The following is a 62,369-nucleotide window of genomic DNA, read 5'->3' as shown; positions in this document are numbered from 1 at the left end:
GCGACCTAGTTCTTCGGCTCACGCAAAAAAGTCATGAAAAACTCGAGTCACCGTGGCTCGGCCCTTACATCGTCACGGAAGTAATCGGAGGAGGAGCATACGGGATAAAGGACAAGAAGACGGGGGTGGAGGAGCCAAACCCCTGGAACGTGGCGCAACTCGGGCGGTTCTACGCCTAGAGTCGAAATATAGTCCTTGTAAAACTTCAATGTACTGAAACGCCCGCGAGTTTTCAGACGCACTCTTTTCCTTTTTCGGGGCACCGAGTGGGGCCGGAGAAGGTTTTTAATGAGGCGGGCTCGCGGTGCTGCAATATAATAAAGATAGTGGCTATATCACCCTTTTCTTTGTCAACGCGACCAAAGTCATCGCCCCGACGAATTTCAATATAGTTAATCGATAAAAGAAGAAAAAAATCTTGCCTTGGTATTCAAATACCTCGTGAGTCAATAAAAATACAAAATAGTACTCAGTAAAAGCTCGGGGGCTCATATTTGCCCTCAATATATAAATGCCTTGGTCCACAACCTCGCAAATATACAAATATAGTAAAAAGTCACCGAAAACACTCGGGGGCTAGGCAAACATAGAAATATAATGGTTGCTTTACAATATGGTCATGGACTACAAAGAAGAAATTTCTACAAGAAGCAAATAACTAGTCTTGATTCAGTATGTCGTCAAGAGTAACTCTGTTCTCCTCCGGAGCAGCACCAAGAAAGTCGGCATAATGGCCATCGGCAAAAAAGTCGGCATCCATCCGAAGAAGGTCCTCAATCATTTCTTCGGCTATAGGTGTAACCTTCGTGTTAATCCTATCAACACCAACTCTCCGGCGTTTCACCTTTTGATGAACCCTCTCGACAACTTGGGCAAGGTCAAGCTTCGAGTGACGGATCCGGAGCATGATAAGAGCAAATCCGGCGCCAGCTACCAGTTGTGCTTTGACAAAATCGTGGATACTGCGAGCATCTTTGAATCTTTCCATCAATTCAGGAAGAGTTTTTGGTGGGACATTCCGAGGAAACATGGAGTTGTAAACCATAGATAAGGTTTTGGTACAGAAGTGAAGGAAATCACGGGTTTGAGAGGTACGATCCTGAAATCTGACGATTTGGCGGGTCCTCTCCGGAGTGGCCCAAAACAAAGAACCATGGTCCAAGGAAAGATTGACAAGGAGGTTTGTCCTAGCGTTTACCCTCTCTTCCTCGGCGAGCAGCATCAATAAAGGCACCTATCAACACAACGAAGGGACAACCTTTAGGAGACAATAGCATGAAGATGAAAGATACCACAAGACGAGACAAACATACCCGACATATACTGCACTGGCTTCATTCATTAACTCGAGCATGAAATTTTCTCGAGTAACCGCTTTTCAGCTTCGAAACGACAACCTCCTTAGCAGCCATAGCCTCGTGGACTTGCTGAAGGGCAACTTTCTCGGCTTCGGATGATTTACGAGACTCGCTCCATCATCACAAGTGTTTGCTTTTCGCATACTGAAGTTGTTGTCGAAGATCATTCAATTCTTGCGACGGGGTATCATCAACGAGTGCGGTATCGATAGCAGATCTCTCCGCGCGGGAAGAAGGCGAAGCATTGGAAGGAGTAGGAATTGGAGTATAGTTATCAAATATCAACTGAAATTTAAAACAGAACAACATCAAAAAACGAGGCAAAGATAGAGTTCTTCATTAATCTCTCGAGAATAATTACAAGGGCACTACGGTGGGGCTAGGGAAATACGTGTCGCCAAAAGACTACTTTGGCGACAAGAGCAGAAGAAGCAAAAGAAAAACAGAGGCATGCAACTAGACCTCCGGCCTTGACGAACTAGGAGTCGACGTTGGCTGGATCCCGAGATACGCCAAGATTTTCTTCGTATTGGGCTTGGCCGCCTTCATCAGTGACTTCCACCTCGGCTGTTCTATCGGATCGGTGTCGCCAACCTTCGTCCGAGTCGAGAGTCCGCCGGTCGTCAGCAACCAGAGCAACAGTATTTTCAACCGCTACCTTCATGTTCTCATGGCGCAGCTTCAGCCCAAGATCCTCTGATGTATTGAACATCTTGGCGAGGTCAAGGAAAGTCGAAGGTTCCTCTTTCTTCGGGAAGAAGTAGGGGAACAACGCCGACAAAGCCCCAACGGCATTGGCCACACCTTCACGAATTTCCCGTCCATGGGACTCTAGAAGAGAAAGTGCGTCAAGGAGAGGGTCATTGACAGATTTCTCTAGATCAAACTCTTGGTTGGTTTGGGCTGCCACATAAAACGGAATGTTAGTCGAAAACCAAGAAACAAGAAGTACAAACAAAAAAGAAGGGACAAGCGATATTACTCGGCGTGCGTCGACTTTGCGAATTCAAGCGCTTGATGATCCCTTGTTCTCGTGCAACTCTGTGCAGATTTTTGCTCGTGCAAGGCAGATTCAGCATCTTTGAGCCTTTGCTGCAATTCTTCGACACTAGCGAGCCTTTGCCTTGGCATCATCGGCTTCGGCTGCGGCTTCGCTAGCGGCAAGTTCAGCCTTCTTGCGAGCCGTTTCACTTTTCTCGAGATTCCGAGAAAGTGTCTCGGCACGTTTGTTAGCCTCTGCAAGTTTTTCTGTTGAGAAAGGAAAAGAAAGAGAAGAAAGATTCAAAATAGCGACAAGCAGAAGGAGTAAAAATTCAAGGAAAAACAGCACGTACAACAGTCGTTACCTTCGGCTCTGCTGGCATACTCGCGGTACCCAATAAATTGGGACCCGATGCGGATGAGATCCTTGATCATAGGCTGTCAAAGAAAAAAGTAAGAAGGGGAAAAACTTCGGCATTACAAGAGTAAGGGTCCGCAAAAGCAAAATAGAGGAAATATAGATCTCGATAAACTTACATCATCTAAGAGCTGCGACGAAGAGCTGCCCAATTGAGGAGGAGGCTCAACGACCATTTCAACCCTTGCCCTTTTTGGCGAAGGGACAAGGGGGCTTGACGGTGGAGTTGTAGTGACGACATTTTGTTGGGGAGACGATGTTTCATCTCCTTCAACCAACGTGTACGAAACAAGCACGATGCGTGACGTGCTGGTCCGAGGAGCTACGTCGATGATCGGTACTTCTTCCTCATCACTAGTAAACAAAAATCGACAGTATAAAAAGCAAGACAGAGTTAAACTTTTCGAGTACATCAAAAAAGGAGGAGAGATAAAATTGACTTACGAGCTGATGAGGGACTCAAAATAAGGATCATAAGCTGCCTTCGGATCCGAAGGAACAACTTCTTCAGCCTTAGAAATGCCGAATCCTCGACTTCAGTCCTTTTCCTTTTGTTCTTCGGAGAAACGAGCGAGGAGGAAGGGATTCGGTCGACTCACCGGCCTCGGACTCAGCCTCTCTCTCATGAGAAGCCGCAGATTTGTGAGAACCCGCAACTTCACTTTCAGGAACAGAAGAAGCCTGAGTATCGTCGGCAACAATGGTCATTTCTTCGACCTCTCCACCCTCAGGAAGAGGAGGAAGGGAAGATATACTAGGATGATCCTGAAAAAAATAGAAACCAAAGAAAAAGTAAAGACATGACAGTACAATGAGATGCAAGAAAAAAGGTGCAACAAGATAAAAACGCGGAAAGACAAAATACCTTGGGGAGTGGATTGGTGGAGCTGTATGGTTCCACACGACAAGAAGAAGGAACTCGGATCTTTGCCCGGGCGAGAAAGCCTTCGAACCAACTTCTCCAAGTCCTTGGTGGAAAGGTCACCGGAGATTCGGTTGGCGTCATTTTCACCGGAGTACGTCCACGGGGGATTTTTGCGAGCCCGAAGAGGCTGTACTCTAATCCTAAGGAAGTAAGCGAGTGATTTGAACACCGGATAGCTCCTCGCCTCGAGTATTTTGAAGGCGGCGAATGCGAGACATGAGCGCCTCTCGTCGCCTTTTTCTCTTCCTCGAAGCTTCGGCATCCCGGGAGCGACGGCGCTGAATTTTGGCACTCCCGTCGAAGGGAATTATGTTGTGCTCAACGGAGTTGGCGCTTTCTTCGTGAATGTAAAGCCACTTCTTGCGCCATCCTTGGACAGAATCGGGAAACTTGACGTCGAAATAATCGACATCGGTACGAATACGGATAACAACGCCACCTATGTTATAAGTGACGTTGTGGGAGCCATTGCGGCGGAGGCAAAAGATGCGTTTCCAAAGAGCCCAATTAGGAGCAACTCCAAGAAAGCATTCGCAAAGGGTGATAAAAATAGAAATGTGAAGGATGGAATTGGGGGTCGGATGATGCGGTTGAATCCCATAGACAAAGAGAAGACCGCGGAGGAAATCATGGATTGGGGTAGAGAGGCCGCGGATAAGATGATCAACGAAACTAACCCGATACTCCATTGGAGGCTTGGGATAGCTTTCTTCACCGGGAAAGCGGATGGCGCCTTCCTTCTTCATCGGGCCAAGCCTTTTCATCAGGTTGGAGTCTTGGTTGGAGATCTTGGATCTCTCCCACTCAAAATCTTCGGCGGCCATCGCGGACTGCGGAGTGCTTGTGGCGGGTCAAACGCGCACGCGGCGGCATCCACGGAAGTGGGTTGAGCAATGTATGCGAGAGCGGGAAATCGGCGAAGATTGGGCGCGAGAGGAAGATTTGCGAAGAGGAACAGGTGAGCGGCGCAAGCGAGGGGATGAACGGAGGTTGAAGACAGGTTTATATAAGAATTGGGTGAAGCAGTGTACCGTTGGATGAGGAAATCGTGTGGTGAGAATTGATCTTCTGGTTACAAGGGCAAAAAAGTATTTTCTATCGGGACAAGCGTTACCGCACGAGCACCAGAAAAAGCGGAGGACGTGTGTCCCCCACTTCCACGACGTGTCAATATGGTGGGAACGATGGACCCACAAAGCAGAAAAAATATTGACCAGTGATAGAGTTGAAGAAAATTTGACAAGGGAAAATATGTCGACAAGAGAAAGGAGAATGGCGACAGGGATAAGTTATTTGAATGCATCGGGAGCCTTTGGTCGGAAACAAGTTTTTGCCCAAATGCTCGGGGGCTACTTCGAAAAAAGAAAAATTTCGACAATGGCAAATATAGAAAATGTTGAGCCTACAGTCAAGCACAAGTTCTTGGCTGTAGCCTCGGGGGCTACTCCCATCAGGAGCGCTGTTCGCGCACCCGATAAAAAAAAAGAGAGAAGAAGAAGGAGGAAAGAATATCAGGAGATAATAGCAATATAGTGACAAGGTGGACTAAAATGTTGAGCCTACAACCAAGCACAAGTTCTTGGCTGTAGCCTCGGGGGCTACTCCCATCGGGAACGCTGTTCGCGTGCCCGATGAAATTGACAAAGGAAAAATAGAACAAGCAAGAGAATATATTTCGAGTTATCATTAACTCTCCATATACTCCCATCGGGAAAGCAATATAAGTCATATTTGACTCAATAAAATGTGCCATTCCAACAGACCGGAAAAGCACTCGACAATATATTCTCGAACGCCGAAGTTGCGATCAATTTCTGAATGCCGCAAAATTGCGAAGGTAAGACCCCGGACCTATTCTGCCGGGCGTGGCATCGCCGAAGACTGCGCTCCGCTACTTTTATCCGTATCAACGGATACGAAGAAAAATCCTGACGGACGCGTTAGGTACTCGATAAATTTAACCGGGACTCGACGGAATGGTAAGACCTTAAGCGGCGCCTGTCGAAGTTTACACCGGTATCCCGAAATCATGTCCGGGGACGTGATTTTGAAGTAGGTTTTTGCGGATTGCCACTAGAGCAGTTAACTAGTACCTGATCCGTCAGATGAACTAGCCCCAACTACCAATATCCCTGTACAATATAGAATTTTATGAGAAAAAGTATGAAAGTTAGAGCTTTCGAGTAAAAATAAACAGTGGAGATTTTCCCTGACTCTATGATTCAAGCAAAATCTCGGGGGCTACCGACATAGGCATCCCAAATGGGCCTGCCTAATATAGTACCCGGGGTTTATTGAAGGCCCACTACCCGAAGAATAAGAAGACTCGAGAGCCCAAGATGTATTTAAGGAAAAGATAGAGTTGTAATAGGAAGTGTTATTTGTAATCCGGCGGGATGAGTTAGAAACCGTCCCGGACTATGTAATCCTTGTATAGCACGAATCCCTCGGCTCCACCTATATAAAGGGGGGTCGAGGGACGAGAAGATCATCGAATCATTGTCTGCAAACCCTAGCTTTCATATTCGTCGAGTACTTTTCGGCTGAAACCTTCGAGATCTACTTGCCCTCTACTTCTAACTAAACCCTAGCCTATAATCCATAGGCATTGACAAGTTAATCCCTTGTCACCACTATCGAGCATAAATACTCCCTCTTGGAGTTAAGAGCAAAAACTTGGCCAGAGCCTCTACTAATAACGGAGAGCATGCAAGATCATAAACAACACATAGGTAATAACTTGATAATTAACATAACATGGTATTCTCTATCCATCGGATCCCGACAAACACAACATATAGTATTACAGATAGATGATCTTGATCATGTTAGGCGGCTCACAAGATCCAACAATGAAGCACAATGAGGAGAAGACAACCATCTAGCTACTGCTATGGACCCATAGTCCAGGGGTGAACTACTCACTCATCACTCCGGAGGCGACCATGGCGGTGAAGAGTCCTCCGGGAGATGAATCCCCTCTCCGGCAGGGTGCCGGAGGAGATCTCCGAATCCCCCGAGATGGGATTGGCGGCGGCGGCGTCTCCGGAAGGTTTTCCGTATCGTGGTTCTCGGTACGGGGTTTTCGCGACGGAAGCTTTAAGTAGGCGGAAGGGCAACGTGGGGGCCACACGAGGGCCCCACACCATAGGTCGGCGCGGCCAGGGCCCGGGCCGCGCCGCCCTATGGTGGCGGCCCCTCGTGGCCCCACTTCGACTCCTCTTCGGTCTTCCGGAAGCTTCGTGGCAAAATAGGACCACGGGCGTTGATTTCGTCCAATTCCGAGAATATTTCGTTACTAGGATTTCGAAACCAAAAACAGCAGAAAACGACAATCGGCTCTTCGGCATCTTGTTAATAGGTTAGTTCCAGAAAATGCACGAATATGACATAAAGTGTGCATAAAACATGTAGGTATCATCAATAATGTGGCATGGAACATAAGAAATTATCGATACGTCGGAGACGTATCAGCATCCCCAAGCTTATTTTTGCTCGTCCCGAGCAGGTAAAACGATAACAAAGATAATTTCTGAAGTGACATGCCAACATAACCTTGATCATACTATTTGTAAACATATGTAATGAATGCAGCGATCAAAACAATGGTAATGACATGAGTAAACAGGTGAATCATAAAGCAAAGATTTTTCATGAATAGTACTTCAAGACAAGCATCAATAAGTCTTGCATAGGAGTTAACTCATAAAGCAATAAATCAAAGTAAAGGCATTGAAGCAACACAAAGGAAGATTAAGTTTCAGCGGTTGCTTTCAACTTATAACATGTATATCTCATGGATAATTGTCAACATAGAGTAATATAACAAGTGCAATATGCAAGTATATAGGAATCAATGCACAGTTCACACAAGTGTTTGCTTCTTGAGGTGGAGAGAGATAGGTGAACTGACTCAACATAAAAGTAAAAAAAGAATGGTCCTTCAAAGAGGAAAGCATCGATTGCTATATTTGTGCTAGAGCTTTTATTTTGAAAACATGAAACAATTTTGTCAACGGTAGTAATAAAGCATATGAGTTATGTAAATTATATCTTACAAGTTGCAAGCCTCATGCATAGTATACTAATAGTGCCCGCACCTTGTCCTAATTAGCTTGGACTACCGGATCATCACAATACACATGTTTTAACCAAGTGTTACAATGGGGTACCTCCATGCCGCCTGTACAAAGGTCTAAGGAGAAAGCTCGCATTTTGGATTTCTCGCTTTTGATTATTCTCAACTTAGACATCCATACCGGGACAACATGGACAACAGATAATGGACTCCTCTTTAATGCATAAGCATGTGGCAACAATTATTATTCTCATATGAGATTGAGGATATATGTTCAAAACTGAAACTTCCACCATGAATCATGGCTTTAGTTAGCGGCCCAATGTTCTTCTCTAACAATATGCATGCTCCAACCATAAAGGTGGTAGATCTCTCTTACTTCAGACAAGACGGACATGCATAGCAACTCACATGATATTCAACAAAGAATAGTTGATGGCGTCCCCAGAAAACATGGTTATCGCACAACAAGCAACTTAATAAGAGATAAAGTGCATAAGTACATATTCAATACCACAATAGTTTTTAAGCTATTTGTCCCATGAGCTATATATTGCAAAGGTGAATGATGGAATTTTAAAGGTAGCACTCAAGCAATTTACTTTGGAATGGCGGATAAATACCATGTAGTAGGTAGATATGGTGGACACAAATGGCATAGTGGTTGGCTCAAGGATTTTGGGTGCATGAGAAGTATTCCCTCTCGATACAAGGTTTAGGCTAGCAAGGTTATTTGAAACAAACACAAGGATGAACGGTGCAGCAAAACTCACATAAAAGACATATTGTAGACATTATAAGACTCTACACCGTCTTCCTTGTTGTTCAAACTCAATACTAGATATCATCTAGACTCTAGAGAAACCAAATATGCAAACCAAATTAGCAAGCTCTAAGTGTTTCTTCATTAATGGGTGCAAAGTATATGATGCAAGAGCTTAAACATGAGCACAACAATTGCCAAGCATCAAATTATCCAAGACATTTTAGAGTTACTGACAAGGTATTAACTTGTCAATGCCTATGGATTGTAGGCTAGGGTTTAGTTGGAAGTAGAGGGCAAGTAGATCTCGAAGGTTTCAGCCGAAAAGTACTCGACGGTTATGAAAACTAGGGTTTGCAGACAATGATTCGATGATCTCTTCGTCCCTCGACTCCCCTTTATATAGGAGGCGGAGCCGAGGGTTTCGTTTTGTACAAGTTACGGAGTCCGGGACGGTTTCTAACTCATCCCGCCGGATTACAAATAGCACTTCCTATTACAACTCTAACTTTCCTTAATATATCTTGGGCTCCCGAATCTTCTTATTCTTCGGGTAGTGGGCCTTCAGTAAACCCCGGGTACTATCTTCGGCAGGCCCATTTGGGATGCCTATGTCAGTTACTACATGTAGTATTTTCCAATTCCAACCATATAACAATTTAACGAAGAAGAAACTTTGCCATGAATACTATGAGTAGAGCCTAAGGACATACTTGTCCATATGCTACAGCAGAGCGTGTCTCTCTCCCACAAAGTGAATGCTAGGATCCATTTTATTCAAACAAAACAAAAACAAAAACAAACCGACGCTCCAAGCAAAGTGCATAAGATGTGACGGAATAAAAATATAGTTTCGGGGAGGAACCTCGATAATGTTGTCGATGAAGAAGGGGATGCCTTGGGCATCCCCAAGCTTAGACGCTTGAGTCTTCTTAGAATATGCAGGGGTGAACCACCGGGGCATCCCCAAGCTTAGAGCTTTCACTCTCCTTGATCATATTGTATCATACTCCTCTCTTGATCCTTGAAAACTTCCTCCACACCAAACTCGAAACAACTCATTAGAGGGTTAGTGCACAATAAAAATTAACATGTTCAGAGGTGACACAATCATTCTTAAAACTTCTGGACATTGCATAAAGCTACTGGACATTAATGGATCAAAGAAATTCATCCAACATAGCAAAAGATGCAATGCGAAATAAAAGGCAGAATCTGTCAAAACAGAACAGTCCGTAAAGATGGATTTTATTAGGGCACCAGACTTGCTCAAATGAAAATTCCCAAATTGAATGAAAGTTGCGTACATATCTTAGGATCACTCACGTAAATTGGCTTAATTTTCTGAGTTACCTACAGAGAATTAGACCCAGATTCGTGACAGCAAAGAAATCTGTTTCTGCGCAGTAATCCAAATCTAGTATTTACTTTACTATCAAAGACTTTACTTGGCACAACAAAACTCAAAACTAAGATAAGGAGAGGTTGCTACAGTAGTAAACAACTTCCAAGACTCAAATATAAAACAAAAATACTGTAGTAAAAACATGGGTTGTCTCCCATAAGCGCTTTTCTTTAACGCCTTTCAGCTAGGCGCAGAAAGTGTAAATCAAGTATTATCGAGAGATGAAGCATTGACATCATAGGCTCCCCCATCCGTAGTGGTACTAAGGGCTTTGTCAATTTTAGGCCTATAATAATATTTCTTTGGTTTAGGCACTTTAGAGACATACATAAACTTTTGCTCCTTTCCCACATAACCTTTCTCTCTAAACTGTAAAGATGAAAAGGTTGAACCCAAGGTTCCCATAGCTTTTTCAAGTTCGCCAATCCTATTAATTTGATTATCATGGTCAACACAAGTTCCTAGGACACTAATTCTTTCATCAATTACTCCTAAGGATTTATCAAGTTCATCAGTTTTATCAAGTAACATCTCCAACTTAGTTTCAACACTCGGAAAATTTTTCTCTATGGTTTCCAATTTTTTCATAACATCCTCAAGGGAGGTTTCAATTTTAGTTTCATTAACAGGTGGTGTTCCAAATAAACTCTCAATAATGCAACTAGCTTCTAAAGCGGGAGCGCCTAGGAAGTTACCTCTTGCGAGACAATCAAGAACATATCTATTCCAGCTAGAGATACCAACGTAAAAATTCCTGAGTAGGATAGTGGTGGAGTGTTTCTTAGTGCACCTATTATGGGCATCACTAATTCTATACCAAGCATCTTTTAAACATTCTCCCCCTTGTTGCTTAAATGAACGAACTTCAACTTCAGGATTACTCATTTTAGCAGTAGTAAATAAAACAAACTAGACAAAGTAAATGCAAGTAAACTAATTATTTTTGTGTTTTTGATATAGCAAACAAGACAGTAAATAAAGTAAAGCTAGCAACTAATTTTTTTGTGTTTTGATATAAGTGCAGCAAACAAAGTAGTAAATAAAATAAAGCAAGACAAAAACAAAGTAAAGAGATTGAGAAGTGGAGACTCTCCTTGCAGCGTGTCTTGATCTCCCCGGCAACGGCGCCAGAAAAAGAGCTTGATGGCGTGTAACTCACACGTTCGTTGGGAACCCCAAGAGGAAGGTATGATGCGCACAGCAGCAAGTTTTCCCTCAGAAAGAAACCAAGGTTTATCGAACCAGGAGGAGCCAAGAAGCACGTTGAAGGTTGATGGCGGCGGGATGTAGTGCGGCGCAACACCAGGGATTCCGGTGCCAACGTGGAACCTGCACAACACAACCAAAGTACTTTGCCCCAACGAAACGGTGAGGTTGTCAATCTCACCGGCTTGCTGTAACAAAGGATTAACCGTATTGTGTGGAAGATGATTGTTTGCAAGAAAACGAGTAAAACAAGTATTGCGAGCAGATTTGTATTTCAGTATAAAAGAATGGACCGGGGTCCACAGTTCACTAGAGGTGTCTCTCCCATAAGATAAAAGCATGTTGGGTGAACAAATTACAGCCGGGCAATTGACAAATAGAGAGGGCATAACAATGCACATACATGTCATGATAAGTACAGTGAGATTTAATTGGGCATTACGACAAAGTACATAGATCGCCATCTAACTGCATCTATGCCTAAAAAGTCCACCTTCAGGTTATCATCCGAACCCCTTCCAGTATTAAGTTGCAAAGCAACAGACAATTGCATTAAGTATGGTGCGTAATGTAATCAACAACTACATCCTTAGACATAGCATCAATGTTTTATCCCTAGTGGCAACGAGCACAACACAACCTTAGAACTTTACGTCACTTGTCCCGGTATCAATGGAGGCATGAACCCACTATCGAGCATAAATACTCCCTCTTAGAGTTAAGAGCAAAAACTTGGTCGAGCCTCTACTAATAACGGAGAGCATGCAAGATCATAAACAACACATAGGTAATAACTTGATAATTAACATAACATGGTATTCTCTATCCATCGGATCCCGACAAACACAACATATAGTATTACAGATAGATGATCTTGATCATGTTAGGCGGCTCACAAGATCCAACAATGAAGCACAATGAGGAGAAGACAACCATCTAGCTACTGCTATGGACCCACGATCCAGGGGTGAACTACTCACTCATCACTCCGGAGGCGACCATGGCGGTGAAGAGTCCTCCGGGAGATGAATCCCCTCTCCGGCAGGGTGCCGGAGGAGATCTCCAGAATCCCCGAGATGGGATTGGCGGCGGCGGCGTCTCCGGAAGGTTTTCCGTATCGTGGTTCTCGGTGCGGGGTTTTCGCGACGGAAGCTTTAAGTAGGCGGAAGGGCAACGTGGGGGGGCCACATGAGGGCCCCACACCATAGGTCGGCGCGGCCAGGGCCTGGGCCGCGCCGCCCTATGGTGGCGGCCCCTCGTGGCCCCACTTCGACTCCTCTTCGGTCTTCCGGAAGCTTCGTGGCAAAATAGGACCCTGGGCGTTGATTTCGTCCAATTCCGAGAATATTTCGTTACTAGGATTTCTGAAACCAAAAACAGCAGAACAAGAATCGGCTCTTCGGCATCTTGTTAATAGGTTAGTTCCAGAAAATGCACGAATATGACATAAAGTGTGCATAAAACATGTAGGTATCATCAATAATATGGCATGGAACATAAGAAATTATCGATACGTCGGAGACGTATCAATGACACTAAGAAAATATATTTTCAAAATGTTAGTCTTTGATGCCCGGGTCACCGCATGCATTTGCGCGATAAAGCCTCTCCCTCAATATGCTCATTGAGAGGGGGGGGGGGCTTTATCAAGCAAATTGGACCGAAACTTTGCTTCGAGGGTGGCCACCCCACATTTAACCTATTGGTTAGATCATCTCTAGCAGACCCCTCAAAATGGTCAACCCCGTATATTTGCATGTCGGTTTAAAGGTTTGGGGAAAATTTAGGCTAGACTGACACCTCAAAATGGTCAAACCTATAAAAAAATTTGCAGGCCAACTTGTATACGAGCCCGCGATCCTCACATATGATGTTTCAGAAGCGTTTTTACAGGCCGGACTGTATACGGTTAACGCGCTAGCGATTGGGAAAATTCACCTCGTGCGAAAACATTTCACCACTAGACTCGTCGGAGTCCGGCCAAATTTCGGTGAAACTCCCACGTAATCCGGCCGAAGATCGGCAAATTAGACAGGTGGGAGCTAGAATTGGCCGCCGATTGAATTAATTAGTGAGGAACAGGGCTTGGCGGAGCTCGCGCGACGGGCAAGCCTAGGAGGCGCTGGGAGGCGGCAGGCGGCGCAGATGGTGGTGGTTGCAAAAGGAAGAAGTTGAAGAAAAAAAAAGATTCCTGAATATGCTATTTTACAGTTCTCTTTTGTGGGCTCTCGTCTCCGGGGGCTTTTTCCGGTCCCGCAAATATTTCAGCCTGCTGCTAGAGTTGCTCTTAGACCCGGAGGAGCATGGTAGACCTTTTTTTTTTGTCTAACCCATTACACTAGATTAGATTACTACGAGTACAGTTGATCGATAAAAGAGGACAACACTGAGCATAACCCTTGATACTCCCGTGCGCCTGGTCACACTGAGCATCACGCTAGACCGAGGCCATCACGTACACTACATCTTGTTGCTGCACAATCTTCACACAATACCATCGTGTTGTTTCTCGCTGAATTCCGGCCTGGTAAGGAATAGAAGAGACGCATGGGCAGGTTTGGGCGTTTGGCAATAACACCCACATCCATGATTCAGATCCATCTTCCCGAACCTAGCCATGGCTTGTCCACCGGCCGAATATGTCACAACACCATCGAGGCTGGCTGCTAGAGGTGAATCGTCTCTTTAGAGTTGCCCGAGTGTGACCATAAGGTGTTATTTTGTGTCAATTAATATTCAGATGCATCCAAAAATGTGTTATTTATTCAGGATTTATTAATTAATAACATTTATTTGGAAACATGTAACTAAGAGGCGGTACCTGACACAACCTATGCTAAGGTAGAGAAGACAAAATGCGCGAACATTAACCTTGCAAAACGGCAGGTGGAAAATAATCTAGAGCAACTTTATTCTCTCACACCTCATTCGAAGACAATGGAAACAGGGTAAGTCCAAGATCACCAAAAAATTGCTTTCTTACAAACAAATATTTCTGTGAGTGGAGGGGGGAATCAATTTCCTTTATCTCATTTATAAGCTTTATTGAGAAACCGGATCTCTAGATATACAAGCCTGGTAGCCAGCAGAACATTACACCTTTGCTATGATACAAATCTCACTAGAAACCTGGAGGTACAAGATTCACAGAAAAACTTTACAGAGAAGGAATTACTTGCTGTGGTTCTGGGAACGGCACCAAAGGGCAGCACAAGTGCATCCTGTAGCGTGGTGGTTTTCGCTCTATGTCATATGGTTATCTTCAACGATGCCATCTACGGTGAACCACGTGAGCAGATGTAATTTAAGTTGAATTATCTATATTGCACCACTCTGTAATTAAGAATCAGATCCTCTGGCTTCTTCCAAATATATGTTCGCACCGTCGCTAAACTCATCTCAGGCGACAGGACCTGCTGCATAGAGTATACTTTAGCACAACTGCACAAGACACACACTATATAGCAACTTGCTCTCAAACATAGAACATAATGTGGGCTTCTTCCGTTAAATACATAGCAGGAATTAGTCTTACCTTTTAGTCCATTAACATACATTTATCATACTGCCTTAATACAGCTGCTAAAATATAAATTTACAAATCAATGATAAGATGTTGAAAACATCAAACCAAGGTTGTATAAATGCCTCTATGAGGAATAAAATTAGAACTTGTAACTTGTAACATTGATCTCCAATGATAAAGTTCCAGAATATATCATACTCCCTCCATCCCAAAATAACTTGCTCAACTTTGTCTAGAAAAAGTTGAGCAAGTCATTCTAGGACAGAGGAGTATTATTTATTCATCTATGTGGTTAATCTGGAACGGCATACTGGCATACTTTAAGTTAATGCAAAAAAAAATTGACTGGGGACATTATAAATTAAGCTCATAACCAGAAATATATACAGTTAGTTACTTTAGACTAAACCATTCCTTAAATTAGACTGCAAATGAAATAACACATGCAAGATATTAAAAATGAATCCACATTAGGGAGCTATTGTTGGAGAAAGACGATGGGTAAAACAGGAATTCTCTGGATAATATTGATGCATTTCATCTGTTGAAACATAGGCACTTATAGTAAATATATTTGACGTAAACCTGCAGAAAAAGGGGTATTTTCCCTTTTCCTACCACAGGTCAAACTGTACAAGTACATCTAAAGGAGAACAAAAGTACTAGATGTGCAAATACTTGCCTGGTTGTTGCACAATATCTCAACAGAAGGTTTTAGTTTTTGCCATGACTTTAGTCCAAGCCTTGAAGAACTATCTAGGGTCGTGAGTTGTGATGGACCAGAGGTCAAACCCATGCCAAATGTGCTGTCAGGACTTCCATCCAACGGTTTCTCGAGGACAAGCTTCTCAACCACGTAGTTAGCAACCTGTACATAGAGAGAAAATTAATAGAGAACATAAAATAAAATGATACATAACAATAGCAATAACATGTTCATAATATGTAACTGTGGTATCCAGTCATATTATGAATATTTGGTATGATTCAGATCTAGATTCTGAAAAATAGCCAGTTAGACGCCTATTATGTACGTAGTTATTTCACACAAAAATAGAACTTAATAAATAGAAAAACCTAGTTAATGTCTCCCCAGACAAAAAGGTTTAGCTATTTCCACACTTCTCCCGACACGTATGTAGCTGATTAACATATGTTTGTTATATGGGTCGCGAAAAGTGCTTCCATTCGTCATCACATGCACATTTTTTTATCAAGATGAATTCGCCATTTGCAACTCAGAATCTTTCATTTGTTCTACAGAACCAAATTCAAGAACATCTTACTTTGAGAACCCGCAGTATCCGTGGAGCACTGAGTTTCCCTTGTGTAATGTTTGGTGCAGGCGAGCCTTCAGCCGCATGCAAATAAAAGCCACACCTATTTTAAGAAGGGAAACTGTGTCAGGGAAAATTTTACCCCAATACACTAATATCACAATAATATATGCAGAAAGCATCATATTTAAATTTCCATTTGCTCTTTTCCTTCTTTTCAGTCAACAGTAAAATCATAACAGCTTCGAGTTCAAGGATGAATAATGACTCAACAGTAAAAGTATAACATCTTTAGAGTCTTGAAGCTCCTAGTCACAGCTAAATGGGGAAAATATATATATATATATATAAATACGAAAACATACTGCAACTGATGGGTTCGAAGTCATAGAAAAATAGCTTGACAACAAACTTTGAATAGTTAAAAGTTAAGCAAAATCACGTAATCTCGGCAATATGCAACAAAGTGTTTTCCCTTCTAAAATGCTTTGCTATTCTATTCCCCGAGGGTAACTGATATCCATGGATAGCAAACATGCTTCAACGATATAAAGAAAACATATCATCTCAGGATAATAAGAATTTAAGATGAATAATTACTTCGTATTCTCTTTTGGAAACCGACTGTTCTCGGCACAGTCCACACACCACCACGGGAGATCGTCCTCAGTTCCATCCAAATCAGTAATTCTCTTTCGCCAAGGTCCTCCACTAGAACTTTCTGTGATAATTGATGGAGGTGAAACCGTCGAGAACTCAAACGAAGGAAGCACATTGTTTGCATGGTTCTCGGCTCCATCATCCACCTCAGATCTTGGATGGGGTGAACTTTTCAATGATACATCTTTCCCTATTGAACCGTCGCCATTTGACAAGCTATGTGGGCCAGGTTTCGGCCTTCGTTTACTCCAGTGAACTAACAAACCACGAAGAGTCTCGTGAGCCAAATTAATCTGCACAATTTGTGGGAACAATTGTTCAGAAGATGACATTGGGTACACTACAGGCAGAATATCACTTCTAGTGGCAACCATATTCTGGCAAAGTGAAATTCTTCAATTCTAAAAATATTATCAACCTTTCTATTGAGACATAAGGACATAGCTAAGCTATTGGTTGAAAAATATTCTAAACAATGAGTTGCATAATGATATGTTTTTCTACAAACCTTAAGATCTTCCTGTGCTCCAGTAACATTCAAGTCAACTGCATATATTTCTGCAGAAAAGCATTGTGGAGTATCCAGGTGGACAGACAAACATCCCAATCGAGCGTCCATGGTAAACCACGCAGGTATGCTAACCTAAAATAAAGAAGCATATTATGTTGTATGGTTATATGCAGAACCTTTTTTACACAATACAGAAATCATGATTTTAACAGTAATACCATCTCAAATAACTCCTTTTTTTTATCCTCAAAAGAAACCTGCACAAACAAAATGAAGTGGCTTAGCATTCTAACAAACACCTAGTTTATCCAAAAGGATCCAGTAAGAACCGTGAATTTCTCAAACTGGGACACGAACTAGCGATGCTACCAGTTCTTAAAATTTTCATATACATGAAAAACAAGTTCAATCAAGACATCAAGAGGGAACAGGAACCTTGCCAAAGTCTTCAATAACAGCTCCTCGAGTAATCTCCCATAATTTGACCGAACCAACAGTATCCTGTAAAATAGGATCAATGTGGATGATGTGACTTGTTGCATTTGATAACAGCAGAGATAATTTGTTGCATTTGATTACAGCAGAGGTAATTTGAAATTATCTTATAATCACCTTTGTCAGGACATGCCTTCTATTATTCATGATCTCATGTTGAACTATTGCTGGAACTCCAGGAATAGTGAAAGATGGCTCTTTGTATACAGGTACCTAAAGTGGGTTAGAAAATAAAACTTAGTAACATGTAGCAAAATATAACTGAGTGAAAAAAATTGTGACTAATCAGGCAATAAGAATAGGTTTAGTGTTGAGTAGAACAATGATATATGAATCATGAGCACATAACAGAAGACTCCAAGGAAAATAAAAGAACTTTGGATAGTGCTTGACGTAGCCTAAAAAATTTAGAAGTAAAATAGCCAATAAAAATGCCCCGATATTACTTGTCACCAAAAAAGCATGGTGGGTTACATGGAAAATTAACTTACTCCCTCTGTCCCTATTCAGGACTTTAGGTGGCACACACATTTTTCGAGGTTTAAGTTAAGCCATTGATTTTACCAAGAAAACATGAGTCATTTGACATGCATGTTACACCACTGAATTTGTATTCAAATGAAGTTTTTAATGGTATAATTTTTATAACACGTAAGACATGTAATATATATGTTAAATTAATGGTCAAAATTTAGACACACAAGTGCCACATGCATTGGGACGGAGGGAGTAAGATAAGTTATGGTTACAAACTTGCCACTGCAGAATCCCATAGATCTATAATTTGTCTTCAAAAGTTACTTTTTACCACCTTCCTTCCAAAGTGAGTGTACATAAGTAACGAGTTAATTTCTATGTACACAACTAGATCATCTGCTACAGCAGGTGGAACTATCATCACAGATAGCATGCCTTGCAGATGAGTTATTATGACCCATCTAAGAACTGTGAAGTCATTGCTCAGATCAGAACACGGTGTCTTTGATAAAGCAAGAAAAGATGTCAGGCTTACAGGTGCTGATCCTTCTAAAGAAGCTCTTGCCCTTGAGAATGACAAATTCCCAGCTAAGAACGAGCCACCCTTTTGAAAAACTTTTTGTGGTGTCTGCCCTTCAGCTGGCCATCCATAAACAGAAGAATCAGTTGTTGCAACCCATATTGTATCATCTTGCAAGGACAACTGTAGGATTGGGTGTTCATTTGTGCACAGTAACACACTCTCTCGCGTGGACAGATCTGTCAAGTATACCTGTAACAACAGTAACCAGAAGTTAAGAACTTGTAACTAAATCCATTATTCATACAAAATGAGATAGTTTTACTCACGGACTGATCTCTGCCACCGCTATAAACATGACCAAATGAAGGGGTCGTTGCAAGCGCCCAAACTGAATCAGTATGAACAGCATAAGAATGCACACAGCGTTGCTGTCCTAGATCCCATAGTCTGCAAAGTATGAACATATGTAGACAAGATCCCAGAATTATTCGCAGCATGATAACATGTGATTATTCCTGGCATCATGACCAGATACAGAAAATATGAGCTGTGTATTTACCTTATCATTGAATCAGATGAGCCTGATAGACAATACCTGTAAAAATATGTTACACCCAGGTTAACGTGCTCCTCAAACTTCCAACGAAAATAAAAAGGTATCAACGAAGTTCCACAAAGCCTGAAGGTATTCTCTTGTGTCAATCAACACCTTATTTTAGGACTTGTGGCGAAAATCAGTATTTAACCATTGGAAACCACATGTTACTTCTAAATATGATACTCGGCTGCCACAATCAAAGCACCCACATTCTGTTGAGTTACTACGCCATATGAGTTAACGTCGTCAACTATAACATGTGATTGGGGAAGAGAGTAACTAGGCCTGCTGATACTGGGTTTTGAGAAACCATACCATAGTTCTATCCTCAAACTAGGGTTTTTTTGGGGTAGTGGCATTGCCTGACTAGGATAAAAGTCCATTGCCTGACTAGGATGGCAAGCAGGATGATGACTCTGGCGATCAATGTCATGCACACAGACTCAACCCATTTACTGTAACTTAACAGACACTGGATGCTTATTTCAACAAAAAGATGATTGAGAGAGAAGTTTTCTCCAAAATATAAAGGGCTTGTTGTTCACCGCAACTCTAGCAAACTAATGCTGGACCAGGAACATATAGATTGGCCGTAATATTGTAAGGAGTGCACTATGGATGATAAATTTTATGGTCTATAGGTAGATTGGCCATGATATTTGTAAATAGTGCACTATATAATTCACCTTTGAAGCATCTAACGTCATGAACTCATGATAACCACTCAGTGCACTCAATGTATTGAAATGTGTATCAGGGCAAATCCCAACAAAAATATTAGCACCACTGACCCACTGCCCTTTCATTTATGACAAATGTAGAAAGCCAAACTACACTGTACATTAAACTTGGTAAACCAAGTACTACCATATGAAGTAAAATCTGCCAGTTAGGGACACATGCCAACTTACAAATACAAACTACATCAGCATACGTAAAAGTAACTATGGGAAGTTGAAACATAAGCTATACATTATTATGGCAGCAGTCAGCACAAGAAACTACAATAGGTTCAAATGACAGTATGAAGTACCGTAACAATATGAATGAATGTCAATTCAAGTTTTACAGGATCCTGTTAAGGAGACGGAATAGCGTATCTTATATGAATCTATGAGAGCACTTAATGATGCCTAAACACAAACCTTCCCGTGGAATCAATAAGCAAAGCCCTGATATTGTCAGTGTGCCCTCTCAATTTCATGTTTTTTGAACCTGTCCTAGGATCCCAAACACGAACAACCTATATCAAACCAGTAGAAGTCTATAAGAAAAGGTCCAAATAAGACTGCAGTTAACGAGTTTCGTACTTGCTCTCAAAATGAAGGGTGTAATACCTTTTCAGTACCACCAGAGACAAGCAAGGTTCCTGTATCATTCATAGCCAGTGCATAAACTGAATCCTTGTGACCTTTGGCAGCAATTGGACTGTACCCATGTGGTTTCCCGTTGGTGGAAGCAATGTTGCCACTAGAATTTACATTGCACAAGGTTGACAAAGCAGGTCCAGAATTTCCATTAGGAATCTCGTCCTCTTTTGCATCTACAGATTTGGTTACAGGAGCAAGAGCAGCATCAAGATCCCATATGAAGACCTCACCACCAAGGCCACCAGAGGCTACGATATTGCTCTACAGTAAGAAGGCGCGAAAAGCATGTCAAATATGTCAGATAAAAAACTAATTGTTCGGAGAGAATCATAGGTCTGAGAATATACATTCTTTTCAGCTGCAGCAAGACAGATCACATAATCAGAATGCTGGCGGAGGGTCTTTGTACAAGCACCATCTGATAAGCAATTCCACACCTGTGAAAATTCTGAGAATATAAAGCATGTAGATCTGACAATGAATATTTGAGAACAAGGACCGCTGAAACAACAAACCTTTATAGTGGTGTCTGAGGAACATGAAACAAGATTTTGGCCAACAAGAATGGCATCATTAACCTGCATAATAAAGGTGTCAGCATGAACAACAGGCAGTACTCCAGCAGTAATCAAGAGAATCCTCAAATGAAAGCAGAAATAAGGGGTTTCATTTCCATGAAGGATGTATTTCTCCATCTGCTGACAGAATACACTGCCTAACTTTCATATGTGGACCAAGAAAGGATCATAAAACATACAGAAGTCTTCTGTCCACTTATCTTGTTTTATGCAAATACAAGAAAGAATTTAACATATGTGGCAAAGGTTTAAAGCCTTGGCCCCTCTCCCAACTATTGTCCTGATTAAGGGTGTGCAAAAAGTGAAACCAGCTCAAACCGTGGAAACCGGCAGTTAGTACTTAGTTCATTTTCTTTCACAGTTTCAATATCATCTCCAGAAGTGTATAAAATTTTGAACTAGCCCAAACCGTGTTTGCATAGGCTTAGTCCTGATGACCTCCCAACCCTTACTAGGATACACAAAATTCGGACTTAAACAGCACAATTAAGAAATAAAAAAAGGGAAAAGAACATAGAACATACAGAAATGAATTGAATGTACAAAACTAATAATACGTTATCAAGAATAATAACAATAAACTAATAATCAATCAGTATATTCAATCGTTTGCCCCTAAAAAGCAAATATCACAGGATTTAACGTTCATACTGAAACCTCAGAAAGGATGTGAAAACCGATAACATATATCTTGAAGTTTCAACAAATAAAATTAAAAAAACATAGGTTCATTACCAATTTAAGTAAATACGCTATCACTATTTCAAAATACAAATTAAGCTGGAACAGGGGCCAAGGAAAACATACCCAATCAACATGTGACTCAAAAGTTGCTGAAAAGTTTGCATCCCCATTTTGGTATTCCCATCTCTTCAAGGTACCATCACGACTCCCAGTAAAGAGATAATCGCTTGTACCAGAAGCAGAAGCGTTCAGGTAAGACAAGCAGTTGATCCCAGCACAATGCTGAAAAACAAACAGAAGGAAATGCGTGAGGACTTTTTGTGGAACAGGAATTGTGTCAAGCTTACCGAAGTACCTAAGAGCAAGTAGATCCAACAAATTGAACTGACAACAATAGTTAGTTACAACACGGCGCTGACCTTTTTATTATCAGCATCGTTGAGCACATATGTAAAACGCTTCTCCTTTCTTGGTCGAGTTGAACCAGCTGCGTTTCCAGCACTCCCGACACGATGCATTGAAAGGTGGGTATGTACCGAGAACTGGAGTAGCTTCACATACAAACCAATGACAGATCATTTCAAATTAAAGATGGATGAATATATCAAGTCAAGCTGCACATATTTGATAAAGAATTTGAGAACGCATGATTTCCAATATGCTAATAAAGTTGCGCGATAGAGTAGGTTGACATAACACCCACGGGAACACGTTGGGCAATTTTTGAGCTAGAGATGATACTGCATCTAGGAAAACTTAAAGTTGAGTAGCAAAAACTCGAAGTTACTCAAATGAGCTCACTAAATTACCACTATAATAAGAATCAAACAACATAACAAGTTTCTTTCGGGTCGTACAGAAAATGCCAAAACTGGAAGCGCCACTGGACATATAACCCGAAGTTAACTTGATCAATCCAAAGTAAGATACTCTGACCCCTAATTTTTTTGTCAAGGCCAAATAATTCCTAGATTTTTCCAACTGAAAACTTAATGATTCCACATGTAGCAGAACAAGTGGACACAATACCGATGTGCACCACGGCGCTAGTCAGGTAACACCAGTACTTAGCAGTTAGCACGCAGGTAGGAGAGCGCATAGGCGTCCACCTTTAGGAACACTGATAAACCACCATCCAGGGGTAGCTAAACAGGGGGCATGGGGTCCAGTGAAAATAACATCTGGAAACAATCTATCACTGGTGCAATTGTTCAGGATCTCAAAAGCAGCAATTAGTTCACGGACCGAAATACATGTGCGGTTAGCGCGACCTCGACAGTCCTGCCTACGGGGATTGGGGTCAACTGAGACCGATCTCGAGAAAAGGGATCTGGGTGGATTCGATTGCTCACGGGCAGGAGCAAAACGCGCAACAATCCGACGAAGCTAGGGCTTCCTTACCAGTAAAAGGAATCGAGTGCCGGCGCCAGTCCAGGAGCGGCGGACGGGATCGGCGGCGGAAGATCACGAGGCAGCCGAGCCCCGCGGCATGCGGGAGAAGGCGGCGGGGGAGGAGAGGGGGCTCGGGGTGGGGTTTCGGCGGCGAGAGACCCTGGGACGGCCCCGCCGGGTTTGGGAGCGGAAGCTGGGGCCGCTCGATCTGGTTCGGGGAGATGGGGGTTGAGGTGGAGAGGAGTACGGCGGGGTTTTGGGCGGCGGGCGGCGGCGATGGCGGTTGTCGCGGCGAGGGGAGGGGCGCGACGGGGGGCGGAGCGAGGTGGAGGTGGAGGTGGAGGAGGACGAGGAGGAGAAGGAAGGCAGGTGGGTCAATAGGTGTCGTGTGCTACGGCTTGGAAGGGCCGGGCCGGCCCTTGGAAATGGGCTGGGTAGAATGTTCTACGATCCTGGGTGGGTTCAGTGGGCCGGAACGGGCCGGTAGGCGGTAAATAAGAAATATACATCGGCCACTTAACCACGCGTATAGCCCCATAAAAAAACTTAACCACCCTCAGAATTCTCGTTACTCCCTCCGTTCTAAAACAAAAAGGCACTCCTTTTAAAATTGAACTGTTATAAGCTGAAATGTGGATATAATTATCAAAATCTATCAAAAAATTGGCATGAGTACATGTACATCCTTTATGAAAATGCATTTCATAGCCTATTAGCTTCTATAGTAGATGGTGATATATTTTTTATATATATTTGATCAGTCTAGAAAACGTTGAACTACTAAAAAAGATGGCAGTCTTTTGAAATGCCAGTTAGTTATAAATTAATAGTGATATGCGAAAAGGCAGGAACAATTACCGCAAACTACACATACGACATTTTCCGTGCGATATGCATACGGTGCATGTATCCAACCCTTCACATAACGGAAGTGTTGTGCACACGACAAATCCACCCGACTTTTTGGATTTGGCGTAATACATCCAAGGCCCATATGCAACGTCGTATGCAAATCGGATAGAATGTATCGTACGCATAGCAGCACTCTTCACACAACTACTAGAAGCACATCAAACCACTGGATGCATCGTCGGACACACATTGGACTCCTTTACGAGGTGTGTTTTTGGCAACAATGTGTTCATGGATTTTAAGTTCTCACTGATTTTGCCTGCAGCTTGTGTGGATTTTTTATAAAATAATATGCACGATTAGCCAATTTATGTAAGTCCAGTCTTCTATCTTATGCAGGGAAGTTTGAACAAAAACTCGAAATGCAGAAGATGAAACTGAATGGGACTGCTTCGAGATATAGGACACTTGAATACTTGATGTAATTTGCCCAATATCTTGGTTGGACTTTCGAAGTTGGAAGGACTTTGTATTGGAGAGGCACCTGCTTTTTATGTTGTGTCCTCGGACACTTCATCCTCAACAAATTTTCATTTCGAGCTAAAAATCTCCGGGGTGTTAAACCACTTTGAATGATCATATAGGGTTTCGCAAACGAAAAGTAGCGCTTGAATGCTCAAATCACACAAAAACTCAGTGTCGACAACAAAACCACACGAAAATTCGTTTTTACACAACTGTAACGCGCCGCGCTAGCTAAAGAATCATTCCGGCACGCACGCACACAGATTCTGCTGGATCGACCAAGCGACGTCACCCACCGCGCTGCTGCCGCCGCCTCCTGGCCACAGCCACCGCGAACGCGAGTAGGATCACGGCGGGGGCGACCGCCATGCCCAGCGGGAACCTGCCGCGCCGCCTGCCCCTCCGCCGCCCTCTCCCGACTCCTCGTCGCCTGCCATTGCCGCGGCCTCCCGCGTCGTTGTCCGATTCACTGCCTGTGCCTGATTCGTTGCTGTTCTCGGGCTCACTAGGCGGCGATGGAAGCGGTTTCTCTTCGAGCTTTGGCTCTGGTTTCTCTGCCGGTGGATCGACCGGCGGTGGCTGCTGCACAGGTGGCGGTTCCACCGGCGGTGGCTCCTCTACCGGTGGTGGGTCGACCGGCGGTGGATCCTCGGCGGGTGTTTCCACCGGCGGCGGCTCTTCAACCGGTGGTGGGTCGACTGGCGCCAGAACCTCGGCGGGTGGTTCCACCGGCGGCGGCGGTGGCTCCTCCGCGGGTGCTTCAACCACAGGCGGCGGCGACGGTGGCTCTGGCTCCTCGTCGGGTGTTTCAACAACAGGCGGCGGCGGCGGTGGCTCTGGCTCCTCGGCGGGTGTTTCTGCGACAGGCGGCGGCGACGGTGGTTCTGGCTCCTCGGCGGGTGTTTCGGCGACAGGCGGTGGCGACGGTGGTTCTGGCTCCTCGGCGGGTGTTTCGGCGACAGGCGGCGGCTTGGGCTCCTCGACGGCGGCCGGTGGCGCCTCGAACGGCTGGTCGAACTCGACGTCGCACGGGATGTCGACCGGCGGGTCCGTCACGTCGTCGGCCGGTGGGTCAGGCACGAGCACTTCTATCGGCGTCTCCACCGGCAGCTCCGTGTACACCGGGACCTCGAACACGACGTCGCACTCGATGTCCACCACCGGGGGCTCCTCGACCTCCACTGGCGTCTCCACCGGCACCTCCGTGACCACGGGATCCACCGGCACGTCCCGCGGCGGTTCGGGCTCCTGCGTCTCCACCGGCACGTCGCGAGGCGGCTCGGGCTCGGGCTCCGACTCGGACGACTCGACGTCGACCCAGTCCTCGTGCTCCAGCTCCAGGCTCGACGCGTCGTCGAGCTCGACCTCCGTCGCGTCCGACGAAGCGCACTCCCAGTCCGTGCTCTCGACGTCAAGGCGCGCCTCCCCGTCGTCCTCCTCGGGCGGCGCCTGCTGCCGCAGCTTGGGCATGATGACGACGAGCAGCTCGTCGTCCTCCTCGAACCCGACGGTGATCCGGGCCACCTCGACGCCGGGCGGCACGTCGAACACCCGGCGGAACCCTTCCACCGTCCGCCGGTGCGCCACACGCAGCCGCCTCCCGGCCGCCGCGGCCTCCACTGCCAGCCCACCACCATAGTCCTTCCTCGCGCCCACCACGACGCCGATCTCCCTGCCGCCGTCGCCGACGCGGACATCGATCTCATCCTTGCCATACCCTGCACACACGCATACGTAATTACCAACCCACGCGTACATGCTGGCATATCAACAGCCGGCCGGTAATGACGGTGCAGCAACCAACGTATGCCGAAGACGTGCTAGCTTACCGGGGAGGTGTGCGAGGACGAGGAAGGCGGCGTCGGTCTCGGTGGTGGTGAAGTCGAAGTCCTCGCCGGGGACGGCCGGCCGGGTCTCTTGCACGGCGAGGTCGAGGTCCATGGCCTGCCTCGTCCTCGTACCGTGTGTGCACCATCTGTCGCGCGCGCGATGCAATGTGGTTTCGTGTTGCTACAACAATCCCAAGCGCGCGCGTGTGGATGCTCTAGACGAGGACAGGTAGTACTAGGGTAGGGGCCAAGCTTCGGTTGCACGTATGGCATTCCTTTGCAACATGGGTTTGGTTTTGGACCAGATGCTTTACACTACACTTTGGGCAATGAAACCAGGTGAGAATAAATTATGGTACATGTGAGACAGAATTATTCTTCCCCTTATACAAAGATTGAGTACATGTCATAATTTTTATAGACACATAGAAAATTTTCCAAGAGGTCTCTTACTAGAAATCCTATGAAATTGTAATATAGGAAAGCAATTAAAAATAATTTCTCAAAGTTCAATCCTTTAAATCAAATGGCATCTATAGGGAAATTTTCTATAGGAAGGATAAGAACCCTACAAAATTCTTTTGAAGATCCTTTGAATCAAACTTGTCCTGATTAATGAGGAAGACTTAACGGTACAAGTGGTTTGGAAGAGAGAAGTAAACCGCAGTGGAAGAACGAGGAGAACAATAAACTCGCAAAAAACATGCCATGGTATTCGCCGAAACTTTTTTTGCCGCCATGACTTGGGGTTGGTATGGAAGAATTGTGTTCCTTGGTTAAATTCGGTAAGGAACAATTTTTGCACCCTAATTTGGGTGCAACTTTTTGGCCGATCAACTTCACGTTGAGCATAGGCTTGAGAGAAAATATGCGGTGAGAACCAACTTTCGGCAGAAAATGGTAGAAATGATGTAAATTTATGTTAAAAAGACCCCACAACCGAAAAATGATATGCATATGCATGTAAAATTCCAAGTTTGTCAACTCAAAACAATTTAAATGGTGCAAAAAAAATCCAATGTGTATACTAGCAAAAGTAAACACTACAATTCATTGCTGATTTTGTATGGGTTGAAGTTTAAATTTTTTATGCGTTTGGAACATAACCTTCCTGACATACTACAATTTTTTGTTTTTTTGGAATATTTAAATATGGTTTTTACTGGATACTTATCTAGGATGGTTTTGGTTTACTGTGACACCTTGGCCCAGGATATTACAAGTGTTGATAGTATTATCTGCACTAGCAAGATATATCTATTTTTTCGTATAACCTCTCACAAGTGTGTTTGGCAAGAAAGTTTCTTAGGGCACAAGTGATGATAAATTGCAATGGAAAGACTTGTTGATGTGTGCGGCTAGCCTAGAGCATAGAGAGCATCCAAGAGTAACTACTGTCAGTCTGGCCATCGTGGTTATACCGGTTGTGCAGGTCAGGAGCACGGATATGTGGGACATGTGCCAACACTAGACACCTGCATGCATACCAATAGGGGGCATTCTTGATTGTGTGTTCACCGACAAAGATATTCTTCTTAGGGGGTGTATGTGACATCTGGCGCATGGCCTAAAAGGATTCATATTGCGCATAGTAACAAGATGCATCTTCTTTTCTAAAAAGTGACTTCTCCATATAACACTATCTTTTCATGGAACATGACTTAGAGAGAGCCATTAACATGAAATTAATTTTGTGCATCTTTGAGCAGCTCTGTTTTGGCAAGGCTAAAGAGGTAGTGGGAGAGTACAAGCACATTTTTGGATGCGAATTTGGTGCATTGAAGTTTAAATATATATGAATCCCTATTCATTATAGGAAGCTCCTTAATAAACAATTGCAATCGGTAGAGGATCGCTTTGAACACAAGCTTGGTAGATGTGTAGGTAACACACTCTCATTTGGGGGTCGTCTAGTCCTAATTAATCCCGTCTTGACAAGGCTACCTGAATTTCTATTATCTTTCTCTGAAACAAAAAAATGGTGAAGGAAAATATTAGAACTTTTCATATCTCGTTTCTTTTGGCGAAGTGGCAATCTCGAAAAAAAAATTGCTTAACAAAATGGAATATTAGTCGCCCAAAGGAACAGACAGCTTTAGGCATTAAGGTACTTGATAAAATACTAAGTGTTTGCTCACCAAATGCTTTTTTTAATTATTTAATGAACAATGAGTGTGGCAGGAGCTGCTACATAATAAGTCAAAAAAAATTTATCTTAAGTACAAGCCAACCTAACATATTCACCTTTCTGGAAAGGACTTATGCTGTCAAAGATTGTATGTGTTCTTCTTCTGTTGTTCGGCAGGCCCTCTTCTCTATATAGGAGGCCAGGTCCCGAGATTCCTGTTCGAACTCAATTAGGTTACATTGAGGTCCAATATAATCTTTCCTTTATTGACGCCTTCTTGCCTTGTTTGTTAAGAATCCATCTTCTCGTGGTTTCCTCCGTTGCAACCGACGTACGGACCCACCTTGATCTTGCACAATCTTCATAGGCCTCTAATTGTATCAAGTTCGCGAAGCGACTAAGTACTATGGCCGAGAGCCTTCTTTTAATTGGAAAAAACTAAATTAACTAAGAGAATCGGTTGCAAGTGTGCGGCATTTCATGGATTCTTCTTCACTACGCGTTTTTTCTTGTCTTTCAGACGATAAGAGCATCTCCAGCCGTCTCCCCGACGAGGCCCCCGGCAGCCCTTTTTTCCATCCGGACAGCGTTATTCGGCCCAGCCGCGCCTCCGGCTCCTCGTTTTCCCCTCGGATTTGGCCTTTCATCCATCCGGAGAGCCCAGTCCATCCCCGGCTTCTCGAGGTCCGGTCGGGGACTCCGGACGAAACAAAAGCGCGTGAAATATCGAGCGGGCCCGCGTTGTCGGCGACAGAACTGGTAGTTCCTCCATTAATTTCATTTTCCCTCCAAAATGTGCCGCATAGAACCATTTGCCCCGTCGAATTTCGGAGGAGCTACCGCCATTCTCCCCCACAGTTGCAGCTCATCCTCTTCCCTTCCACCACCATGCCGCTGAAGAAGCTCGTCGCCGGTGGCGCGCCGAAGGCGAGGAAGCCGCGGGCGCCAAAACAGAGGCTGCCGGGTTTGACAAACGCGCAGTGGGTGGCGGATGTGGAGCGGCGGCGGAACGAAACTCGCGGCAGGGCGGAGAGGGAGAAGAAGTTTAACGCGAAGAGGGTGGCGGCGGCGGACGAACATGCGAGGTTGATCTCCATTAACTTCTCCCAGCCGCGCGGCGGCCAATTCCCCGGGCCATGGCCGACCCAACGTATGATCGGATCTCCTTCCACCTTCTCGCCGGCGTCGCCGGCCACGGCCATGTTCCAGGACACCTACGCCACCGACATGGCGGGGTTTACGCCGTCACCGTCGGTGTACGATGGTGCAATGCACGAGGGCATCTCGCCTGCCCTGCGACGTGGGCTTCTCTCTTTCTCCAACCCCGAGATGCCACCGCCGAATGAGCCTGTGATGCACGAGATGATCACGTCGGGCTCCATGGCCGCCGTGTCGAGCCCGGGAATCTTCACACAAGAGGAGGCAAGGGCGACAGAAGTCGTCGCGTCGCGGGGTGCCTTCGATGATCAGAACGACGGTACCCAAGACGTCGACTGATGTCTACGCACGCTTCTATTCCTGTAGACAGTGTTGGGCCTCCAAGAGCAGAGGTTTGTAGAACAGCAACAAGTTTCCCTTAAGTGAATCACCCAAGGTTTATCGAACTCAGGGAGGTAGAGGTCAAAGATATCCCTCTCAAGCAACCCCCGCAATCACGATACAAGAAGTCTCTTGTGTCCCCAACACACCTAATACACTTGTCAGATGTATAGGTGCACTAGTTCGGCGAAGAGATAGTGAAATACAAGTAATATGGATGATTATGAGTAGTAATAGCAATCTGAAATAAAGATGGCAGCGAGTAAACATGCAACATGTAACGATAAGTAAACGGAGATTCGATGTTCGGAAATAAGGCCTAGGGATCCTACTTTCACTAGTGGACACTCTCAACATTGATCACATAACTGAAACTACTCTACACTCTCTTGTTGGATAACAAACACCATTCATTGTGTAGGGCTACAAGAGCTCCCTCAAGCCGGAGTTAACAAGCTCCACAACATCCGGAGTTCATATTTAAGTAACCTTTAGAGTGCATGATAGACCATTGCATTTAGACCGAGTACTAACATAGCATGCACACTGTCACCGTCAGGCTATGAAAGGGGGAATAGATCGCATCAATACTATCATAGTAATAGTTAACTCCATAATCTACAAGAGATTACAATCATAACCTATGCCAAGTACTACATGATGCACACACTGTCAACATTACATCATGGAGGAGGAATAGAGTACTTTAATAACATCACTAGAGTAGCACATAGATGATACACAACAACCTAATAGAATTCAAGATGCTTAGAGATCATATGGTTTTACTTTTCTGTCGGGTGATTCATGTTGAAACTTTGTGCGACCCATGAGATGTAATAAGGTGGTGTGCATCAGATTAATGCAAACCCTCATGGGAAATTTCTAAGGACACAATAAGAATTCATTCAAATGCTATAACTAACCCTATTTATACAAAGTCATGCATATCTAAATATCTTGCAATGATATATAACTTGAGATAACATGTCTAACTCCATAAAATATTGTAGATTATAACTCACAATATGACAATTTGTTTTGGAACCATGGGGTACGTACCAAGGCTTCTTAATGATCCAACACCTTAAGTATGTTGTCCACTTTGTAGTAACTTTGAATGAGATAGCTCATAGCTACAAGCCTATTAACAATACATATCTAGGGTGAATCTTTTGCCTTCTCTACAAGAGCTTTCGAACTCCTCTGGTATCATTCCTTGCATACCCCATTCATTACCATGGTATACCCAAGGTCTCAAATTGAACCCCCTCTCCAATGATCTCTTGAAGTATAGCATAAGCCAAAACAAAAAATTGCAATTACGAGTCTAATTATAAATGGTTAGTATCCACTTATATTTGGTTTTACTCCTATTTCGATCATCTCAACCCCATACCTGGAATACTTATGCTTTCTTTTCTTGGAAAAGGGACTTCGAGATAATGCCCAACTAGATGAAGAGGTACACTTTGCCGCGCCGCCTACCTCACGTTCTCACATGGCTTGGCATATGTGATGAAAGGACATGCATCCTCTTATGACTTAAATGCCATCCCAACTTTAGGAACAATTGGAGATGTGATATTAGTATATCCACCTGCATTCAAAGTTCAAAGGTACACTAACTGTCCATATCTAATTCACGTCAAAAAATTTAATGTGACACTACATGATTCAGTTTGATACATGTGCTTGGGATGCTATAATAGCTGAAGCGGATACAACCAAGGTCGATGAATTGTTTATTGTTGAAGATGTTGAAGCCGAGGTAGATGACCCTCGAATCATCCTTTCACTTGCCACACGAGTATAGTTGTCCATGGCGGTATCCTCGCTAGAAGGGACGCGTGCGCCATGACCGGCTCATCATCAGAGGAGGTTGATAGATTGCCGTGCTCACGAGAAGCATCATTAATTGGACAGGGATGGTGCAAAGGAAGGAATTGTGTGCCCACGACCATGTCAGGACCGGCAAAGGTGCGCATTGTTGCTGCGGCGTCGTCTATGTACTAGAATGCATAGGTTGGTGCCGGCGTCGTGATCATGGCGTTGTTTTCTTCCCGACACCAGGCATGTGGCGGAGACGACACAGAAGCTCACGAAAATTGATCACGGATCGTATCCCTAATTTAGCGTTCTTTTAAAATCATATATATATTAAAACCATCAGCAAGCCGCCTCATTAAAAACCTTCCAGGCCCCTTAGGTACACTGGAATGAAAAGAGTGCGTAAGAAACTTGCTGACTCCGAGTTACACAAGAATTACATCGTTCAAGATCTTGTCCAGGAGGAAACTAGGGGGTTCATCGACCCAATTACAAGAACTATAATTAATAATGCTATAGCGAGCTAATTCATGTGCAACTTGGTTTGCCTCCCTTGGACAATGTTGAAACTCCACACTTCCAATGGTAGATGCTAGATCTACACAATGTGCAAAGACAGCAGACGATTCACTCCACCACATTGCCTCCCCCGAGAGGGCTTCGATAGTTTCCAAAGAATCAGATTCAGCAATAATTCTGTTACATCCCATACTTTCAGCTAAGCACAATCCCTCTTTCATTGCCATAGCCTCTGCTAGAGCCACCGACGAGACACATGGGATAACCACATTTGAGGCAGCAATAAAGTTTCCATTATAATCCCTAAGAATTACTCCCGCTGCACCAGATAACGAATCAGCTTGGAATGTCGCATCCACATTCAGTTTCACAAAGCGAGAGCTCGGTCTAGACTATTTAATAGTTCTCAGGTTAGCCATACTCTGATTAGCTTTGGCTGCGTACGCCGTAAATACCCAAAATCGATAACTTGCATTTGTACATAGGTGGGACATCCTCATTATGTGTACGCCTCCTACGCATCCACCAAAGGTACCAGCAAGTCACCAAGATAGATTCCTTGAAATTGATCACGCTTATCCCTGGGAACGTGTTAGACTCTAGCTGTAGAAGATGCTCCAGCATTGTAGAACCTGCTCTATCCACCACCATGGCCTCATCAATAATTTCGGAAATACCGAGAGCCCTCCACAACGGTACCGCAGGAAGACACTAAAATAAAAAGATGTCTGATATCTTCAGGTCCTTGATTACATATTGGACATTCACCCGAGTTCCCAATATGGCGGTTAGCCAAAATACTTTTTAAGGGAATGATTCCATGTAGAGCTCTCCATACAAAAATCTTCACTTTGCTAGGTATTTTTAGTTTCCATAGGGTACTCCATATAGGATTAGTTGCAGACCCTCCAGGGAGCGCAAGAAGATTACCTCTCGCTCCAAATTGATGTCTCCACTGGCTATGATATCCTGATTTTAATGTATATTGTCCATGTTGGGTATGCGACCAAGCAATGAAATCAGTAAACCCATTATTATTCAGAGGCATCCGAAGAATCCGTTCCACATCACAAGTGTTAAAGAGCATTCTAAGCAGACTTTCATCCCAAGAACCACTATCAGCATCAATTAAATCGCTCACCCTGGAATAGACAATGGGACCACGGGGTGTGGTCACCCTTCTGTCCACGCTCGATGGAATCCATGGGCCAGTCCAAATATTGACAGTTTCACCATTACCAATACGCCATATATAACCCCTTTTAAAGGTAGCTAAGCCAGCAAAACAATGCTCTGCCATGTAAATAAAGAACCTGCTTTTGGCCCCGCTTTCAGGACATCACCATGAGGGTAGTATTTAGCTCTAAGAACCTTGTCACATAAAGAATCTGGGTCCTTGATAAGCCTCCATACTTGTTTAGCCAGCATTGCAAGGTTGAAAGAATGAAAATCTCTAAATCCCATACCTCCCTCCTTTTTAGGATAACAAAGTTTCCACCAGGCATACCAATGCATTTTATTACTGTTGTCATCATCCCCCACCAGAAACTGGAAATAGCATCCATCATCTTCTTGCATACTCCTTTTGGAATTTGGAATACAGACATAGCAAAAACCGGGATAACCTGAGCTATAGCTTTTAGTATGATTTCTTTCGCCCCAATAGAAAGGAGCTTCTCTTTCCACCCAGATATCCTCTGAATAATCCTTTCCATAAAGTGTAAAAAACAGTAGCTTCTGTCCGCCCCAACCAAGGCCCGTAAGCCCAAATATTTATCAGACAGGGCCTCTGTATCAATATGTAAGGCCTCACAAATCTCTGCACGCAAAATGACGCGAGTATTCGAAGAAAAGAAAATGCTCAACTTTGCCAGACTCACCAATTGTCCAGAATTTGCACAATAGGAATCAAGAACCAACTGTAAGGAAGTTGCATTGGTCATATCAGCTTTCATGAGAATTAGAGAATCGTCAGCAAATAAGAGGTGTGAAACTGATGGTGCATTTCTGCACACCCGAACCCCATCAATACCACCAACTTCTTGTTCATACAGTATGAGACTTGAAAGTCCTTCCGCACACAAAAGGAACAAATAAGGGGAGAGAGGGTCACCTTGACGGAGCCCTCTGGAAGGTAGAAACATCTCAATATCCTCAGAATTAAATCTCACTTGGTATCTCACAGAATGAACACAAGCCATCATCAGCACAATCCACTGTTCTGCAAAGCCCAACTTTCTCATCATATTTTCGAGGAAGATCCATTCAACGCGGTCATAAGCCTTGTGCAAGTCCAACTTCATAGCACAAGTCCCGTTCACCCCCGTTCTTTTATTCTTAATAGCATGAATGCTCTCATATGCCACAAGAACATTATCTGTGATAAGCCGTTCAGGGACAAAGGTGCTATGCATAGGGCTAATAATATCAGGAAAAATAATTTTGAGCCTAGAAGCCAACATTTTTGAGATAATCTTGTAAATAACGTTGCAGAGACTAATGGGGCGAAATTGAGTCACCAGCTCAGGGTCATCGATCTTTGGGATAAGAACGACAGAAGTATCGTTCCAACCTTCAGGAATAACTCCAGAATTTAAGGCTTGCAAAATTTCTAATGTGATTTCCTCTCCACATACATCCCAGTTTTTTTATAGAACACCGCATGAATACCATCCGGCCCATGAGCTTTAAAATCACCAATAGAGAATATAGCCTTTTCCACTTCATCAACAGAGAAGGGTTTCAGCAGTTCATCATTCATTTGTTGAGACACTTTATTCTGAATTTTCTCCAAAAAAGCCAGGTCTGTTCATGAACTTCTGAAGTAAACAGATTAGAGAAGTATTAAAAAATCAAAGGTTTCAGAGACTCCGTACCTTCAACCCAAGCACCACTATCGTTTTTTAATTTCTTGATGAAGTTCTTTACGCCGAGCAGAAGCAAAGTTATGGAAAAAAGAGGTGTTGCGATCGCCTAGGGCCAACCAATTCGCTTGAGAACGCTGAAGCCAATGAATCTCATCCGGTTCTAACAGTAACTCAATAAGTTCAGCTAACTCCTTTGCCTTTGCCTCACTTTCATCCGAGATTGCACCAGTAACCGCTTTTTCAAACTCCCTTTACGCTTGCCTAAGCCATTTCTTCGGTTTTTTGAGAATTGATCTGTCCCACACGTGGAGGGCTTCATGCAAATGACCTAGCTTGCCCAGCACCCCAGCTCCCGGATTGGCCACGACCAAAACGCTTCGGCCTAGATCGGCCATGGTCCTCTACCTGGTGGTACTCAGTATCAACAAGGATTGTTCTGTGATCAGAATGAGCATACTCCAGGTTATGAACAATTGCATTCGGGAAAAGATTAGACCATGCCATATTGCCAACAGCTCTGTCCAAACGCTGCCTCATCCGCCCTCTTTTCCACGTGAATAGTTTCCCAGAGTATCCAAGATCAACCAAACCGCAATCGCCCAACGAATCCCTGAAGGCTTTCATCATATGTTGAGGGCGAGGATTACCCCCTTGTTTTCCGTGAGGGAAAAGAATCTCATTAAAATCTCCAAGGACTAACCAAGGCAAATTATGTTGTCCATTAAGTTATCTAAGCTTGTCCCAAGACCTGTGTCTATCTTGCCATTTTGGTTCCCCATAGAATCCAGTGAACCGCCACACAGAATTACCTCCACCAATGATTTTAACATCAATATACTTGGGAGCTGAAAATAACTGTTGGACTGAAATCTCTCTCTTCAAAGCAAAAGCACACCACCACTCCTGGATGTAGTTGAGTTGCAGATTTTGAAGTCCATATTCATGCGTCTCCTTAAATATTCAACAGGAAAATCATCTAGGTGAGTTTCAGAAAGGAACATCACATCGAGATCATATCTCTTCCGAATATCCGAAAGAGCTCGAACTGTCGGGTCGTTCCCCAAACCCTGACAGTTCATACCGAATATTTTCATTGCGACCGGACGGAACCCTCAAGAGATCCCGTCGATCCTAGTGAAGGGGAGTCAGCTCCGTCCTTCTTCGTTCTTTTGTTACGCTCAGTATCCTTTGCACCAACAATAATAGTATTTTGGTCCTTGTCATCAGTCAACATAGCTCCATATTCCATGCCAGTAGCATCTGCAATTTCATGCCCAGTTTCCATATCCTCTTTATCATTCATATCTAAATTTCTCTTAACAGCTGTGTTTACCAGATTATGTTTATCCATATCCATATCATTCTTTTTCCCTGGACTTGTTGCTGTATCAAGAAGATCCAGATCAGTAGATTTAGAATCATTGATTCCCTTTGCCTTATGCCGCCATGGAATTAGGGAACGTTCGCGCCGCCAGTTCCAAATCGTCCGCCCTCAGGTCCATCCCAGACACGACCACCACGGCCTCCACGTCGGACGCGGCTTGCCTGTGCCCGTCGTGTGCGACGATCGGTGCGACCAGGCCGTTTCAATCCATCGAACGGCTTTAAATCATGTACACCCAGCGCTGGCTTTTGTTTGCAAAAAGAAAAAAACCATTGATACGACTCCTTCCGTATCCTCCGTGATACTTGCATATCCTCATTAAAACTGTCCCGAAAACTGGGCACCAAATAGGAGACAATCCCATCGCGCGGGAATACATCCACAAAACATACACCTGCGCGCCAAAACTAATCTGGCGGTAATGCAAATAGAAAAGGGTGCTGAAAAGATCTATAGAGCATAAACACAGTAATCAACAAGGCTCAACAAGGGTAATGCATATGCAATTTCCCCTCTCCAACTGAACAGCGTCTCACACCTTGATGGCTTCTTCAAGGACTGGTGATGGTCAATTGCATGGAAATTCTGCCGTCCCTGATGGTGATGAATCTCAGGCGCCAATAGTAAGAAATCTCACTACATTCTTCTTTAAGAATCTCTCCAATTTCTTCTTTTTGAACAGATTGTGCAAGTACTTCCCATCCTGTAATGCATAAGTTCAGTTTTGATTACCGGTCATCTAATTAAAGATCGGTAGACTTCTGAATTATCAAACCATTTATTAGATACTGAAGAAGAAGAAAAACAAAAAGGAATATACTACACATGCTACACTTATCTGATAATACATTATAACACTGGACATCTGTGACATCTGTTGTGGCGCCGACAAACCCATCAATCAAGAGATCGTTCAGATAGCCACATTTTTGTATTGATTAAGCTTGAAATTTATTATTATAGGATGTGGAAGAAACTGCAGCAGGTCACAGTAATGCAAGGGTACCAAAGGTTGGCATGCAATTTCTATCAGAAGAGGAAGCTTATTCTTTTAACAATAAGTATGCTGAAACTATTGGTTTTAGCATACGAAGAAGCAGTGGCCATAAAGTGAAGAACTCTTGTACAATGCAACAACGTACATTTACATGCTCTCGTCAAGGTATAGACTATACATTTATTTTTATGATTGCAATCATTTTTTAACGCACTGAGAAATTGCTACAACTTATAGGCTACCGTGGCGATGATAAAAGGGAGGACACATTCAGCTATAGTAGGCCTGAAACACGATGTGGATGTACTGCCCGTATGAAGATAAGCCTTAGAAATGGCTTTTATGATGTGTATGAATTTGAGGCGTCACATAACCATATTCTTGCCCCTGGAACCATGACCCACTTTTTGAGATCTCAGAGAAAAGTAACAGAAGCACAAATAGCGAACGCAGAGGTTGCAAAGTCTGTAGGCATTTCAAATAAAGCGACAATAGATATGATGGCCAAAGAAGCAGGTGGAATTGAAAACCTTGGTTGTACACGTGAAGATATAAAAAATCGATTGTACTCAAAGAGAACAATACAAGCAAAGGAAGGTGACACAGGGGGAGTGTTAGAATACATGGAGAAGAAGGTGTCAGAAGATGTCGATTTCTTCTATTCAATTCAAGTAGATGAGGATGATTTGATAACCAATATTTTTTGGTCTGACTCCAAAATGGTCTCAGACTATGCGATGTTTGGTGATGTTATATGTTTTGACACCACATACAGGAAACTAGATGATGGGCGTCCATTTGGTTTGATTGTTGGTGTAAATAATCACAAGAAAACAATTGTCTTTGGTGCTGCACTTCTCTATGATGAAACCGCTGAAAGTTTTGGTTGGCTTTTTAGAACTTTTTTGAAAGTTATGTCGGGAAAATATCCACGGACAATTCTGACCGATGAAGATGCAGCAATGGCAAAGGCAATCAGAGAAGTCCTAGTTTATACTATACATAGACTTTGTGTCTGGCATATGAATCAAAATGCTTGCAAGCACCTTGGTGGAGTTATTAAAGATTATAAGAAGTTTAATGTTGACTTTCAACATTGTATCTATGCTCTGAATTTAAAGTTGTGATTTAAACTTTGATGAAATTGACTTTCAACTTTGTTGCGCAGGGCCAACCGGCAAGTCACAACTATGCTCTGAATTCCTATTTAACACATCACAACTATGCTCTGAATCCAACACTGCAAGGGACCATTGGCATTGGAAACTCTAGCTCGGTGACCGGACAAAACCATGTCTTTCTCCATCAACAGAAGCCAACATGATAAATTTGTAATATAGAGTTCTATCTCATGATTTTTTGACTTGTAAGTTGATAAAGTCCCTATTCTTGCAATGGGATTTTTCGCATCTATTTCATGAAATTGTGTAATATGAGTATTGGTACGAAGAATTATGGAGTTGTAAGTTCTAACTAGACACTAATAATAAGTGTTGACGCAAGCAAGCTCAACAATTCTTTTTCAATTAGAACAGAACAGAGGACAACGGTTGTCTTCTCCAACAAATCACATCATGACTCAATTGATTAAGCACATCTCTCATACATGCCGTGAGACCAGCTCAAGGATTCAATTTCAATTAGAACATAAATAAGAGAAGCAATCACACAGAGTCCAAAATCTACTTACCTCGAGGTATCCTTGAGATTGCAGCAAGAGACGAGGCAAGCGACGAGCTCCTCCTAGCGGCTCCGTCGTCTGCGGTAACTCCTCGGTCCAGGGACTGGACGCCAAGGCTCCGCGGCGCCTCACCCCCCTCCTCGCCGCCTCGACGAGTCCGACCACCGCTAACCCCTGGTCGGCCCCTTCTCCCGCGCCGCCGTCTGGTCAGACCACCTAGCCACCGGCATCCGTGATGCGCAAGGGGATGCGGTTGCCGGGAGCGCGCCGTCGCCGGAGGAACAAGGACGCGGTCCGTCCAGGTCGATGCTCCAGCTCCACAGCGCTGACCTTGAGGTGGACGGCGGAGCAGGGAGATACTTCAATGGGTTGGGCTAGAGGGATGGGAGCACGGCCTCAGCTCTCGACGGACGGCTCGCCATCTGCTGCTGGTCCGCTGCTCTTCAAGCTCTAGTTCAGACAGGGGGAGGACGAAGAAGGGGAAAAGAAGCAGCGTATACAGAAACGTACACGGTACAGGGATACGGAAGGAGGTGTGTCGTACTATCGTTTTTCTTTTTGCAAACAAAAGCCAGCGCTGGGTGTGCATGATTTAAAGCCGTTCGATTGATTGAAACGGCCTGGTCGCACCGATCGTCGCACACGACGGGCACAGGCAAGCCGCGTCCCTCCACGTCGGTCTCCTCGAGCAATCTCTAATTTAGCGTTGATTGTTAGCGTTGATTCATATTAATTGACTTCAATATGGATGTATCTAGAATTAAAATATGTCTAGATACATCCATATTAGAGTCAATTAATATGAACCGGAGGGACTACCAAAACTGATCGCGTAGAGTTCTGTCTTTCCTTACTATAAACCGGTATGTATCAGATGCACCGTATAGAACTAGTATGAGACGATGGGCTTTGAGATTAGTGATTGAAGTTGAGGTGTCAAAATCTAAGAGGGGGCCTCAAGAGACGGAGCATGCAGCCCGACCCTAGAATTTGTTTTCTCCATGCCGTGTAATCTCAATTAGAGGGAGTAAAATCTCTTTTAGCTAGCGCTCTCTCTCTCTCTCTTAGCTAGGTCCGTGCTTAGCCATCCGGACAATCAGATAGCTAGCATGCGCTCGCTCTTAACTAGCAATAGGGGCGACAACAATCGATGTGATGAATGTAAATTGTTACACAAGTCTTCTATTTTTTGTGTTTGCAAAGCATAAGGAAATTGCTTGTCCGTTCTTTAAATTTTGGTACAAGGGCTTTCTGATGAAAATAGGATTTTCTTTGATGCTACAAAGAGATTTTCTTTTAATGTTGGGTAGGTTGACCAATTTTGTTGGAAAGGCTTTTTGGGACGCTGGCAAAAAGGCAATGAAAAATGATTTTTTTCCTTACACATATGAACTTTAATGATATTGGATAGGTTGGCGAGTTTTTTTGGAAAATATTTTCGTGTGTGTTGGCAAAGAGGTGACGCAAAATGATAAATTATGTTAATGCTACATAAGGATTTTCATAATGTTGGATATGTTGTTTAGTTTTGTTGGAAAGGATTTTGGGTATGTTAGCAGAATGTGCTAAAAAATGAGAAATTATTTTTATGCTACATACCAACTTTTATAATGTTGGTGAATTTTGTTAGTTTTTTTAAATATGTTGGCAAAAAATGATGCAAAATAAGTTTTTCTTTTATGCTACATACAAATTTTCAAATTGTTGAATACATTGGCAAATTGTGTTGGATACTTTAGTGCAAGTGTGCAACCTTTTGGATTATGGTAGATTGCTGAGCAATGTGGCCATGCATGTCCCCTAGCTTGTGAGAAAGTTTCACCAAAACCAAAAACAGAAAGCATCTCGCATAAAACGAACGACGTCTCGCATCACCCGAACCGATCGCATCCGAGAGCTCTCAATCCGGCTGATTCGCACACAGGGATCAGCCGGCTGATTGCTAGTGTTGGCCTTTAAATAAACCATTTGGTAATAGCATCATTTTAAAAAGTATAGATCCTAGAGTGTGGCATTTTGTAGCTCTGGCTACATGGATGCCGTTTTTTTCAAAAAATTGAAAATGGTATTTTATAGTTTCAAAAAATTAGGAATTTTTTTTCTGTAGGTAGATAATGATGTACTCTACGACTGTGAAAAAAAGAAATATGAAAGGCTCATTATTTTGGTATGTGCAAAATTGAAAAATCCATAGATCTGAAAACGTGAAAGTACATATTTTAAAACCTCCAACATTTGTCAGGATTTGTAACTTTTGTGTAGCATCTAATATAACGTATTTCATCCTGAAAATTTGCACAGTGGTAGAGTACATCATTGACTACATTCAGATTTGCTTTCAGATTTTCTGAAACCTTAAATGTTGAATTCGAATATTATAAAAAAATGACATGTGTAGCTCGGGCTATACTTTGAGTTTCCCATACATATATCCTAGCACATACATTTTTAAGTTCAGGGTAACTTACTGGCCATAAAGCCCACGGCATCTAATTAACTTATTATGGGCTACCACGAATAACAATCTGATATGGACCATTCTTTACAACCCATCTAGGCCCAGCCCAACTCTGCCCTAGGGGACGGCTCGACGCCACCATAAAAGCCCTTGCCGGCTTGGCCTCTAGGGTTTCTTCTCAGCCATCTTCGCTTCGCCTCGCCCGGATAGGTACGCCACCCGCCGCCACCTCCCTATCTCGCCCCTCTACCGCCGCCGTTCTCAGCTCCGCTCTTCTTCACTGCGGGTAGCCGGCTTTGAGTTCTTACGGCTTTCTCGATCTGTACGATAGGCCGGATCTGCTCCTTGTGCTTGAAGTTCCCGTGCATCTTCCTAGTGTTCGTCCCGTTGTTCGTAGCAGTAGTTATTTCCCCGGTGTTCTGTTTCGTAGGGCGTCTTCTTTGCGCGTTAGCTTGCCGATACGTTTGTAGTGCACATGTGTAGGAGATGCTTATCTTTTCCGTTAGATTGTTATGGTCGTAGATTTGGACCTGAAGAGGCTTGTCTAGGCTTACGGGGTCTCTATGTCAACGGTTCATGACAAATTGAATTACTGCCTAGTTTCTAATTACTGTTATCTGTTGATTTACTAGGCTCACGAAATGTTGCTATTTGCACTTAGGATTATCCGTAGAAGTGCCTTACTTACTTTTGTTTCATACCTTGGAAAGGAGTTTCGTTTAACACAGAGCACTTGTATACTACATTTTTTTTTTGTCTTATTTTAAAAATATTTCGTCTCTTTTACCCATCTGAAATCACTGCTTATTTTTTCGTGCAGTTCAAGAAGCTGTCCTGAGAAGTTCAAATGGCTCCCAAAGGTAAGCTTATAACATTGCTGTATTCTGAAGGTTACACTCTTGCTGAAAATGCTGATGCTACCATGTGAGGTGCTTTAGATTGTATTTCTTGTGTAGTTATTCGTTTGCTTTGCATTTGGTCGTATCATGGTCTAACTTCTTGATTGATAAAGTTATCTGCAATTACGATGATTGAATGTAGTTGGTACTATTTGGTGCTATGCAAATAGTTTGTTCTCTTACATGTTTAGAACCGATTAATTTTGATGCATACTTTTTTTTGCCAAATGGATTGCTATAGTAATAGTATGCTCTGAAAATTGAAAAGTCTAGGGATACACTGCACTTGTTTGCACCATAACATATGCCTGAATTGTCCCATAGGATATATGCACATACTTCAAAATTTCCTTAAAGTATGTAATACTTGTACAAAGCTGTTAGCTGATTATTTTGTTTATTTGTTTCTAGCTGCTGTTGCGAAGAAGGGCGATGCCAAGGCCCAAGCCGTGAAGGTTGCCAAGGCTGTGAAGTCTGGGTCAATCAAGAAGACGGCGAAGAAGATCCGCACGTCTGTGACGTTTCACCGCCCCAGGACCCTGAAGAAGGCCAGAGACCCCAAGTACCCAAGAGTCAGCACTCCTGGAAGGAACAAGCTTGATCAGTACCAGATCCTTAAGTACCCACTCACCACTGAGTCTGCAATGAAGAAGATCGAGGACAACAACACTCTTGTCTTCATCGTTGACCTGAAGGCAGACAAGAAGAAGATCAAGGCTGCGGTCAAGAAGATGTACGACATCCAGGCCAAGAAGGTCAACACCCTGATCAGGTTAGAATCTTGCTTCTGTGTCCATCCATTTAACATCTTCATCTGCTTGTGCAATGCAGTGAAGTTACCAAACTTGTAATCTTGCAGGCCTGATGGCAAGAAGAAGGCTTACGTGAAGCTGACGCCAGACTACGATGCTCTTGACGTTGCCAACAAGATTGGCATCATCTAAGTGCGAGGATCCTGCAGTAGGCGCCTGTGTCCTGGTTTCTTATGTTATCCGAGTTTTGTAGTTGTTACTTAGCAAAGGGCCTCAGTGGCTCCATTGCCCACCATATCGCTGCACACTTATATGAATTTGATGCAATCCAAGTGACCTATGTTGTGCTGATTTGAGTTTCGTGTTTGATCATCCTCATTTGCTGGTTTTATAATCCTTACCCTTGGCTTAAATTTTTGTCATTCTGGGTGCAAACTTGCCCATTGTTTTGTTTTGCTTAGTAGGGCTATGTGATTTCTATAATTACTTGTTGTTACCTTTTTTGTCACTCTACGATCAAATAGATTGTTCAGAGAGCGTTGCACAGGAGGGAAGAAACTTTAAGGGTAGCCTACCAACCAAAACATGAAACGAGCGACGATATAGTACGGAGCATCTTTTTTTTTCTTCTTCTGAATTTTTGTGTTGTCAGAAGTTCCAATGATGCATCGTCCAGCGGATCATATCCTACCTCAGATTTGCGGAAGAGGCTGAAATTCTCGGGAGAGCCTGTGTTGTAAACATATGGGAGATAACGACACTTGATTTGATAAGCTTGCAGCACTTAGGTTATGAATCAGCCTGACTGAACTGATCCCTGGAGAGAACGAACTGAACTTAAACCTCTCTGGCTCTCTCAGCGCCTGTTTAACTGTTGGACTATATAAAATATGATAAATTTCACGAAGCTCAATTTATGTGTAATACCACGGCCAAAGCCAACTCTTGGCCAAGTCGTGGCGCGCACATCTTTCCCATGCCGTCGCTTGTCGGCCCTCGGCACACTCCGTAGGATGCGCGTGTTTGGTCTATGATAAAAAAAGAGTGAATCCGCTATTTGGCCCTAGTTTTGGCCCCTAGTTGTGCAATTGTGTGCAGTTGTGAGTCCAATTTTTGAGGATAAACAGTGGGAGAGTTTCTCTCTATAGCAGAAGAAAGGCCGACCGAGCCATAAAGGCCACACGCACCCAACTCGATATGTCACTTGATTTGATAAGCTCGCAGCACTTTGCTTGATGAATCAGCCTTACTGAACTGATCCTTGGAGAGAACGAACTGAACTTAAACCTCTCTCAGCGCCTAAGGGCATGAACAATGGTTGATAAGACTGTCTTATCTTAATCCCGTCACGTAATCTAGATAGAACAATAAAATATGATGTACAATGTACTATTTTTAGTTTTATCTCTAGTAATGAGACATCCCTAAATATATGGTGAGAGAGATTGTGCTAAGAGATGATCTCTTAGTGATCTCTTAGCTAAGAGAAGACAAACCTCTTTTTTCTATTTCTCACTCCTCCACATCATCAGTTATCCTAGGTGGCAGTGCTAAGATATAACCATTGTACATGCCCTAATTAATCTGATAAAATTACACTATGCTCAATTTATGTGTAATGCCACGGTATTGCCACCGTCGTGTCTTCTGTCGCCAAAGCAACTCTCGGCAAGCCGTGGAGCCATGCCGTTCGGCCCTCGGCACACTCTGCGCGTGTTGCCTCACGGAGCCACGGGCCACAGCTGGGTTTGGTCTATGATAAAAGAAAGGGTGAATGCCCTTTTTGCCCCCAGTTGTGCAGTTGTGAGTCCAATTTTTTTAGGATAAACAGTGGAAGAGGTCCAAATTCATTTTGAATTAGTAAGTGTATGTAAGATTTCTCTCTCTAGAATACGCCTTGGAATAATTACCATATTCTATAGCACAAGAAAGGCCAACCAAGCCATAAAGGCCACAACTTCACGCACCCAACTCGATATATCGCCAAGCGTCTTACACCACATCCTCTAGAAACGACCCAATTATAACGACTCGCCTTGCCTAACATCCTACCATAAGTGGTGAGGAGATGGAGCACGGAGCCTCTGAACCGTGTCGCGAACCAAACAAGAGACTACCGTAGCACGATTGTGACTTCAAGGCCACCTAGACCAACACACCTCCCCTCCTTGTCCCGTGGATCGTACGTAGGGTTTCCCAGCACTGGCGGAAAGGAAGGCACGGTTGGGAGAAAGACCATGCCTTCAGGAAGGAAGCGGCGCTCGCATGCGTCAGGTGGTCCGCATCGGATGACACCGAGCAAGGCTTTTACTCTAGTCCTTCAGCACGACACCAATGCTGCCAAAACTGGGGAGACGAGGGACAAAGATGCAATCGCGAGCTTGAACCATTAGAGAGGCAAGAAGCCGCATAGACCTCACCATCGAAGAAGAGGAGCGCTAGCCACCATTATTGCCGCCAGCCAACATGAGCTCGGGAGAGGAGCCTCCTGCATGCTAGCTGGCCCCACAATTGCCACAACACGCCAGAGCTGGAGCTCCCCAGTCTGTCACCACAACCCAAAGCCGCAACTCGCACATGCCAAGTTAGGCTCAGATTGAGTCCAGTCGCCATAAGTGACCACATGCAGCGCGCAACAACCTCCACCACATACCCTTCGCTGCTCCACGTGCCCTCCATGTGCCTCCACATGCCGCCGCGCCGCCAAGGACCACCACCGCCGCGCTTGCCACGACCCTCACGACGAGGCAACACGAGAGAGATGGACACCGCCTCCATCTACGGCGGCATGAGCTTTGCCCTGCCGCGTCCTCAGACGGAGGCGAAGGTGAGAGAGGAGGTGAGGGGGTCGTCCGACGGCGCTAGGGTTTGCCCCTCTGGTGCAACCCAAGCGGGGGCGACAAGTGAATAAGAGGGCGTGTTCTCAATAGTACCGAGATAAAAAAGGAATTACAGGGCTCTTAGCCAATCTTGAAATGGGCTAAGCTATGAAGATACAAATTCTTTCATCCAAAGAAAGCTTGTTGATTCTTGATTATTTTTTGTTATTTCTGGCAATCCATGAACTCCAAGAGGCTAAATAATGATTCGCATAATAGATGGCACATTAAGAGTGATTTTTTTACGAAACATAGTACATATGCAAATGCTTACGTGTGAAATTTTTAAATGCTTCTAAAAGAGACAGAGCTCTTCACTTACGTGGACACACAAAATCGCGGCACATTGCAGAAAAGGGGTATCCCAAACCAGATGATAGCGAGTTCCCTCCTGGTTGCAACAATTGTGGGATGGCAGGGCAAACCTTTTCCGCCAGAAAAGATTTATGGTAAAGTCTACCATGCAGCAATAACCATCAGAAGTTCTTGAGGTTAGGCTTACATGAAATTTTCCATACCATTGAAAATGAGGAGGGGCATGTTTAAACCCAGCTAAAACTTTATAGGCCTTTTCTAATGAACTAAATTGGGAGCCCCCGAGAATCTGATCATACATCCAAATTGCCTTCTTGAATTCTTCCTTTTGCCGATTACGGAGAGTTTTCCCCTGAAGAAATTCTTAATAAGCATGTCTAGATAAATGAAGCTGAATCAGATCTTCCAGGAACTCATGTCATAATACATTCGCAACAATCATGGTTTTGTTCCAAATAAAGAATTTTTTGACCCCGGTTACCTCATATAGTAGTGAAAATTTGTCCAATCAACCCATTTAAGAAACATTGGACCCTCGGTCTGATGCTTGGCTCCGGTAGATTTCTCGCTACATGGGAGAATATGTGTCACACAAATGCACCAACTATGGGTAGAAACTAGAAAGTAAAATTTACTCTAAATGAAGTTGATATGATAATTTTTTTTAATGGAGACGAAAGTTGTCATCGTGGAACATTGTGTAAACAAACCGTATGCTGGAGCCGGATAGGCAAAAAGATTAGTCAAGGAAAAAGTGGAGACAAAATATATAGCACGGAACGACAAATCAATGTCGTATGAGGTTGGCTATAGTATTTGGATTCTTGTTTGCTCGTTTACCGGGTCAAACTAAATGCCGATCTCATCGCAATAGACGCTGAACCCTCCCCGGCTCCCCCGCACAAGAAAAAGGATTATGCTGATACCCGGCAGTGAGATGCAAGCATATCAGAGTTCACAAATGACAGGCCATGACAAAATTTGCAGGATTGTACTCGTATTATTAACTGTTCGATTGTAAATCTCCAAACAGAAAAAAGATGGTAAGATGATGGATGCATACACTGATACACGTACATGATAGTAAATTCCAAAAAAAAAAACCCACCACATTACGGTGCAAGTTCATAAAACTACCATTATTCGACGAAATCGCAAAAATGCACCGCTTAGTTAGTTCATTTCAATGACTTTAGCCATGCTAAAAAGGTGATGTGGCGCATGTGAGAGATTGCAACCGAAGCAGATATAACTATTATGAGCTTTTTAAAATATTAGAAGGATCCACTTGTCAACTCCTTGCTCTCTCCAGAGGATATCTCCGGAGCCACCCTGTCCTCAGTGTGCTCATCGCCGACCCACAACTCCGGTGTGTTGCTACCACGAATTTTACGTTGACGACTACTGATCGGAGAGGTCGAGATTTACAAGGAGGGGAATTTGGGGAGGAAGAACAAGCGCTAACGGTAGGAGAATCTGTCCCCATCGGCGCCACGCCGAAGGTCTGACAAGGTCCTCCATGCTTTGTGAGGGAAGGTGACCTCGGTGAGGGGAGGAGACGTCAGTGGAGAGGCGAGGCATCGCCACAGCTAAGGGAGATGGTGCCGACCAAGTGTAGTACCGCGGTGAGAGGAGTTGCCATCGATGGTATCCTCGCGTTGCAAGGGAGGCGACTCCGATGGGGAGGGGAGGCAAGGCGACACCAACGAGGAAGGGAGGCGTCGCCGATGGGGAGGAGGTTGGAGACGACGGGAGGGGATGTGAGGTGTGGCACGCCATTGACAAGTTGCCCCCTCATACAATTACAAAAGAACCCCAAATTTGGAAACATCTAATATTTGTATTCTTGACCATGTGTTGACAGTGGGCCACTATTAAAAACCTTGTTACATCGAAATAGGCTTTTGACCTGCTATATTTATATAGAAACCGCACGTTACAACTCAGCACAAGCAAACCCAAAAGAAACAAAAGAAGAAGAAGAGGGAAACTAATGTCAAGAAGGTCGGATCGACGAAAAAGAAGATGTTCCGCAACCGCTGGCCCTCCGGGGAATTCCTGCCACACTCTTAGCACTCTGATGCGCCGCATACCAAGCAACACCTTCAAGAAGGAATGCGATGAAGACAACGTTGTTTCCTAGATGGGTCCTAGGGTTTCCCCCGATACACGTAGGAGCGAGGCGGAGGGCTTCACCCAACACTCTTCAGGAAGGCAGAGCGGCGTCCGCGGGCGTCACCGCATATGTGTCAGCCAAACCGACAATGATTTCTCCCGACCCACAATCCCCGCATCGGACGCTCCATCGTGCCTCACCAAACTTGCCGCCTAACAACGAGTGCCACCACGGCCTTGCAAACATCACCGCTGCCTCATCGTGGCCAACGAAGGATTAGCGGGAAGCGAGATGCGGCTGTGGAGCGGCCACGTGGGAGGCTCGTAAAGCCAGGGTCGCTGCATTGCAGACCGTGCGTCGCCGACCCCACAACCCTCGCCCGCCAGAGTCGACACAACCAAGCACCCAGTGGCGGAGCTAGCTCGAACTTGGAGCCTGGGCAAAGTCTTCATGCATTTTCATTAAGTAGCGTTTGCCCACAAGGTTTCTACTTTAATCATCAATGCATGCTAATATTACAAGGGAGTGCACCAGCTTAGCCCGGGCAGCTACCCGGGCATGCCGGGCCGTGGCTCCGCCACTGCAAGCACCCCTGGGAGGGCACCGCCATGAGCCACCTGGCATCCTAGTAGCCAAAGAGCCACATCCGTCGGCACCCCGCAACGTGGCGTTGCGCCGCTCGAGAAGATACACCGCTGCCGGAACCGCCATTGACCTGTGAGCATTGCCGCCAGCCGAAGAACCCCCCCCCCACTTCCAAACGCGCGGGTAGAAGCAGCTCTACCACTGCGGGCACCGTGCAGGCCTTGCCCGGCGGTTGGGGAGGGGAGGAGGGAGGGCGGTTGGTCGGCTATGGTTTGCGTCGCCCGCCCATCGCCCACGGATAGCGGCATGGAGGGCCGAAACGTTTTCGCTCCGGTCAATGGGGCAACATTTACTACTGGCAAAAATTGGTTTAGTCAGAATCCTTGTTAACACTCCTATATTCAACAATTAGTGCACATTGGAAGGAACCAACTCAATTTCGGTGGATTTTTGTGGTTTCATCGAATTGTTGTGGTTTAGAGCATCTCCAGCCGCGTCCCCCAAACCGTCCCCCAAACCGCGCCGGATTGAGCGTTTGGGGGACGTGTTTCGTTTGTGCCGCGTTTGGGGGACGTCGCTCCCCAGTCGCGTCCCCCAAACCAAATTTTGCAAATTTTAAACTTAAGCGAGATTCATCCAAACTTGCCATATATTACATTCGAACGAAATTTGACTAAATTTAAACTAAACCTAATCTAGAACCACTTGCGGCGGCCGGAGGCGTCGTAGTACTGCTGGAAGTTGTACATGTTGTCGGTGACGACCTCCTGCTTGAAGCGCTCGTCGACGGGTTGGTCGACGGGCTCGTCCTTCACCAAGCCGCTTGGTCCTGCCTCGCCGTCGTCGGAGAGGTCCACCAGCGGCTTGCCGGAGTTGCGGATGGACATGGCGATCGCCGCGTCGAGGTCGCCCCTCCAGGCGTCCTTGTCATTCATGGACGCCAAGAACGCAGCCCGCAGACCTGGGCAGTCCTCGGGGTCGTCGCTGCTGGCGATGAGCCGCTGCTGCCGCTCGTACTCCGCCAGCACCGCCGCCTGCGACGCTTCCTCCGGCTCCTCCTTCACCTCCGGCTTCGGGATGAGGAGGGCGCCGCCGCGCCTCCCTTGCTGCCGCCGGCTGCCGCTGCCGCCACGCCTCGTGTTGACGGGCGTCGCCGGCTCCTCCTTCACCTCCCGTTTGGGGATGGTGTAGGGCGCCGACCGGTAAGACGAGGACGGCGTCAATCGCGCCGGTCCTGAGGAAGAAGAGTGCGAGGAGGACGAGTACGTCGTCCTCCTCGGCTGCCATTGAGGAGATGGCGGCGGTGACGACGGCATCTCCAGCCTTGGAGCGCCGTTGCGGATGCCGCGGATGACATTCTCGAGGGTGCGCCCCGGAACGCCCCAGAACAGGGCGCGACCGTCCTTGTTCCAGCTATTGGGGCCACCGACGAGCCCGTCGGTGCTGTGCATCTCGACGTCGTACTTAGCCTGGAAGTACGTCGTCCACCAGGCGTCGTTGTTGTTGGCCGCCCACGTCGGATCCAACCGCTCCTCGGCGGTGAGTTGAGCCCGACGGGCCTTGATGGCGTCCCTCCATTGGTCCGTGCGCGGCTTCGGCGGCGGCGGAACGCCAATGCCGTTCACGGCCATCTTCCAGCCGCCGCTGCTTGGCAGCCGCATGTCCGGCGGGACTGGATACCGGGCGTTGTACAGCGCCCACGCCTCCGCCACGGTGAGGCTGCCACGGCCGAAGCCGTTCGCCGCGGCGATCTTGCGGGAGGACGAGCTCGACATTTTTGGAGCGGCGAGGAGAAGAACTGGGAGGGGGGAGGCGGCGGCGACGAGATGGTTTGTGAGCGGTGAGAACTGCAGGGCGTCTTTAAACAGCGGCGACATCGGGTGGTTGCACGCAATAACGCCGGCGCGGACGGCCACGCGGCCATGCACGACGAGACGCGTCCCTGCGTCGCCTGGGAAAACAGGGACGCCATTAACGTCGCTTGACCAAAGGTAGGCGACGGGGTTTTAGGCTTCCAAGGCTTCCAAGCCGCTGACGCGTCGGGCCCGCGTCGGTTCGCCTCGCTTTTCGTTGTGTCCGGCGTCCCCGGAGCGTCCCCTGTGGGACGGGGACGGGCTTGGGACGCCGGACACCGTATGGGGGCGCGCCGGACAAAAATAGGCTTTGGGGATGCGGCTGGAACGTTTTTTTTGGTCCGGCGTGTTTCAAATCCCTTTGGGGGACGCTTTGGAGTGGAGATGCTTTTACAATGTTGTCGCTGTAGTGCGAAGTTTTTTTTTTTGGAATTTACTCACTCCGTACATGAAGAAGGGCAAAATTTGTGCAGGCAGAGCAGCTTGCAATTTGCAAACTGACAAACGAGCCTGCACAGATCGCCTCCGCTGCAGGCTGCCCTGGTTTTCTGTTAACTGAACTGTTGTCGATGCCGGCATGGTACTACTATATACAGAACCAAACAGTCGATCAGAAGACGTGACAATATCGGGGCTAGCTAGCGAACCATGGCCAAGCGCCTCGTGCCATGGCTTTTTAATCTTCTCGTCACGCTCTGGACGCTGTGCTGCCAGGCCGCCGGCGCGGACCCGACCACCGGCTTCACCGCCGTCGAGGTCTCGGAGGACCGGTTCAAGCTCCACAAGCCGTACGACCTGCCGCCGGAGCAGCGGTACGAGCTCCGCGACGGCGTGCGGCGGCTCTGGGTCTACTGCGACGACAAGCCCTTCAGCGCTGGCAGCCCCACCAAGCCGCGCGCCGAGATCCTCCTCAACGTAAATCAACTCATTTTCAGCTACCAATTAGTCCCCTGCCTTCTTGGGAATATTTGAGACATGTTACCATTGGATCTTGTTAATCTTCTCTTCTTCCATGCCGGGCTGGAGCAGAGGACGTACAGCTCCGGGGTGTGGCAGTTCGAGGGGTACGGGTACGTGCCGGCCGGCACGACGGGGGTGTCCGTGATGCAGGTGTTCGGCGCGGCCGGACCGCCGCGCAACACGACGCTGATGCTGCACGTCTACGGCGGCCGGCTCGTGTACTACCGCGACGAGACGAAGGTGGTCGACGGCGACATCTACGACCGGTGGTTCAGGCTCAACGTCGTCCACGACGTCGAGGCGTCGGCGCTCACCGTGTTCGTCGACGGCCAGCAGAGGCTGACCGTGCCCGGCTACGGCGGCCACCGACACTACTTCAAGTTCGGGGTGTACACGCAGACAGACCCCTCGCATTACATGGAGTCGCGGTGGAGGGATGTCAAGGTGTACACCAAGACTCCCTACTGAAAGCATACTTCTTCGAGATGCATAATTGCTGGTGATTTTTTCAGATATTTCACGGGAACAGTCCAAAAATTTCAGCATCTATCAGCTGTAATAGTACTGCTCTCTCCGAGATTTATAATAAGTGTCAAGGGTTTAGTTTAAATTTGAGCTAATTTAAATTTAAAGCCCAACATTTATTATGAAAATTGATTTGATTAGCAAGTGAGATGACAGATTTGGATGTAGTGTGATGAGGCATTCAGTGCATGGATTAGTGGATACAGTACATATCTATGTGCTCTGAGAAATGTAAATTGAGACTTAACTTATATCTCAGTTGAATTACATCAATGTGTATTAATGCGAGTCTAGAGAAAGTGTAAACAATAGTAAACACGAATCTTCAAGCAGAAACAAAATCAAACGGTGGAGCACATGACTGAGAAATAAGACGTCTCAGCTAGCTGAAATTTAGCAATTCCGAAATACATTACCTATCCGACCGAATCAGAGTAAAACCCCATTCATTTCTTAACCAGCAAAATACAAGATCAAAACGAATAACGATTAATAATAGTACATACATTTCTTAAACCAAGAATGAGCTCGGTCAAATGCTCCTTAATTCATTCGATCCCCTCCCGCTGTTTTAATAACCGATCCATGTCTTGTGTTGGTGCACCGCATGCATGCATGTATCCCGGCCGGCGCCATTGTTGTTGGTTGCTTTCCTGTGCTTAATTTCTACCTCCTCCTAGTCATGGATGACGGGTTGCCATCGAAGAGCTCGTCGATGATCCCCTCCACGTCCTCTCCGCTGAGCTTTATGTACTTCTCCGTCTGCCTGCCGGCGCTGAACGTCTGCGCGAACCGTCCCAGGAACGACCGGTACGCCGGCACGACCACGGCGGCGATGGACACCCGCAACTCGGACTGCAGCTGCTCGTCGCTCACCACCCACGCGCCCTGTGTCTTGTGGATCTCGTCCATGGCGGAGTTGAACTGCTTGAACCTATCCTTGACCTGCGGCTTCTGCACGTGGCCCTTCACGGTGAGCACGCCGTCGTCGCGGAGCAGCGTCAGCACGCGGTTCCACGTCTCCCTCTGGTAGTTCTTGTGGTACTGCCTCAGGTTGGTGGACTGCTTTCGAGCCCAGGTCTCGCCCAGCATGGCGTTCGTCTCCGGCGATCCCCTGATCTTCTGCAGCATGTACCGCCCGTTGTTCATGAGGAAGATGTTGCTCAGGGCCGGGTCCTTGTACAGCCGCGACTTCCCTTCTAGGTTCGTGTTCAGGAGCTCCATCACGTCCGTCAGCTGCGCCGCGAACGGGTTGTCGCCGCCGTCGTCCCGGCGGCGGTGCTCCCGGAACACCTGCTCCAGCGTGCTGTTGTACTCGCACGTGTACTTGAGGTAGTTCATGACGTAGCGTGTGAGCGGGTGCACGGCTCCGCCCGGGACGGGCTGCTTGCCGGCGTCGGCGCGGATGGAGCTCTCCAGCTCGCAGAAGATGCTGGCCGCCGACTCGCCGATCCGGGAGCGCGCGGCGGCGATCTCGGCTTTGAGGTCGGTCAGAGCGTCGCTGTTGCAGCCGGCGGCGAGCTCGTCGGCGGCGGAGACCGAGAGGAAGGCGTCGATGACGGGGGACGCGTCGCGGATGGACTCGTACATGTCGAGCACCTTGAAGAGCTTCTCGGCCGAGCGCTTGGTCATGGCCACGGCCTCCGTGAAGTTGAGCAGGTTGAGCATGACGCAGCGGGCCAGGTCTGCGAAGATGGCCCTGCCAACGCTGGCGTGGCGGCCGGTGAAGACGTGGGCGCAGAGATCGTGCTCTGTGGTGAAGCCCTTTCTGATGGTGTGCCGGAACGCCTTGATCCACGTCGCGATCTCCGTCTCCAGCGCCTCCCACGTCATCCGCACCACGTCGTCGATGCTGGCCTTGTCGTACCCGAGCGCCCGCAGCGACGCGTCGAACGCGTTCCGGCGCGCCACCAGGAACATCTGCGTGCACTCCGTCACGTACCCGGCGCCCACCATGGTGTCAGCGATGGACCGCAGCCGGTCCACGGTCTCCGGCGGGTACGTCTGCGTGGATTCTGCATGGGCGGAGTGGGCGGCGTTGTCCGGCGGCCGGAGGACGCACCGGTCGGCCTCGTGCCCTCCCTGCTCGAAGGACGCCGGCCGTCTTGCCAGCTTGCAGGTGTCGGCCGCCTTGGGCTCGAGCAGCGCGTGGAACTCGTCCTCGAGGAACGACATGGCATGGTGCAGCACGGCGGTGACCCGGTGCGCGCCAGAGGCGTACTTGGCGCTGGCCTCCGTGTTCTTGGCGAGCACGGACGCGAGCGCTGCGACGCGCGCGATGGCCGCGAGGAGCAACTCGCCGTTGCCGTCGGCCGCCCACTTATCCCGAGCCTTCTCGGACTGCGCGATCTCCTGCTCGACGGCGGCGGCGAACCTCTCGAGCGTGGCCTCCGGGATGCTCACGCCCGCGTCGTGCCCCGCGATGAAGGCATCGATCTCCCCCGACAAGGCGGACACGCCCGGGCCCGGCTCGCCGCTCCCGTCATCATCCTCTTCCTCGCCTTCCTCGTTGATCTGCTCCCAGGTGGCTGCGCCGGCGGGGGCGCCCCTCCGGTCGTGATCGCCATGCCGGAGGGCGCCGAGGGAGAGGTTGCGGTCGACCTCCCGGGTGGCCTTGTTGGAGGTGGCCGAGGAGAAGCTGCTGGACTTGAGGGGTGCCTGGCTCCGGCTGTCCATTGCTCGCCGGGCGCGCGGGGGAGAGGGGGCGGGCAATGGGGGGATCGATCGGCGTCGTCGGTCGTAGTGGTCAATAGTTGTTGGTGGTCCGCGCGCGTGGCTGGGTTGGCATGCAGAGGTGGAGAGAGAATAGAGGAGCAGAACGGAGAGCCAAGGATGGCCGGAGGTTGAGGACAGGGGAGGGTGCTCTCCATTAATCCAGCATTTCTTGTTTGAAAGGGTCTGTCTGTCTTGCTTACCCTAGTTTTAGCTGGCTGTGAACGAGAGGTGCTGCACACCTTGCTCCTATACTATCCTCCTCTATCATCATGACCATGTGGTGATTTACATGTCAACTCGAGGCAGAACATTTTTCATAGATCGAGCTCCGTGTGCACTTTTGTGCACCCACCAATCGGGAACTTCCAAGTTTTCCAAGACAATTCGAAAACAAAATCCAAGGATAGTACTTATTTGATTTATAGGATAGGGAAATTGTAGAAATAGTAAAAATAGAGGATTGCTATGGGCTACCCTTTTATTTAATTCTAGGAAAAAACACTTATGAAAATTGCTACAATTGATTATTTGATGGATTACATGAAGAATTCCAAGGAGCTAAGGGAGTTTTCTTCCGTGTATGATTTTTTTTAGGCAAATCAGTGGGTTTCCCCACTGTGTGGATTTATAGTTTTTCAAAAGTGATAAGGTACAAAAGGCATTTGCTAGAGGTTAGCAACAACGAGCTAGCTAAGAGACCATAGGCCTAAAAAAGAGAGAAATGAAAAGAAATCTGCTACAGTTATCTAAATCCCTCAATCTAGATTCTGAGACCACCATAAGACTTTCTAGAAGTCTTTATGTAAAGATTGGGAGTGATACCCTTAAAGATAAAATCATTCCTGGTCGCCTAGATAGCCCATGCATAATCAATTCTATGAAAAGAGGTACCTTCAAAGCAAGTTTGAAACTTTCTATCATGTTATGAATATCAACATGCTGAGGAGGTGTCCCAGATGGACATAGATATTGCCAACATAATTTAGAAAGGGGCAATTTCAGAGACGGTTTCTAGTTTCCAACTCATCTTCTCCACACATAATGCAGGAATAATTATCCATGAAAAATGATCTTCCTTTATAACATTGATCTTGTATTGAAGCGATTATGAACCAAGAGACAAAAGAAAACCTTAAGATTGATTCTGCTGACATCAACCCTGCTACATCGACTTCAAAGCAGGTATTGTGCCACCGAAATCCATGAGAAAACTATACACGTAAGACATATTTGTAGTCACAGAATTTCCAAAAAGTGTCCAAATGTCGGTACCAATAGCTAGCTCAAGATCCAGTAGTAAAGCTTGAAAGAGATGGAACTGTGCCAATGCTTCCTCGGAGCGAGAGGCAAATAAAAAATATCAAAAGCCTCTGGCACAAGTAGTGCTTGCTTGATAGAAATGCCCTCATTCTTGCAAAAAGAATAATGATGTGTCCAAGTTTCCTTAAGTGGTACAACTGACCATTTATCTCGCCATAGTAAAATAGAATTTCATTGAATGAAATCACACTGGGCCACATCCTTGAAAGATGGTAGCATCTTTAAGCATTCTCTCCACCAAAATGGGACCTCTCTTCTTCCAGCAGAAGGTAGGGAGGTAGAAAGTATAGCTCCCAGGAAATCTTGACCCAAGGTAAATCAGCCTTATTTAAGAATTTATGTAGATGTTTCATTAGTAAGCAGTCATCCTGGACCGAAAGATTTAGAATGCCCAAACCTCCTTAATCCTTTGTTATGCAAAATAAATCCCATGCTGCCAGAGGAGGGTTTTTTTCTTCTGTAAATCCTTGTCTCTCTAGAGACAATGTCTTCTATATTTATCCACCTCAGTTATTATCCATTGATAAACCTTCAAGGAGCAAATATAGAACATGGGCAGTGATGAAAGGATTGAATTAACCATTCTAAGCTTGCTACCATAATTGAGCTACATAGCACAAGCTGGAAGACATATTTGTACAGTTTGAACTAAGGGAAGAAAGAATTCTTTCCTTGGCTTAGTTGTGCTTAAAGGTAACCCCAAATAAGTGAAAGACAAACTCCCTCGCTGGCAATGCAGGGCATCCATAAAAAGTGTAACTTTGTACTTATCAATATTGATTGAAATGAGGTTAGACTTTGAGTAATTAACTCGTAGACCAGAAGCATCACCAAAAACTTGAAGCAGCTACTGGAGGTGACTAAGCTGCTGCACATCAGCCTGAAGTATGACAAGAGTGTCATCTGCATATTGAAGGATAGAAAAAGAGGGAGAGCACCACAGATCCAATGGCATGGTGAGGAGACCATTACTCATTGCCTCACTGACAAGGGACTGCAAGACATCAGCAGCCAGAACAAAAAGTAGTGGTGAAAATGGATCTCCCTGCCTTACCCCTCTCCTACACTGAAAATGCACATCAACCTGAAGTATGACAAGAGTGTCATCTGCATATTGAAGGATAGAAAAAGAGGGAGAGCACCACATATCCAATGGCATGGTGAGGAGACCATTACTCATTGCCTCACTGACAAGGGACTGCAAGACATCAGCAGCCAGAACAAAAAGTAGTGGTGAAAATGGATCTCCCTGCCTTACCCCTCTCCTACACTGAAAAGTGGAGCCACTAATACCATTAAGGAGGACTGAGAAAGTGGCCGGTTCAAGCAGTAACTTAATCTAGGTGCACCAAGTTTGACCAAAACCCTTTGCCTCCAGCACTGCTAGAATGAAAGAATGATCCACCTTATCAAAAGCTTTTTCAAAATCAAGTTTGAGGGGAAATGACAGTCATAGGAAATTTTCCTACTGGAAGAGGATAAGGGATTGTTCTATTCCTACAAATAAAATGACGGTCATAGGAAAAAAAATCCATAGGAATACAATCCTGTGAGAATCCAGTGCAATTCCTTCAAATCAAACTAGCCCTTCGGTGACTTTTTTCCAACGCAAAGCACACATATTTGGTGTTTATGGATATAGCCAGGTAATGCGGCATTTTGTAGACCAAGTTACACATAGCGTTTTTATGAGAATTTTGAAAACAACCTTTAAATTTTCAATTTTTTTGAAACAAATGTTAGATGTAGGAAATGATGCATCCTATCAACTTGCAAAATTTCAGCACGAAATATATTGTCTTTTAGGTCAAGTAAAAATACAAAAATGATTATCTAAATAAGTGAACAATGCAGAATGTCAAACCTCCTAATTGATCAGGTTGTATCAATTTTTGTGTGGCCTAAAATACAAGGTGGTCCTAGTTGAGATTTTACACCTTAGTAGATCACATCATTGTCAACACCTAGGATATTTTCTGGGACTATAAAATAATATTTTCAAAATGTTCAAAAAACCAAGCTACATGTAGCTCGGGAAATGAGTTTGTTCCATGCACTGATGCACTGGACATCCGGTGCATGGATCACCTTCTCCCTCCTTCCTACTCCCTCCATCCTAAAATATAAGACAGACTTTTTTCCACGGTCTTTGACCACTAATATAGACCAAATTATATGGATTTCGAATGTATAAATGGCATCGTTACATTTGTCTTGCAAATCTCTTTCATTTTATTTATATTCATAGAAATTTTGTGAAAATATTATACACACAAATCGTGGTCAAAGATGTAAGTTTTTTACCAGGGAAATTTAAGAGCACCTTATATTTTGGGATTGAGGGAGTATTTTATAGATTTGGTATCATTTAGATTACCTCTCCTGCCACACTATTAGGGCATGTTTGATTCAAAGGATTCTAAAACCACGTGAATAGGATAAATGCAAGAATAGAATGTCATGGAATGTGAAATCCTATAGGAACGCAAAAATTAATGGCACTAGTAGTTTGATTACACCACAAGAAAAGCGCAAAAAATTCTATAGAGATTGAGTACATGTTATAGTTGTCATAGACACATAATTTTTTCCAAGAGGTCTAACCTCTCCTATGGGATTGTAGTATAGGAAAGGAATCCATAATTTTGGAGGATTCAGTCCTTTAAATAAAATAGCCTCTATAGAAAATTTATATGTGTAAGAATCCTACGGAGTACAAGATTCCTATGAGAATCCTTTGAATCAAATAGGTCGTTAGCTCTTGTTTCAAAACATCAAATGTCGGTAGCTTCTGAACCAAAAGTTTACTTTGTGAACCATTTGAATATTTGAGTTCCTTGTAAATTGAGTTACAAAATTATACCAATATTGAACATATTGTGATAATTTTTGAAACTTACTTAAACTTCGTGTTTTTTTTAAATAATTTGTTTCACTCTGTTTTAAACTTGGTTAATTAGAGTTAAAAATATCTTCAGGAATTGTCTCAGAGTATAGTTTTCAGATAAACTGAAATGAAATACGGGTAGTCACATTATATATTGTATATCTGCACGTGGTGGTGCCCAGGACATGTTGCGCACGATGGGAGTGTCCCTTGGTGTGTGTTTATACATCAACTCATGCATGCTCCTAGTTTGAATATAAAAAAGGAAGAGCCATTCAGTCCGCAAGCAGCAATGATTTGCAATGGCATGAGATGGAGAGCACGACGTAATGGATCAACGTGCGCGCTCCTAGTTTCCTTCTCGCGCTGGAAAATGACCAACATCCGTCATTGATCACCTGATCAAATTTGTTCGCCGTGCTTTTTTTTATTTCTTTGGAACGGAGGCACAAGCTTTTGCCTCGTCTCATTGACAAAGAATGGAGCCAGTTCATAATCGAAAAATTGGCCTCAAAATGATACAAATGCCCACACCGACCCTGGAACATGAAAGCCTCGAGAACACACCGGGCCGACCTGGATCATAACAAATACAACACGCACACCATCGAGACGATCAACACTGAAGATAGCACATACACGTCATCGCCATCACTCCTCGAGCAAGTGACTCTAACATCACCATGGAATACCACCGGCTAAGGCATGATGATGTGGGAGAACCTACACTAAGATCTGCCAAATAATTGGCTACCCACGATGTTGGTTGCCACCAATCCACTACTTTCTCCGTCCATAATAGAATGTTAAAGATTTTTCTAAATTTAAATTTATCTATAAACCAAAAGGTGTCTGCATATATCTAAATTTAGATAAACTTGCGATATCCTTTTATGGACAAAGGTTGTAGTTTGTGGTAGTTTCATTGGCGGCTTGCGTGTCAACGATGATGGAGGTGATCGGTGTAGGGGCCATGGCAAAGTTGTGTAATCTGCTCTTCATCGTGTCGCGGGGCTTAGTTGCGTTGACATCATCTTGGCGGCGATGATGACATGGGACAGGTGGTTGATTAGTGGTCTTCCACGATGCCATCCTTGTGCATCTTTTCTTCATAGCTTGTCTCCCGCAAGCCGAATCCGGCTGAGGGGCAATGCCCGCAAAAGGGAACACAACAATGAGCCTTGCTATCCTCTGACACAATAAGACCCAGATCTAACAATATCTCTTGCGTCCCACATAGCCTCCCCAAAGGGCCAGCGGGGGCACTAAACAAAATATCACACCCGATTGCGGAGGGACCGCACCGACGTTGGGGTCGAGGCGGCGGTGCCCTCCATGCCGGCATCCAGCAGGGTCGTGGCGCATGTCCAAGCGACATAGATGGGGTACACGAGGAGGTGGATAGACTTAGTGTTAGCCATTGGGGCTGAGGGCAAAAGGAGGCAGTGGCGGAGCTGGTATGCATCTCCTACGTTACCAATACTGTGTGGAAGTATCGACATAATTTCATAGAGGCATTTGATCTGAATGCTACATAAAGAACATAAGCCAGATGATGGAACACGGAGACCTAGGTTGTAGAAGATTATAACATGACCGATTCGGTAGATTTGGATTCCTTTCCTATATATCCACTCATCTGGTACTTCATCATATGATTCATATAAGACCCATCTGTCTAGAGATCGTCATGTTGAACCCAACAAATATCACCAAACTTCCACTAATTTAGACCTTCACTTGGATCATTAGTGAAATATCACAACATAACTAGTACTACTGAGCCCAATAATTTTCTCCTTTGGCTTTACCCCCGAAGGGAGGCGGCGGTTCTAACCATGGCAGGGCCGGCGGTAGAGCTCGCGCAGGCCACCAGGGCTAGCGTTGAGTTGGGCGGTCACGCGCATTGTGAAGGTGGTGAGGCTGACGGTGTACGCGCGAGCAGTGCCAACTATGGCGACGTCCCAACAATGGTGGCTGTCGGCAATGCCCTGTACGTAGAGGCATAACGAGCGGCGTCGAGGCCAGCGGGGCTAGCGGCGTAGGGTTGACTGGCATGGCCAACATGGCCGAGGAAGAGCCGCCTCGAAACATTTGTGCGGTGATAGCCTGGAACAAGAACCTTGGAAGTCAAAATTCTTCATCTCATTCATCCAAAATCTAGATAGCGCATGACACGGGGTGCACATCACGAAGGGCCACATGTGTTTCGCCTCCCTAGAGTGTGCTCAACAAATCCTGATCCGAGAGCTCAACATTGGTCGGCGGTAAGAAATTGGCTCAACTCTCGGGAGGGAAATCAAACAACGAATCAATTTCCTTGATCTAAATAATACACAAACCGCAAAAACAAAAAGGAAATTGAACAATGGATCATTTTCCAATCAATTTTGAATTATACCTTTGCCAATTTTGGATTATACCTTCGCAATTCGATGGCCAGGAGCCTGCTCAGTGGAGGCTCAAAGAGTCGATGGAGCGAAGGTGTTGATAACGAGTTGTGCAACCTTGCCGGAATGCTGGCTGGCTGGCCCTAGGGTGCACAACATACACAAACATAAAACATACACCGACTAGGTAAGTTAATATTGACACGCCAGAAATAGTGTAAAGAGATAGATGGATAAGTACACACTTAGACGCGATACTAGAGTTTTTGTGGCCTATTTAAATATCCACTTAATCTCCAATACTATATTCCGACCTAGTGGGTTGGGGATCCGCTACGA

General features: G+C 45.3%; 5 protein-coding genes across 7 annotated transcripts; 2 read left to right on the top strand and 3 right to left on the bottom strand.

Moving 5' to 3' along the window:
- Window positions 1-14,083: 14,083 nt before the first annotated feature.
- Window positions 14,084-22,369, bottom strand: LOC124652631 (WD repeat-containing protein 48-like). Of its 2 annotated transcripts, none has more exons than XM_047191674.1 (17): window positions 22,253-22,369; window positions 21,957-22,115; window positions 21,087-21,149; window positions 20,919-21,008; window positions 20,539-20,832; window positions 20,347-20,444; window positions 19,163-19,198; window positions 18,930-19,050; window positions 18,616-18,852; window positions 17,721-17,816; window positions 17,544-17,609; window positions 17,327-17,365; window positions 17,106-17,240; window positions 16,538-16,890; window positions 15,947-16,040; window positions 15,343-15,528; window positions 14,084-14,550 (listed from the first exon to the last, which is right to left on the bottom strand). In XM_047191674.1, exons 1-17 carry the CDS (start codon window positions 22,349-22,351, stop codon window positions 14,449-14,451), a joined length of 2,268 nt encoding a protein of 755 aa, XP_047047630.1. In that variant the 5' UTR covers window positions 22,352-22,369; the 3' UTR covers window positions 14,084-14,448. The 2 variants fall into 2 exon arrangements, with proteins under 2 accessions (XP_047047630.1, XP_047047631.1); XM_047191675.1 differs by having other exon boundaries at window positions 14,084-14,547.
- Window positions 22,370-24,890: 2,521 nt separating this feature from the next.
- Window positions 24,891-26,572, bottom strand: LOC124656233 (fibrous sheath CABYR-binding protein-like). The gene is made up of 2 exons (XM_047195014.1): window positions 26,432-26,572; window positions 24,891-26,320 (listed from the first exon to the last, which is right to left on the bottom strand). Exons 1-2 carry the CDS (start codon window positions 26,541-26,543, stop codon window positions 24,891-24,893), a joined length of 1,542 nt encoding a protein of 513 aa, XP_047050970.1. The 5' UTR covers window positions 26,544-26,572.
- Window positions 26,573-42,004: 15,432 nt separating this feature from the next.
- LOC124653771 (60S ribosomal protein L23A) lies at window positions 42,005-43,836 on the top strand. 2 transcript variants are annotated; one of them, XM_047192836.1, is made up of 4 exons: window positions 42,005-42,044; window positions 42,655-42,694; window positions 43,145-43,505; window positions 43,593-43,836. In XM_047192836.1, exons 2-4 carry the CDS (start codon window positions 42,682-42,684, stop codon window positions 43,675-43,677), a joined length of 459 nt encoding a protein of 152 aa, XP_047048792.1. In that variant the 5' UTR covers window positions 42,005-42,044; window positions 42,655-42,681; the 3' UTR covers window positions 43,678-43,836. The 2 variants fall into 2 exon arrangements, with proteins under 2 accessions (XP_047048792.1, XP_047048793.1); XM_047192837.1 differs by lacking the exon at window positions 42,005-42,044 and adding an exon at window positions 42,083-42,120.
- An 8,045-nt stretch (window positions 43,837-51,881) lies between these two features.
- LOC124652502 (citrate-binding protein-like) lies at window positions 51,882-52,661 on the top strand. Its single transcript, XM_047191516.1, has 2 exons — window positions 51,882-52,148; window positions 52,263-52,661. Exons 1-2 carry the CDS (start codon window positions 51,882-51,884, stop codon window positions 52,659-52,661), a joined length of 666 nt encoding a protein of 221 aa, XP_047047472.1.
- A 723-nt stretch (window positions 52,662-53,384) lies between these two features.
- LOC124652243 lies at window positions 53,385-55,394 on the bottom strand. Its single transcript, XM_047191264.1, has 2 exons — window positions 54,489-55,394; window positions 53,385-54,104 (listed from the first exon to the last, which is right to left on the bottom strand). The coding sequence occupies exons 1-2, from the start codon at window positions 55,392-55,394 to the stop codon at window positions 53,385-53,387; spliced, it is 1,626 nt and encodes a 541-aa protein (XP_047047220.1).
- Window positions 55,395-62,369: the final 6,975 nt, after the last annotated feature.

The sequence above is a fragment of the Lolium rigidum genome, chromosome 5 (genome assembly GCF_022539505.1).
Source record: "Lolium rigidum isolate FL_2022 chromosome 5, APGP_CSIRO_Lrig_0.1, whole genome shotgun sequence".
Taxonomy (NCBI): Eukaryota; Viridiplantae; Streptophyta; class Magnoliopsida; order Poales; family Poaceae; genus Lolium; species Lolium rigidum.
Note: the sequence above shows the minus strand (reverse complement) of the source record. Positions and strands in the feature narration are given on the sequence as shown.

Bases quoted from the DNA above. Each gene is read 5' to 3' on its own strand.
- LOC124652243 (XM_047191264.1), bottom strand. From the start codon at position 55,394: ATGGACAGCCGGAGCCAGGCACCCCTCAAGTCCAGCAGCTTCTCCTCG. The intron at 54,105-54,488 runs AGAAAGGGCTTC...GACGCCGGCAAG, and splicing joins AGGCGTTCCGGCACACCATC to CAGCCCGTCCCGGGCGGAGC.
- LOC124652502 (XM_047191516.1), top strand. From the start codon at position 51,882: ATGGCCAAGCGCCTCGTGCCATGGCTTTTTAATCTTCTCGTCACGCTC. The intron at 52,149-52,262 runs GTAAATCAACTC...GGGCTGGAGCAG, and splicing joins GCGCCGAGATCCTCCTCAAC to AGGACGTACAGCTCCGGGGT.
- LOC124653771 (XM_047192836.1), top strand. The intron at 43,506-43,592 runs GTTAGAATCTTG...GTAATCTTGCAG, and splicing joins AAGGTCAACACCCTGATCAG to GCCTGATGGCAAGAAGAAGG.
- LOC124656233 (XM_047195014.1), bottom strand. From the start codon at position 26,543: ATGGACCTCGACCTCGCCGTGCAAGAGACCCGGCCGGCCGTCCCCGGC. The intron at 26,321-26,431 runs GTAAGCTAGCAC...GCGTGTGTGCAG, and splicing joins CGTCCTCGCACACCTCCCCG to GGTATGGCAAGGATGAGATC.
- LOC124652631 (XM_047191674.1), bottom strand. From the start codon at position 22,351: ATGCATCGTGTCGGGAGTGCTGGAAACGCAGCTGGTTCAACTCGACCA. The intron at 22,116-22,252 runs GTCAGCGCCGTG...TTTGTTTTTCAG, and splicing joins ACGATGCTGATAATAAAAAG to CATTGTGCTGGGATCAACTG. The intron at 17,366-17,543 runs GTTCCTGTTCCC...TTGTTTGTGCAG, and splicing joins TTATTGAAGACTTTGGCAAG to GTTTCTTTTGAGGATAAAAA.